The following is a 72089-nucleotide window of genomic DNA, read 5'->3' as shown; positions in this document are numbered from 1 at the left end:
GGTCTGTTCAGAACTAGTGAAGGTCGGATGATCGGCTGTCAGACGAGGGTCTATCGGACATGAGCTCTTCCCGATCGTTGCAGTCGTTCACTCTGTCATCGGGACCTCTCCCACTGGATCCACGTGTCGCTGATGGGCCCCACGCTTTGGGACGCCAATTTGTAGAAAAAGGTAGGGCTAGGACCTTTCTCAAGATTTGCCCGGCGCTAACCGCCCTTGTACCATTCAAGTTTACCAAGCAATGAGGCAGGCGCCGGAGACCAGAAGGCAGGAAACAGAAGTTTATTCCGACGGAGCAGAACACATCAGATCAGACAACAAGGTATCGTCTCGAGGTGCTCTAACAGCCACTCAGAGGCCTGGCCTCTTATACACTGGTTTATGGCATGTGACCTTCTTTTAATACAATCACAACTTTGTAAGGCATGGGAAAAGACATCCCCGTAATCCTCGTGTTAATCCCACCCCCATATACATTCACAATGGAGGTCCTCAACCTGCTGATAAGAGAGAGAGGGTCATCACGCAGCTGAGTGTTCCGTCGGGTCTTAGGGTGTGTGCGCCTGATCATGTCACAGGGGGTGGGGAGGCCTGGATCAATAGAGGGTCCTTTGAAGGAGAGCGACCTCATACAATAAGGGCAGTAAATGGTATCTCTCGGCTTAGGCAATGGCCTCGGACCCGTGCGGACAGTCGGACACGGGGCGAGGGGCCATCAATGGAGTGGTATTCATGCCGCATGAACAATCCAGCGCAGAGGGGAGGTTTATCAACAGAGGGGCATTCATGGGAGGAGAGGAGGTGTTGGTCAGGCGCTGGCGTGACTTCCAAGGACAGGGTCATGCAGAAGGGTCATGCTCATAAAGAGGAGGGAGGGGGAGCCAGGGTGCGCGGAGGATGCTTGCTGGGTCACAGGGGCGCGCTGGTGATCGATCGTGGGCAGGGAGACCATGATATCTAAGATGGCTGCCGTGCACGTAATACATAGGTGACCCACAATGGCTGCCGTGCGCGTAGTGCATAGGTGACAAGCTGGCGCAGATGATGTTCAGATCGCAAACTAAAATTCCACACCATGAACCAGGATACGCCATGGAAAGATGGCTCCTGCCGGGCGGGAACTTTAATGTCGCACTGTACTCCCCCCCACAAAAGATTTCTGCTCACTGGCTCAACCAAACATGCCGTAAGGATTTGGCACGACACCCAGAAAAGTCTGGGTTGGAGGGATAGACTAACTCTTGCCACCCCTCTGTGGGACCAGGAACAACTAGGCCAACTGAGGGCCTCCAAGGGTTTTGACAAATGGGATCTAATTGGCATATCATGTATAGGTGATCTTTGGTCCAGGGTAGAGGTAGTACCATTTTCGATATTACAACAGCAATATGAAATGGCAGGCACAGACTTCTTCCGGTACCTACAGATCCGCCGTGCCCTCTACGCGAATATACCAAAGGGCACTTCGCTCCCTGTCTCCTCCCAGCTGGAGGACAGACTCCTGGATGGCTACTTGCCCGAAAAAGCGGTCTCCCTTACATATAAGAAACTGTTACACAATACCCCTGACCCCCTCGAGAAACTTAGCGAACACTGGGTGGCAGACGGGAAACAGGGATGGAGCACACTCCAGACCTCTCAGCCGGGTCGCCCCTTCGCATTCTGGTGCATGCAATTCATACGATTCAGGACAAAGTTCGTAAGTATTACACCAAGGTTGGTGCGACCAGGTGCTTGGTATAAGGTATCTCTAGACACGAGACATGGCTCATGTTTCTGGATAGTAACCCTCATCAGTAGAGATCAGTTTGGGGTGGCTAAGAGGCTGCCAAACAATCCAGGCTTCGTTGCCTCTTGGGCGCGGAGGTGCTTCGCCTATAGCTCGTCAGCTACGGAGGCTCATGGGAGCCCTAAACAGGAAACAGGGAGGGAGCATACTCCTGACCTCTCAGCCGGGTCGCCCCTTCGCATTCTGGTGCATGCAGTTCATACGATCCAGGACAAAGTTCGTAAGCATTACACCAAGGTTGGTGCAAGCAGGTGCTTGGTATAAGGTATCTCTAGACACGATACATGGCTCATGTTTCTGGATAGTATCCTTTATCAGTAGAGATCAGTTTGGGGTGGCTAAGAGGCTGCCAAACAATCCAGGCTTTGTTGCCTCTTGGGTGCGGAGGTGCTTCGCCTATAGCTCGTCAGCTACGGAGGCTCAAGGGAGCCCTAAACAGGAAACAGGAAGGGAGCACACTCCTAACCTCTCAGCCGGGTCGCCCGTTCGCATTCTGTAGCATGGAGTTCATACAATTCAGGACAAAGTTCGTAAGTATTACACCAAGGTTTGGTGCAAGCAGGTGCTTGGTATAAGGTTTCTCTAGACACGAGACATGGCTCGTGTTTCTGGATAGTATCCTTCATCAGTAGAGACCAGTTTGGGGTTTCTAAGAGGCTGCCAAACAATCCAGGCTTCATTGCCTCTTGGGCGCGGAGGTGCTTCGCCTATAGCTCGTCAGCTACAATGGCTCACAGGAGCCCTAAACAGGAAACAGGGAGAGAGCCTTGAAATAGATGACGATGAGTGGCGGGAGGCGGTGGCGTCCCCTTGGAGGTTCGTATTTCCGCTCGACTGCTACTGATCCATCTCAAGACCCTTCATGGGAGTTATATCACAGGACCACAGTTGCTGCATATGGGGAGAGAAGGCAGGAGTGAATGTCGTAGAAGGTGTGGTCAGGTAGGCACGTTTATGCACATTCTTTGGGAATGCGACCATATTCAGCGGTTTTGGCAAGCGATACATCAGAGCTTTAGGATGGTCCTGAACAAACCGTGCACCCCGAAGTGAAACGTTGCCTCCTTAACATATGGGAACCTACTGACCTTAACACCTCTGAGAAAACCTAGGTTACTTTGGGTCTTACAGCGGCAAAAAGGGACATTGCGCAAAACTGGGGGTCTGAAATGCCACCTACATTGTGAAAATGGAAACAAAACCTTGACTGGTGCATGTTTAGAGAAAAAACTGTATACACTGCACGGCTGTCCAAAAAAGTGGTCCTCAATTTGGGGTGCCTGTAATGCTTACAGAGGAGATATATGTGAGGCACCTTTGGTTCCAGCAGATGACTAGGACCTATCTCCTTAAATCCACACTATGGAACTGTCCGGCAATGTAATACTGAATTTTACTGTATGTGTATTGCAGATGACTGAAGCATTGTATCTTTCTATTGCTATGCCGCTGTCTCCTTGTTTTGTTTTTAATAAAAAGAATTTAAAAAAAAAAAAGAAATTGAAGGTTACTTGTGTGCCGATGTCAGGAGGTAAAACACAGACAGGGCAGCAGTGAGCAATTCCAGGGGGTCCGGTTTGTCCAGAAAGTTACCAGAATGTTAAAAGAAACAATTTAATTTGCACATGTAAATGGAGTATGGGTACCAGTGCTACTTAGGGCCCCCAACATGGATCTTCTTGGCTGGCTCAACTGACGCCAGCTGCCTAAATATCATAAATGAATATATGTTGACAACATGAATAATTATTTCAATTTCCTGTTAAATGGAGAACATATTCTCTCCATTTAACTTATGCCGCTGGCCTCGCTTAAAGTAATTTGTTGGACCGGTCATTTATATCACAAATGGTTCTCATAAATTAACTAGTCAGTAAGTCAACAAAGCCTGGTGGTGTAGTAGCCCTGACACTAAACTTTCTAGCTACTTAGACACTGGTGCCAGAATAAAGCTGCTGGCGCCTGGGCTCTCATGGGTCGGGTCCCACATGGGCAGATTCACTGACTTTCGTGATGCTGCGGGAGGAGGATCTAGTCGGTACAGAATCTGGCAGGATGTTTTTAATATATGATAATATATAATACATTAAGAGTCAGTAGTCAGCTGACTCTTGAGCCATCGCAAACAGCACAGGCATTGGCAAGCCTGCCAAGACACTGTAATTACTTCAGAGACAGTAGACTTCAGGAGTATTTCTGCCCAACCCTAATACAAATGATTACTGAGCAGCTGAGACGTGTCCGCTATGGCCGGCACACCGCTACCTGCCCAGCCCCAACCCCGACACCAGATCACAGCAACAGGCTGTCACAGAGCTTCTACATCAGCAGGCTCTGCTGATTTAACTGATGCCAGTGGCCATGCTGAAAGTTATGTTATGTTATGTTACATACATTTGTAATGCGCACTGCTGCCCCAGCTAAGGGGCGTCCAGGCGCATGGCAGGTAAAAATGCAACACCACAGGAAACACAACAGAGAGGAGGAAAGTGAATTTATTAAAACAAAAAGGTTTTTAAGGCTTTACGAAAGACTAAGAGATCATCTAGCAGTCGCAACTCTACAGGAAGGGAGTTCCAGAGCTCGGCTGCTCTGACCCGGAAAGAACGGCCACCGACCCGACACAGCCTGTATCAGGGGATCACAGTAAGTGCCTGACCCATGGATCTCAGGGGCCGAGTAGGCACATACCAAGACAAAAGGTCCGCAAGAATAGGGGGACCTACCCCCCTCAGAATCTTGAACGCCATACACAGCACTTTAAACTGAATTCTGGCCCTGATAGGCAGCCAGAAAGTAATTTGTTGGACCGGCACCAGTGTTGTAACTGCATGCTAGCACTATTCCATTAAAGCAAATTTTTAGGTCATGCAGAGCTCACTCCAGTCACTCACTTTTCTTTGAGGTGAGCAGGAGTTCGTATGGGCCGCCTCGTCCTGGCCACAATGACACAGCATTGATTTTGAGGCTCAGCAGCTGTGTGGAGAAGTGTGGCTCACTGGTTAGAGGAGGCAGACCTGGAAGCAGAGGTCAGCCCGGAACCAGGGTTCAAATCCCGGCTTGGCGGGGTCTTGAGTCCTAAAATGTCCATGGACTCGACAATTCTCGCTCCGGTGCCTACTCGATTCACGGGTTCATACTCTGCGACTCTGGGCAATAGCTTGCTTAATCTCCACAACGGCCCCTCGTGGAGGGATGCCTGGCTTTCACCTTGCGGATACCCTGCTGGGGTTATCTCACAGGGGAATACCAGGACGGGTTCCCTAAGCAAGCGCTTAGAGACCGCTCGGTGATTTGCGCTATATAAATTCCTGTACATATATAAATTCCTGTGGAGAGACTGGTGGAGAGACTTAACAAATCCAGTGCGGCAACCCACCATTGGAAGTTCTCTCAGTTGCCGTCTCCCTCCAGTCGCTGAATTAAGTTTAATGCAAATTATTGTAGTACAACGCGGTGTGAGTATGCCAAAACTGTATTCATAAACTGCAGCCGCTAGTGGCACAGCAAGCAGCAGCAGAATGTAGCATAGCGCCTGTTAAAGAGTGGGTCACAAAACTCATCCTGGCCTCAAGACTCAGTAGTACCCATTGGATAGTAACTATCACACCAGTCATGAATGTATCAAATATGCTGTGCAGCATCTGGCGCCGTCAGGGGGGAACCTAATATCATTGTTGCATTGTAACAGAGTAGCGGCTACAGCTGCAGACTCTGAGTCATCCCAGGGGAGCAGCGCCCTGCTACTCCTCCAGCTTTAGTTTCAGCGACCTTGGTACATGGTTACTAGCGCTCCTGCTTGACAGCTCAGGAGGTGCTATTATGCATGACTATGCATTTCAGTGTGGTGATGCGGACCACAATACTGAAATGCGTTAGTTTAATGCATGATGTGTGGTACTTGGCAGGACTGGAGCTTACTTTACTTCTGGCATCTGAACTTGTGCTGGCAGTCACCTTAGTTTGCAGCACCATATATCAGTAAAGATGTTTCTGTTTACCAGAATTAGTAATAGATATTTTACATAATACATATTTACTTTTATTTTACCCTGTGATTGTACCAGAAGATTTCATTATTACTATATGAACCCTCGTTTTGTGGACTTTGCTGCAACCCTGCCTCACAACATGAAGTTATGAAGGTGGGCCTGCACATTAACTTCAAAGGGAGCCAGCTGACTGGTCCCATACTGCTGCCTTCTGTGATCGAACTGCTACTAAGTAAACAAACAGAGACTCCTCCATGAAAGACCTCCAAATCCATTCAACAACAAAACAGGAAACCGACCCCTCCCGTCGTCAGAGCTTTGTCAACAAGCACGTAAAATTGAGCTAATCAATGAGCGGCCATCTTGGTGGCTTGCACTGCTGGCTTCCCATGTACTATTTATTTTGCTGCAGTGGTTCCCATCACACTGGGATTGAGAGTTAATGCCTCTACTTGATCAGCCCAAACTGTGCTCATTAAGTTTCATAAAATAGCCCGCTCTTGAACAGATAATGTGATTGTTTTACCACAGTTGGCAGAGAAGCACTATGGAGGGAAGGTGGACTCATTTTAAGATTTCCCAGATGTGAACTCACCGTCCTGGTATATCGATTGTTTTGTAGCCAAGATTTCTAATGGAAATACAAACGATTTGATGTAGTTCTGTGTCCCTAATTACATCGACATGTTGGATTTGTTCTTTGATTGATTTAAATACCTCTTTTATACTAGATTTCCTCAATATGATACCTTTACGTGTTTGTTTGATTGAAACACTTACTGTAAAGTATTCCAACAAATTGTTTGGTTGGCCAGCAAATGAAAAATAAATCTATTCTCTAGCATTGTTTTGTTTTACTTTTGCCGCCTCTAAACTAGCTTATGCAGGGGGTGGGGGTGCATGGGAGGGTGGAGGAGGAGTGCTTGTGCACTCCCTAAGTGCTCCTGTGTGTTTGGCTGGCCGTCTCAGGCCAGTCAAAACTCACATGCGCAATTTGGGGTTTCTCCAATGCAGCTGGGGTGGAAAAAACCTAAGACTCCATGACCTGAGCCGGGTGCCTTTCCTGACCTTTCAGGTCAATTCCTGTGCTGTTCTGCAGCACAGTGATTGGCTAAGGAGTCTGTCCCAGGGGCTGCTGGGGCCCAGGAAGAGGCCAGCTGGAGTGACGCAATGCAGGAGGCGGTGTCAGGTCCATTATTGTTATTATTATTAGCATGAAATTGTGATTTCCAAAATAGGAAATTGCAATTTTGGAAATCCAAACCCAAGGGTGCCTCTGGGCTTATGGCCCCCAAGGAGACACCCCGAAATTCGTAGTCCACATATAAGTGCACACATGCCCGAGGGGTATTTGTGAGCTTCATGTCACATTAAAAAAATGCATTTTTTAATTTTGCACAAGGGGCCACGTGTATCAACCTTTTTTACATTCTCTAACTGTGCGAATCACGAAATGTGACCACTTGCAAATGCAAAATAGCCTTTCAAGATGTATGAAAAAAGCTTTGGCAGTGCATTTTAGGTAATTGACATTTTTAGCGATAACCTAAATTTGCAACTCCAAATAGGCAATTGAAATATTCAGTAGCCTGAGCACATGTACCATGCATTTCCTAAATGCAAGCTGGGCAATTAGGAAATGGCATTACAATCGACTCTAAGAAGATGGTAAGCATGTGCATTGTTTGAACATGCACAAAAAATGCATTTTTCAAAGTGCCATGTACCCCACACATGCCCCTAGGCCATGTGTGCGCTTTACATGTGCACATTGATTTTAGGGGTGCTTCAGGGGGTCCTTAGGCCCCAGGCACCCATGGTTTTGCATTACCTAATTTGTGATTGCCAATTAGGTAATCACAAATTAGGTAAAGCAAAACCCTTTGCACCTTTAGGCCCATAGAAATGAATGGAGTAGTATTTACCTAATAGCTGTTACCTAATTGCGATTGCAACTCTGTAGGAATCGCTATTAGCTAATCTCTATTTTCCTACATTCCATTTTGCATTCCTTAAACAGTGATTACCTAAAATTTGCTATTTAGGAACTGCAAAATTGATTTTTGATACTTGTGGCCCATGGTTGCCATTGACTTTCAGTCAATGGTAATAGCATTTCCTAAATGCCCAAGTCGCTTTTAGGAAATGATCTGTATATGTGCTTTAGGTCTCGCAAATAGATAATCCATATTTGCGTTTCCTGAATCACAGGCACAATTTGTGATTCCTTGGGTGATTCCTACCGGATAGAAATTGCAAATTGGACTGTTTTTAGGCCTTTGTACATATAAAAATGCTGGTCTGCATTAATTAACATATTGAAATTGCGATTCAGCCTGTTAAGAAATGCAAAAAGCTTTCATTCATCTGGTCCTGGGTGTGCTAAATTTTCTGAAAAGTGTGATAATGACATCCTGCTAGCCTACAAACTATGGACTTAAAAATGTAATCTTCTGATGAGTTAGTAGTGCTTATCTGAAACTAAATATGTTTGTTTGGATGTTGATTTATGCCAGTTGCTGCTGTAAAAATAAGAACTTCAAAACGGAGAACTGAAAATGTTGATAAAAAAGTGCACTTCAGAAACACCTCAAACTTTAAAAGATAGGCTATTCAGTGGGGAAAATTGTGTTTTTTAAATAATATTAGCTTTTTAGCAAAGAGAATGAAGAATGAATAAATTAAAATGAGCACTGATTTTTTAAATTCAGACCTGTGATTTGAAACTTTTTCTAAAGTAAAACATAAAATACCAAAAATGTATCAGTTGGAAAACAGCTCTGATAAATAGAATGTCTCTAACACAAGCTTGGGCCCCCTGGCCCATGCTTTGTGCCTTGATAAATATAGCATGTTTCTGTCATACGACCCATTATATCCCTTAATCCTGGCCCCAGATATACCTCTGTAAAAAAATAGTTATCCAGAGATTTTCATATTTGATTTGTGTTTTTGGATCATTAGAGAAGTAATTTAGCTTGGGTAGACATTGCTGATCAGGGCCGAATTTTCAGCACAACATTTTTAAAAATGGCGAATGAGTTGCAGTGATGATGTGATATTTCAGGAACCATGAGGCCTATATACTGAATTTTGGTGTCAAAACATAGGTTTTGGAGGTCATCCAGTCTTATAGAGACAGAAAATAACTCCTCAGAGCAACCCTTCCGCCATTTTCCAAAATAGAGGCTGTAATAGAGGAAGAGGAGAAAAATATAGAAAGGAAACAATTAGTAATGTTCTTTAATCATTTTATGTATACACCAAACAATGTTTATGATCTGAATAGAAATGATGTTCATCACTCCTGTTTTTTACACAATTTCATCGTTCACTTTATTTATTTATTCCGGCAATCACTCATGGTACATTTACAGACGGGCATATCGGCAGGGACATAATTTTGTAGCACAGGTTTTCCAAGTACATGTATGTATAGGTTCTGCAGGTATATGCTTTAGAAATTTCATAGGTTTTAGCACCCATCAATATCTTCCCAACCAAATTCACACAGATCTTTCTCTACATTTGCATGATCCAAAACATTTACATTACACTAATGTGTCCACACACAGAATATGACATTGGAGGAAGGTCACTTAGTGGGACTGATCTCTTGAACTCACTGTACCGAAGATCGTCAAATGTGTGACAGTCAGAACTCATTTTCCACACACAAACAAGGTATTTTTCTGTCTTTAAAGTCACATTCTTCTTCTGTCTCAGCAAATCCTTTTAAAAACTTAATAGGTTTAGCTCCAAGCTTTTTTCCAATTGTGCTCTTAGTGTCATCATCTGTAAGAATATGTGCCTTGATAAGAACACTGGGCATCTCTGGGTCAAGTTTCATGTACAGAACATAAAGCGGGATTAAGTGTCTTTTTTCACCTGTTCCATAACGTATCCATAACTCTGATAATCCTTGATTTATGAACATTGCAACAAATCTAAGTAGCATAATAATAACATCTATGTCATATGATAGTACAATGACTCAGTTGGAACCATTTCGAACAGCCCATTCAACCTGTGGCACAACACGAAGGTCAGCTTCCTCTCATTTCCTGTAAAGTTCCTGAACAATATGGTCTGTACATTGTGAAAATATCTCTGCAGGCACTAATTCCTCATTGACAATCATACCACTTGCAATAATTGGAAACTCAGTAGTTACAAAAGCATCAGCAATGTTTTGTCGAGTTAACATCTCCAAGTTCATCTTGTTCGATGTTGACGATCAGAATGTATCAAGTTGCACAGGTATAGGTTTGAATATTTGATGCAGGAGAGGTTAATTATTCCACTTGTCTGATTCTCTCACATTTTTTCGACAGATGGTTCAAGATAACTATCAAAGATAATGTGCAGTTTTTGCAAGGTGCACACCAACTTTGATATCTGTAAAACAGCCTGAACACCCTCTGAGAAGTTTTGCATGGGTGAAATCTTGACCATTCGCAATTGTGAAATATAGTAACAACAGCAGTATTTAATGAGGATACCTTTTCAAAATAAAATTCTTCAGGTGCTGTACAAGTTTGTGCTTCACTGGTTTGGTTGCTGCATCTCCATTAAATATTGTGTTTTTTGGAAGACGGTCATGCGACTGAATGTCCTCGATAAAATCACCCCTAAAACAATATTTTAAAATAAATTACTAATATGATGAACACATCATTATAGAGCCACTATTTTGGAAAATGGCAGAAGGGTTTCTCTGAGGAGGTATTTTCTGTCTTTATGAGACTGCTTGACCCCAAAATCTAAGTTTTGACACGAAAATGAAGTATGTAGGTCTCATGGTTCCTGAACAATTACATCACCACTACAATACATCCAGCATTTTTTAAAATGTTTTCCACAAACATTTGACCTGTATTAGCCATGTCTACCCAAGGTAAATGACTTCTCTAATGAAAATCTCTATACTACCTGACCAGTAGTCTACATTTCACTGACATACGCCTCGTGTCCCAGGCAAATACACTGAATCCTGCACACATTTCCTGTGTTCTTGTTAAAGTTACCATGTGCAGTGTCACCCTAGAGATTTTTGGGGCCCCAGGAAAGGAATATTTAGGGGCCAACTGTTTGGAACACATTACTTTAATTACTCATTTTCCTCTCTAATTCAAGTCCTCATGATTCGTGAGTTCGAGAGAGTTGAGGTGGGAGAGAGGTAGAGAGAAAGTTGGAAGTTGACTGATTTGTGAGAAAGAAAGAGATTAGAATGAGATACAACAATACAGAGCTAGAGAGAGATGAAGTTGAAAGACTGGGGAGTTTATCGTCCCCTATATATATCACTACTTGCCCCAGTCTAGTGTGTCAAACTGCTTTATATCACACACAGAGACACAATAAATCATACAAGTTTGTAAATCAATTTGAAGGGAATGTTACATAAGACAAAGAGGGTTGTAAGGTGTAGGAATCACATATTGTCCATACTTGTAGGCATGATATATTAAGAGTGAATGGATGTTAGACACACTAAGCCAGAATACTAAACATAGCACAGTGATTGGGGTTGTCTGTACTAACACAACTGTGTCGCTTCCCAAAGGAACCCTTCTTTGCAAACTTAGAATAGCAACAGATTTGCAACTTATGAAGTAGAAGTCACAAAATGATCTCAGTGTGAAAATCAGTAGCTCGTTTACTATCTACTTAAAATACAAATCTGTGATCTGCAAGTTACATGTTTGCTTTGGAGCAGGCACATTACCCATGGCCTCTCCTAGCTCCTCATTTGTCTGAGCACAGGTAGTAATTAATTGTATCTTTGGCTGAGACTGTGTGTTCATATAGTTATTGTATGTGTTTTTCCGCTTTGACAAGTGTCTCTGCGTACATGGGCGCCTACTTCATTTTTCCTTATGCGGGCATCTCTCAAACACTGCACCAAGTTTCAAAACGTTGCTCTTCCTTCCCTCTTGATCTCGATCCTCTTTGTTTCTTTTGCTTTATCCTTCCCAGTAGGATGCCTAAGGCACACTGCTCTCCCCTCACTCCTGGGGCTTTGAGGTGGCCAGAAAGTGGCATTAAGACCTACGTATGTAATCTGTAGATCAAGAATTACTTCACCATTGACCTCAGTGATAAATACGTATTCAGAATGTAGGGGTCGGATTTTGCTTGTAGAAATATGAAAGGGAAAAATCACCAAGTCCTCTCTTTTAAGACTTTTGCGCCTGGAATCTGGATATGGTGAACTGCAAAAAAAAATGATGCCCCCAGCTCAGGCATGATATACCCAGGGGCTAGACCACGTGATTTTTAGGGCACTCATAGGGATGCACCTTTTGTCGCTGGTTGTATACTACCCGAAAGGTGGGAGTGGGGACTTTGAGAGGGGAGTGCAAGTAAACTACTGCTGGGTGCGGAGGGAGGAGGGAAAAATTATTGTACAGGGTCCGTTTTTATATACCAGCTAGATAGAAGGTGAATGAAGATGCAGCCGTGCTGCATAATAAGACTGACTAATTTAATGCAAGAGGAACGTGGTGAAAAACACACGTGGTGAAACAATCAAGCTTTGGCAAAGTCATTGGCGGGCTGATTTACTAACATTTCACACAGTGTAGCACACCACGCCAATGTGCTGCGCTGCTTGAAAGGAAGATATCAGACATGCGCCATATTTCCAAAGATATGGCACATTTATCCTGCCTCCTTGTGCTGGCGCACTGTGTGCAGCCTAGCACCAATGCGGACACCCTTGCACCATAGTGCAAAGGTGCCTCCGTTACAAGGAGGATTATTTTTGTTTTGAAGGGACACCTTCCAGCACAAAAGAAATGATTAAAGGCATTTTCCTTTTTCTATGTGTGATGCACAATATTTCTCCTCCTTACGCCTGGGTTTGGGAGGCGTACCATTTTGAAGCATTCTGAGGTTTACAACTCTTTGCAAATATGGGAATGTTCCAAAATCCACGGGTGGATTCGTGGGAGCGCCCACACACCAACCATGGAACGCCTCCCTGCTGCAAAGTAATGCAAGGAAGCGAAATAAGCTGCCTATTGTAACCTTGGATTTACACAGCCACACAGCGTCTCGCCCAGTGGCTTTGCGTGGTTTACTAAATCCAAGTTAAGGGTTTGCATTGCCTTGCGGAACCTTGCATGACATAAAGGCAATGCCCTTAGTAAACCTGACCCCGGGTTTGGGTTTAGTAAATGTCCTAACATGTCGGAATGGCACATTAGAGCGAGACACATGGAGTGTGGCAGCAGGATTGAACAGAGAGAGCTATACTTGTAAAGTAACCCCTCAACGCAAGCACTCGATTTGCAGTGGAAGGATACACTCAAAAAACTAATATTAATAGTTGAGAAATGAAGACTCTTGTGTCCTCCTCAACACCATCAATAGCTGGATGAATGACAACTTCATGAGCTAAAGATGCTAAAAAAATCACTTTAACTGGTTGCCTTCAAGCACCGGGTAGACTGTTCACGCACAGCAAACCATTTATCACTATTCAAGGTCACCACACCTCTATAAAGCGGGAAACTGCCTTTACAACGCAGGCTTAAGCACGCATACTGTTTTCCTGCAAGGTAAACAACGCTTGCCTTAACCACACATATGCCATAACCATGCATATCTGTGATTAAGGCAGTCGGTGTTCTAGCTGTCTGAGTGGATGGGTGGGGAGAAGGAACCAGTAAGATCACGGCCAAAGAAGGAATGGGAAGCGGCTTTTGAGATTTGGCTAGGGAACGGGGGAGTTGGAAGTAGGTTTTAGTGTTTGGGGGCTGGTTTTAGGGCTCAGGACAATAAGCTGGGGTAGGGGTAGATTTTAGGGCAGGGGAGAATTGTAGGTCTCAGGGCAAGGAGAAATGCAGCTTTTGGGGCTGGTGGCCAGTTTTTAGGGCTCAGTGTGCTGGGGTCGGAGTAGTTTTTTTGGGTTAGGGGACTGGGTTTTAGGGCTCAGGGTAGTGGGTTGGGGTAGTTCATAGGGCTGGGGTGAGTAGATTACAATGTAGGAGGGCCGAAGTTTAGGGCTTAGGGCAGGGGGGCGGGGTGGGATCTTTAACACACATACGCCTTTACCAATCATGCTTTTACAACTAAATTCATCGCCATGGCATGCGTGGTGAAGACATGTGTGGTAATGACGTGGTCATTGTAAGGAACGCATGATTAAGGCATTAGTTGTTTAGGCATGTGTGGTTATGTCATACAACCTTGTAATGCACACAGGCCTTCATGGAAATGCTGAGCTACAACAGGTTTTGTGACTTGAGTTAAAATACATTACCACAGGCATGTGTGGTATTACTCCTGATTAGAGTTTTCAACATTAATCAATGAGTGTAATTTGTAACAATCCTGTTTACTCACAGCTTGCTACATTTAGGTGCAGAGGAGTAAGTACCACTTTTTCACTTGTGTATAGTTTTTCCGAGATGTAATGTGATGCTACCACATTACAGTACGCAATTACACCACATTAGGGCCTTTCACTCTGAAAACGAATGCATTATATTTATGTTAATTCCTGCACATTCTAAGGTTTCTAGTTACTCTAAGTGAGGATATAAGTACACGGTTTGAGCTAAGAACATATTTTTAGATCCTCTAAATAAGGCTATAAGCATAAAGCTTGGAATGAAGAATATATCATTTCATTTTGTCGCATCTCACTCCTTTGCGTGGAACAAGAGCCTCTTAAAACCATGGCAGGTAATCAACTTACTGGCCAACGCGAAAAGACTCAAAGCCTTCGTAGTTAACTAACTCCCCACCCCCATCCCTCCCCAAATAGCTAAAGCTCCTTGAAAAGACCTGGTTGCCACAGGGGCTTGTGGTTGATAGATTCACCACTGAGAATTGGACAAGGTTTCCTCATGTTCTATGCTGTTTTAGGTCGCCATGCCATCGAGGGAAGTCCTTCACCATTCAAGGCTGGGAATGTGATACATGAAAAAAGACATGGTGATTGCCCCTTGCTGTTTCATGGTTGTGCCCTCTGAGATCCTACAGTTTGAGGTGCCCCATTCAGGTTTAGGCGGATTCCCTATCCATGAGAAGTGACAGGTCTTGATATCTGACTTATTTGTCTTGATAGCTTTTGAATGCAGGCTCACTGGTGTAGTGCCCATGGCTAACTAAAAACTGGCATTCCTTAGTGACCATAATGGAAAACAGCTGCCCTTGGCATTGCTTACACACCCCAGGCAACCCGGTGCCTCACCACCAAACCCTCTTCACTTCAGATTTAGTACAGAAAGCTAAATCTCGACCACTCTGCATCCCTAAAGCTATAATTTTGTCTTTTTTTGCTTGGCTGTCAAAGTTAGAATTTGAAATGTTATTTTTATCCAAAGGCATTGCTTCCATTCCTCAGAGTGCATCAGATACAAGAACCAGCTGTCGCCTCGCTCTGGGCTTCCATGGAGCACAATTTGCATCTGCCCCCAGTCCTCTTCCTCTTTTCTGGTTTGGCAGCACTGGTGGAAATGTTTACAACTCCATAGCAAACCTCTTCTGGCTCCTTACTTTCAAACATCAATGGCCTACAATGGACGGCCTTGTTGTTACTTTGGCTTGGGCAAGATGTGGGCAACAGTGTCACAAATGTCAGCACAGGGTGGGTATAAAAACAGGGAAGATGGAGGACAGGAGGCTGATGAGCAGAAAACACAAGTTTGTGGTGGGTAGACATATTAATGCCATTTCCTATTTTAGCCACAAGTTCTCCTGCTTTGACGTGAGGCAAACTCTGCTGTGTTCCACATGGCTCTTCGCGTACCCCAGGAAAACCAGAGCAGTGGATTTCCACACTGAGTCATCTAGATCACAAATCCTCCATATTGGGTCAGTGTCTGCAGTGCATTGTTCAGTATGTGCTTCGGTTCCTGCAAAGACCTGTGGAGAGCCGATGGGGAACTCCACAACTGTCTTTAAGCAATTGGTATACATTTAAAGCTCACAGGTATATCTTTTGTCCATAGAATTTATGCACTGGCAGCGGATGACTCTTGTATAATTCATAGCTGTAATTACAACGTAATATTTGCTTAGACTTTAAATTATTTGCTAATTGACCAACCAAGGGTATCTCAAAGAGTACTTCATTTCAAAACGTGGAGTGCTATAATCCACCCTTTGATAACTAGATTTTCAAGCATTCTGTTGGCCATCAGTACTACATGTAGATCCTATGGGGCTACACCAGCCAGCTAGAATCTGTGGAGTTCAGCACCTCAAGGAGAATGCTTAGTGCTGTCGAGGGAAGAAGGAGAAAGGTAGTTGAGCATTAGAGGACCCGAGTCCTTAAAGCTTCAAGATCACCCTGGGGACATTGTGCAGAGCTACTGTTTGCAAGTAGGTTAGTTTAGCTCTCAATTTTGAAACCAATTTAGTTTCCATGTATACTTATTTGTGTGTAGGGTTTGTGACACTTACCATGTTGCCTTCAGGTCACTTTTCAGTGCTCAGAATCTGGTAACCCTGATCAACAACATACATTTCAGTTTACTGCTTCAAGGTTTATCAAACTTGGTCAGAAGAACAAAGGTGTGTGGATCCTGAGCAAAATTCATAAGGCCTCCTCCCTTCTTTACCTCCAAGTACATAGCAATAGACCTTCTTGGAAATGTGTATCTTTACTGCACTGTTGAAGCCTGGGAAGCTCAGTAAATCTCTCAAAGTCTTGTTCAGGTCATTCCAGAGTCTAGGCCTAAGAATGGTTATTATTTGTCCAACATGTTTCTTGGCTTAAAGTTTTCTTGAACAACTCTCTTGGAGTTGCTCGAACTTAGACACAAAACACATAGGCTTTGAAGGCATCACATAGAATATTGAATATGTTCTATTGTTTTATTGGAAGTTAGTAAAGCCCTCTTAGGGCTAGGTGATGTAGTCTTTGTCACACAGATTCAGACAAAGCCTTGCAAGATTATTTTGACTACTTTGGAGTTTCTGTTCCTGTTTCCTAGGTGCTCGTTATACACTATAATAAAACAGACCAACCAGAGAAGAACAAGTGGTTAGGTGAACTCTGCTCGCTGCTTTGTCTGGAGGAGGAATATTTCTGAAAAACATCAGTTGAAAATGTATGTTTTTTTAAATGGCTGAGGTCTGATTCTCACAGAAGGGATTCTGATTAAAGCATCTTTCACTTTCACTTTGTTAGCCGAAGTGGGCTTGGAATACAGTTCTGGGGGCAATGGAATTAAAATGTAGCTTGTTTATCTCCCAGTCATTAGGCTGTCAATTCTAGACCAATAGAAGCACTGGTCATTATCCTTCATAGAGGAGTGGATTGTTCTCAGTTAGTCCTTGAAATCATGTCAACATTTTTCACTGGTACTCCTCCAGATAGCAATATGTGTGTCACCTACATACATGTTTAACTGCAATTGATGCAACATTACCCCTGACCATTTTTGCATGTAGATGTTGAAGAGGTGCAGTGAATGTGAGGGTTCTTGAGGAACTCTGGTGGAAATGGGATTGGACATTGAAGTGACAGGACCATTGGCTACAGTTTGACACAAAGGAACAAACCTACAGAAGAGATGTACTTAAAGTGCTGGCTGACCTTTCCTTCCTGAGTCTGAGAGGAACAATCTGGTTTCTACCTTGGTGGTGGGTCCTTCTGGGCCAAAGCACACCTCAGACTCCTACAAGCTCTAGGTACAGCGATATCATTGTTCCAAGGTGTTTTCACTCTAACATTATTCTTTCCCCAGTGGGAGGCAACAGTCCCTTAGAGACCACTAGCTCATTCGTGCCTCTCCACCCAAAAATGTTGATCACACCAACGAACAGTAGTGTGATAAATACAAATCGATAATCTGATTTCCGATAGCACCCGGGACTGTGAACATTCACATTGCCAGTTTTATGATTCTGCTTCTTTCTAACGGAGAGACAAGTAACATAAACTCTTAGTAGCCCCAGTGTGGATGCCCTGACTTAAGAGCTACCACACTGACTAGTTTACACTGGGTGGAAATCTCAGCTGGCTGCAGGGCGGTGAGATTTTTGGGTATGAGACAATTGATGCAGCTTTGGCTTAAGTTATCTTATTTCACCTTGTACTGCAAAGAAACTAGAACAAAGAGCAGGCACATGGTACAGATGCCTTGTTGCACACTGTCTGACATACTCTGAGCACGAAAACCAGGCACCAATTATAATGATAATTACTCAATTCAACTGTTCAGTAACATGTGATTCTCGCGAGACTTAGAGAAATGCCCGACCGCCTTAATCTTTCCTTTGACATCAACATATTGGAAGCCAACCAGTGCACATCGACAAGAGGCCATCGTTTCTGGATTCACTTGTAAAGTAAGACTATTGATTATCAGTGAGGGTGGTACCTCCCCAGGCACACTCACTTCCAAGCACTAGGGTAACAATGAAAGCAGGCGCTGGAGTATTACTTCTGACCTCTTTAATTGCACCAGAACTGACACTTTGAACATGTGGGCCTTCGTTTACAACTTGGTGCTAAATACAGCAGTAGAGGCCCACAGTGGTAATTACATTATACTAAAATACTATCAAACTTCCCTATAATAAATGTGGGTGCACCCTCCCTCAATTGCAATGAATTTCTCCACAGTTTGTGACTCCGTTCATCATTCTTGCGTAGAACATTTCCGATACCTGGTCCACAACAGTACTGCATTAGCACTGTGTTTAGTTCCCACTGGCAAGCATGTGGGATAACGTCCTCCATAGCTAAGTCGCCACTGTTGTATTCCTTTTGTGCCTGCAACTCTTTACCACCGGTCTGTTGTGCTGGTGGTAACCAGTCAGCATGACCGAATATCCACCAAGTGCCATGCTTATTCCATCACCCGTCACAGACTAAAAACAGCAGAAACTGCACAAACGTGCAGGAACCCACTGGTGCAAATTTTTACCACTTTGCTCATTTAAACAAGGTGCCTAGATGGGCAAACATGATGGTATTATGTGAGGGGAAAACATTTCTGACTGACAAGCAGAAAGCCTTCAAAACCTGCTTCTTCTAATTAATCCTGGTATTAGTCTTCAGGATACAGTGTAATAATGATCAGTATCTTGCGCCTGGATGTCTTTTTTTTCCCTTTTTGGGTAACTGCGCTGGATATAAACATTTACAAAATATAACTTTGTAATACTACAAAGGAAGAAGGAGGTCACTCAATAAAATTATTGATCTACTTGTTATCCACAATGGCTGAAGCACATTTGTTTTTTTCGCCAAGTATCTCTTTATTACTTTTCATGTACAACAGAGCAGGCAAAGATGCAGAAAAGTGATAACGGGCACAAGGGTGCACGCATTCTACTTATCCGATATCTGGCAGTCTTCTTGGATGATTCAATAATCAAACAACCATGCAATGCAAGATCAAGATCAAAAAAGGTTTACTCTGCACAAATTATGTGAACCTAAAAGCAAGAAGTTAATGCAATAAGATATATTAGTTAAAAACATGCATCTTGAGGGGCGTGGCTAGCACCCAGAGAAGATGGCGGCGTTTCCGTGACCCGCTCGGCAACGGCAAAGAGACCAGGAGTTTTTCTTGATCTTCTTCACAACTGAATTTTTCCCAAATTGAGGGAGCAGATGTCGGAACACCCAGCAATGCTGCGGGAATAAGTCTCACCAGCAAACAGATAGTTTCTGTCAACTGCGCCTCATTTCTCCTCCTCTGCCAAGACCTGCGTCCGCCATTATGAATCTACTCAGCGAGATGCGGTGAGTGGCGGATACCACGTAACCTGTTCTCCACGCTCAAACAAGCACGGAGCTTCTTCTACAGAAATTGAAGAGCGGAATATGAGCCGAGTATTAATGGGGCAATTGTAAAACGAGGTTCTACTTCTTCTTTCTTTATATATATGGCAAACAAAACTTGTTATTTCCTGCACACTCAAGTACAGCTCAACTCTGGGCCACTTACTAACACGCTTTTCTTACTGAGGTGAACTTCTTATCTTACGGTAATCAGTATACTTTTTCTGAGGAAAATATGTCTTTCTGTATGCGCAATTTACCACAGAGCAGCATTTATCCTCAAGGTTTCTTTCCTATATGGTAGTTGATTCATTCTGCCATATATTACTTATTGCCCATGCTTACTAATTATCTTCATCACTCTTGTGGCTTTATTAGATCATAGCAGTGTATGAGCTCTGACTTCTTAGCTGGCATATCTTCCATTGTTGCTAAGACACAGGCTTCCATATTAATAATACCAAAAAGGTAAGACTCTCTATCATCTTGTAGTTTTACACAGCTTTTGAGGTATTCAAAATTACTACTTTGTTGTATGGGCGGACTGATGACAGTAAAATCGGTATTAGCATCTGCAATTCGCACATTTATTGTTCGTTCAAGACTATGCGCTACTCCTACCCAAATGGAAGATTCTGAGACTCCGTCACCTAAAACAGCTTCTTTATCTCTATCATCTTCCACAAATGTTTCTTCCGCAGTCACTAAAGCATCATCTAAAAGGTTGAAAATAGATCCTCCATCTCACCCAAAACAAACAGTGTCCATATCAATGGACTTGCTCTTGGAGGAAATTCAGGCTTTACGTCCATTTGTTAAAGAAACAAACTCCAAATTGCAAATTTTAACAGATGGTTATACAAAGATAGAGGAGAGAATTACCAACGTAGAACACAGTGTGGAAGCGGTGGGCTCATCCTTAGTCAAAGTTGAGAGTCTTCACTCACAACTTGCCTCTCTACAAAAACAGGTTGAAAACCTCGAAAATAGAAATCGGCGAAAAACCCTTCGTACTTATGGTCTACCGGAGGGTTCAGAAGGTTCCGTCCCTATCACTTTCTTCAAGCAGTTTTTGCCAACAGTTTTACACCTACCTGAAAATACCCCACTCAATATTCAACATGCGGACAGATTGGGCCCTCCCCATTCACTGTCTTCAGGCATGAGGAAGCCAAGAGGGACTATCTTATACTTCATTAAATATACAGATCTTCTCAAGGTGTTATCAGCTGTCAGATCCATCAAATGCATCTCTTCCTCTGGAAATCAGATCGTCTTCTCACCACACTATGCAAAACCCACAGCAGACAGGCGCAAAGAGTTCTTAGCATTGAGATCAGCCCTACATTCAATTGGTGCACGGTTTGGCTTATTCCACCCTTCCTTTTTCAAAGTTACTTTTAATAATAACACCATCACGTACAAGGATCCAGTTAAGCTACGAAGCTTTCTTAACAGTATAATATACTAGTTTATTTGCCTTGATAACCTTTTATTTTCATGTGATGATTTTACAGCATTGACCTTAAAGTTTTGATAAATGTTTTCACTCAGTAATGTTTTTGAATGTCACTAATGCATTTTTCCTTTTACAGGTCCCAGTCTTGTATATCTGATGTTTCTGTCTAATATGTTGTTCCCTCTTGGAATCTCTTCGCCCGATTCCACGGAGTCTGGAAGTCTGGAAGAGTCCAGGGAGTTCTGGTATGTTCCCTGCCTTCCCTGACCTAGCTGTCACAGTGACGAGAGACAGGCTGTTAAGGTTACAGTGGGCAGCCCATCACGGCTCATCCTAGGGAAGAAGGTGTGAATCACCACTCCCACCTCCCAACCCAGGCAGGCTATCAGTATGCAGAGGGGAGGGGGGAGTCTGCAGAGCCTAATCTAAGCGTAGGCAGGAAAAGGCCCACTTTATAAAAGTGGGATCCCTAGCGTAGTAATGCCCAAACCCTATATATCATTGGAAAGGGTTCCCCGCCCGAGTCCAACAAGACCAAACATGACAGACTTATTAGGTCCCTGTCAGAAGTTATCTCATAAGGGGAGGTTCCCAATGTTAGCCTATGGAGGATTAAGTCTTACTATGTTAGCAGTGGCTTGTGGCAGATATGCCAGCCTCACAAGGTTTTAGGGGAGAGCACCTGCACCTCAGCACTGTTTAGCAGTGGTGAGGTGCTCAAATTCCTAAGTCCAACAAAAGGTAAGGTAAAAATGGGAGGCAAAAAGGGCAAAAATGTAGGGGAGATCACCCTAAGGCTGACAGGTCTAACACACCCTCGGAGTTGGGGAAGCTCTTCCCAGCCCTCGAGGCTGTTGGGGGGGGGGAGGGGGTAAAGGGAATCACTCTGTTGCCCACACCAGAGGGATTACCTGTGCCATGTGCAAGGACGGCCAGGGGCCGTCCTTCGCACATGAGCACTGGTGCATCAGATGGCCCCCAGCCGTCTGACGCAGCGAAGGGGTTAACCCAAAACCAGTTCCAGGGTGCTTGTTTCCGGTCCAGGGAAGACCTGGCATGGTAGTTCGGAATGGACTGTTCCCCATGAGGAACAGGGTCAAGACTGATTTGCATATGGCTGCGTCTGAACCGGGGTAGTGACGTGAGCTAATGAAGGATGATGGATTTAACCCAGATCTGTGACTGGGCTGATGTGTCTGAAAAATTTCAGCGCTTCGTCCACCATCTCCTTGTGTTTACTTTGTTCACCCTAAGTTGGCAGGGTATGCCCAGGTCTGGGTTCCATGCTCACTTTGTCACTAGATTCAAGCTAGCCAGGCTGATAAGGGGTGTTACCCTGAAACTGGTGCCAGGATGCTTGTTTCTGGTCCAGGGAAGACTTGGCAGTTCGGGCTGGACTGTTCTCATGAGGAACTGGGTCAAGACTGATTTACATATGGCTGGGTCTGAACTGGGGTGGCAAAGTGAGCTAAAGAATGATGATGGATTCAACTCAGAGTGTCTGAAAGGTTCCGGCGCTCAGTCCATCATCTCCTTGTGTTTGCTATGTTCCCCCTAAGTTGGCAGGGTATGCCTAGACGTGGGTCCCGTGCTCACTTTGCCACTGAATTCAAGATAGCCTGGCTGAAGAGGGGTGTTACACTGAAACTGGTCCCAGGATGCCTCGGTCTGAACTGGGGTGGCGAACTAAGCTAAAGAATGATGATGGACTCAACCCAGATCTCTGACTGGGGTGTGTGTCTGAAAAGTTTCAGCTCTCTATCCATCATCTCCTTATGTTTGCTTTGTGCACCCTAATCTGGCCGGGTATGCCCAGACGTGGGTCCCTTGCTCACTTTGCCACTGAATTGAAGGTAGCATGGCTGATGAGGGGTGTTACCCTGAAACTGGTCCAAGGATGCTTGTTTCTGGTCCAGGGAAGTCCTGGCTTGGCAGCTCGGGCTGGATTGTTCCCATGAGGAACAGGGTCAAGACTGATTTCCTAATGGCTAGGTCTGAACTGAGGTGGCAAATTGAACTAAAGAATGATGATGGATTCAACTAGAAAACAAAGAGGGTCCCTGACTGAACTGGATAAGTTTCAAGAAGAAAGCAGGGAAATCACAAGGCAAACATTTACAGAAACTTCTCCAAAGACAATTTCCTATAATGCATTGCATTATGACCATGATATATAAACTGTTCTACACCAGACCAGTGGGTTTTGAAGTTTTATTTATCTAAAGTTCAAAAATATATTCAATGATTCTTTTTCTTTTTTTATATATAATATAAATGTATTAATGTGTTCATACATAAAAACAGAAAGGAAAATACATTCAATAAAATATTCCTATATGTAGTACTCCAGGAGCACCCACAAAAATACTATAATTGAACAAGTACAAACAAAATACATGATTTTTCACAGAACAAATAACGAAACCTGAGACTAAGCAAAACAGTACAAAATAAGTAACAGTTAACATGCAGAGAAAAACATTCACAAAAAAGACAAACACAATAAATCATAATATAGGTGCATTTGTGTTAGTAAATACAATACTAAGAATATATATTCGTAAACAGAAATGCGCCAATGAGCGTTTCGGCAGTAGACAGTAGATGAGCATGTCCTTCATCAGGGCTCTGTCTGCATTGACATGTTCAGTGGCCGAAAGCCATCTGCTCAATTTGAAAGCTCACTGGTTACCTGACTGCGCAGGGTGCTCAAAAGGTTCACAACCAATGATTGAAAAACACAATTCAAGAAATGGAAAAATCAATGGCACGCTGAAATGGAGACATCCACATCTCTACTGGGTATGTATCAAGTGCCACTCAACCACTGTAATATCTAGAGTTGCTCGAAAGTATTACAAACGTAGACATGGGCCATGGGTTCCAATGAAGGAGTCCTATAAATATAGAACCCAGCAAGAAGCGTTGAAAATGCGCAGGTCTACAAATCTTAGTGGGCCAACTACAGATGGACTTCCAAGGCACCTAGGATATTGGGAATTCCAGAACAGATAAAATCTGCATGCCTCGATAAGGCACGGAACCTGGAAACATGGGTCAGCCTCCGGGTGTGATGGGAGCTGGTCATTGAATATATTTTTGTACTTAAGATAAATAAAACTTCAAAAACCATTGGTCTGGTGTAGAACAGTTTATATATCATGGACATACTGCAATGCATTATATGAAATTGTCTTTGGAGAAGTTTCTGTTTATTTTTGGCAATGAGGCGTTCAACCCAGATCTGTGCCTGGGGGTGAGTGTCTGAAATGTTTCAGCGTTCAGTCCATCACCTTCTTGTGTTTGCTAACTTATGAGTTCAGCCACAAGTACCGCCACAGCACACAGCAATATTATGTAATCTTGGCGCATGACCAAATCATGCGCTGGAAGTCTGTCTCGTGAGTCGTATCTGTGGCATTTTGGTATGTGCCCAGAAGCAAATGTCGAATTTGGACCGGCATGAGGTACGCCTGATATATGTAATTTAAGTGTGTGTACTTGAGTCTAGGATTTCTAGGCATCGTTTTGACATGTTCTGGAACAGTCGCCCATTGTTTGTCCATCAGTTCCTGACCTACAATTGTATTCCTTCTCTCCTTGGCAGCCGAATACCTGTTGAGTCGATCTCCCAGCAATGTGTTATACAGTAGGTTACCCACCTTCCTACTCCCCTATGTTCTAGTAAGAGCCTCAAGGTGTCTGAGAGTTTAGGTCATCCTGGTCTTGCTTCCATGTCGGTTTGATCGTATGTGTCAGTGCATTGTATGCCAAGAAGTGTCCCAGGCCTATTCCATAATTGTCAATCACCTCCTGAAACATGAGCAGTAGCTCGTGTGTGTACAAATCCCCCAGTCTGGTTAGTCCGTAGTCTGTCCTGTGCTTTGTGTTGTGATGAAGGGTTATTGCTTGAAAGGCTGGCAGTGCCCACACTGGTATGGTCAGAGAATAGGGCATGGAGGGCAACCTGGCTGAAGCAAATTTGCTAAACCTTGTTATGCAATTGTAACCTGAACCCTGCTCTATTTCCGTCAGCCATATATCATCAATACCTCTGAGGCTTGGGACCAACGCAAAGGGCAGAAACAGAAACAAGCCCTTGGTGCTGCTAATTATTAATCAATGGTTTTAAGAGCCGGGGTTGTTTGATCACTCACTAAACTGGGAGCATATTAACTACCTGCTGTTGGCTAACACATGAGCTGGGGCATAACACCCTATAGGGGGCCACTAGGAGAGGAGGAAGATGGATATATATATATATATATATATATATATATATATATATATATATATATATATATATATATATATATATATATATATACACACACGCATACTATATATATATATATATATATATATATATATATATATATGTCCAAAGGTCGTCGTAGTATACTCTGCCTTCTGCAGAACAACGAAGGAAGCGAGACCACAAGGTAAGTGCAGTTTCTTAGAGTGATTTATTTCGTGCCAAAATTAAAGCCTGCAACTCCGCCATGTATATATATATGTATATTCACTGAAAAAGCCATAGGTTTCACACACGTTATAGTTAGGAATTAGCAATTAAAAAACCTTGCAAATTCATTGAAAAAAACAGGTTTTACACATGTTATAGTTAGCTGGACATTTCACTCATACAAAACCATTGAAATTTCCCCGTTATAGTTAGTTCAGCTAACTATAACTTGCGCGCCCGCAATGCCCTGCTGATGACATCACATATTACATCACTCATGACATGGTCAGTGAATTCACTCATGACATCACTGATGACATCTCAAATGACATCACTGATGACATCACTGATGACATCATCCAGTGAATGTGTGTCTTTCTGAAAAATAAATATTTTTTTATATATGTATATCTAAAGGTCGATGGAAGAATAAATGGGTAAATAAGTGTCTAAATGGATGTTTTTTTTGTTGTAAAATTGATTGTATAACGGACCTATTAAGTGTATCTTAGTGAATACATGTATTAGCGAGTAATGTTTAAATATGTAAATATCTGTATCAGTGTCTCACTCAGTGTAAAAGTGGCTGCATGGGTTGGTGAGTAGTTACATGAGTGTCTATATGGGTTATTAGTTGGTTTTTGGAGTATCAGAATAAGTGTCTGTATGGTTTGGTGGGGGGTATTACTTAGCGCACAGATGCATGAATGAGTGACTCACTGTTTGTATGTGTTTGTAAGGAGCCAAAGGAGTTTCTGCAGGAGTGCCAGGAACCGAAGTCTAGCCCAACCCGTCCCCTCTACACCAATCACGGCTATCAAACACTAGAACGCAATGGTGATCGGGAGGGAATGGAGGGAACAAAACAAGGTAAGAAGGGAAAAGACACTGGACTTCTTGGATGGCTCTCTGGATGCAGCTGGTGCGGGTAAAGGAATGGTTAATTAGTACATACAAAAGCATTAAACATTACTCATAATATTCTGTATATACTTTACTGGTTACCTGATAAGAAATGGGAGAATACTGGGATACTAGGAATAATTCTGTCCTCCTAAATGTCCACAGTGACTAGGTACCACGGAATACCTGTCATGAATAAAAGTTTGTAACTAGGGAATGTGCCACAGTTCGGTAAACTATAATATGTAGTGCTGTATAGTCTTACCCCTATAAGCATCGGGCTTAAGAATGTGGTTGACCTATGGAGCTGACTAAGATAACAGCAATAGTATCTGTAGAAGAGCAATAACAGTTTGCATGTGAATCATCAGCACTCTTACGAAAGAATTGTGTAAATAATAAAGGAGCGCTACAAGCGCGTTACCAGATTGTCTTCTCCCAGTACTGTGACGAATGCCAACATCCATGAAGTGAAGCAAACTCCAAGTAATAGGGACTGGGATAAATAACAAAATAATAAAGAAGAGTCCCTTCAGGTGGTCCACAACTCCTAGAATCCAACAGTGGACACCAACAACTCGCACCTCGCAAGGCCGGCCGTCTGACGGAACAAAAGTCATGCCAGAAAGCGGATCCGCAAGAAATGCAGCCGAGGGAGCCCCCTCCAGAACCCCGAGAGGAGACAGCCGGCACCAGGGACAAAGAATGGGTATCAAAACAAGTAAGGGAAAATCGGAAAGGAACCGCGAATACAGTTAAGCGGTGATTCCGAAGCTTTAATCTTTAACATCGAGGTTCAGCAAAGCGATAATAGCCACAATAGCATATGTCACAGAATGTCTAGGGTGGGTCAAAAGGATATCTTCCAGGAAACTGGTACGGGAAAGAATAGGCAGAAGCTACATCAGGAACCAAGGAGTGAGGCGGGCGAGGCGGAAGTGACGTGCCGCACGGAGCAACGTGAAAACTAGAGCGCGAAGCTCAGAGCAGCGGGGAGATCATGCTTTAGTATCCGGCCCGATCTCCTCGCACATGCGCAGAACGTCGCGGCCATCTTGGATCGGTCTCTCGTGGTCTGCTCGGTCTGCGGCTTCACGGAAGGGTTGGCAGGCGTGACAGTGTTTTGTCGACAGCATGTGTGCCGGACTATATGGGTGGATGAGTGTGTGTATGGGTGTGTTAGTGAGCGTGTGACTGTCTCAATAGTATCTTTATGAGTAACTACACCTGTTTTAATCTAGTATATGTGAGTATTGATGTATATAAGTAATTATATGTGAGAGTGAGAGATTGGACAAGTTCCTGTATAAATAAGAATTTGTTTCTATAAGTGATTGTTTAAGAGAGTAACTATGTGTACGTTTCTATAGAAGTAAGTGTAGTGGTGTGTGTATAGCTGTATATGCAAGTAAATGGATGTTTGTTTATTAGCATGTGTGAGTATGTGTGTAAGTAACTCTAGGGATGAGTGTAGGTGTGTAACAGGATGTATAGGTGTATGAGTACATATGATGAGTGAGTACATGTATGAGTGACTATATAGAATAAGGGTGGGCGTAGTGAGCGTAGTGAGGCTACGCGAAGCTTCGTGAAGTGGGGAGGGTGCTACGCCCACCCACACACTTCGTGTAGCCCCACTATGCGCCACCCGCCTCCCTCCCGCCCTCTTCTACATGCTTCTATTAATTTAAAATACAGTTAAAGTACATTAAAACTAGCACTTACCTTATATACGATGTCCTGGGGCTCCCTCTTCTGAGGACGCGGCGAGTTCTTCTAGCCAAATGCGCAGGTACACGCGCATGCGCATTTCTTGCAAAAAATGTGCATGCGCGGTGCCCGCACATGCGCATTTGGCTAGAAGAACTCGCCGCGTCATCAGAAGCTTAAATTAATAGAAGCATGTAGAAGAGGGCGGGAGGGAGGCGGTTGGCGGGCAACTTCACTCCGTCCACGGAGTGTGCATAGTGTTGCCTACTACTCCTACTTTGCAAAGTGCGAAGTAGGCAACACTACGTACACTCCGTGGGCGGAGTGTAGCACTGCGCCCAGGGTTAATATAGAACTGTTGGTGAATGAGTGGATGTGAATTTTGGAATTACTGAATAGGTTGTTCTAACTGGTATTGGTATCTCCATTTTTTTTAAAAATTTTAGTTTATATTTTTCAATGTGTGTATCAAAGGTTATATTACGGTGAGAGGAGGTCTGCCACTCTTTCACAAGGATGATGTCATCAATGATGTCATTTAAGATGTCATGAGTGATGTCATGAGTGATGTCACTGACCATGTCATGAGTGATGTAATATGTGATGTCATCAGCAGTGCATTGCGGGCGCACGAGTTATAGTTAGCTGAACTAACTATAACGGGGGAATTTCAATGGTTTTGTATGAGTGAAATGTCCAGATAACTATAACATGTGTGAAACCTATGGTTTTTTCAATGAATTTGCAAGGTTTTTTAAGTGCTAATTCCTAACTATAACGTGTGTGAAACCTATGGTTTTTTCAGTGAATTTCAAAGGTTTTGTAAATGAAATTTTTTAAATGTATTAAATATTATATTTCTTTATTTTTATACAAATTTCTTAGATTTTTAATATAAATATTTATCTTTATTTTATTTTAAAAATTATATTTCATATTCTTATTGTAAAATAATAACAAAACTAAATTCCAAATTATTTTTGGGATTTCTTTTTCCAATATATTAAAATTGAATTTTATATAATTCCCTTTTCATTGGTTTTTTTTGGGTAATCGTACTGTACGTGTACGGTAACGGAATTACACCGAATTTGGCAGAGAGATAGAGTTCAGTTCGCAGATTGTGCTTTTTGTTAAATAGTGTAAATCTGTTTAGTAGTTCCTAAGAAAACCCCTATAGACTATGCATGTAGTGTTCTATGCACCGGGAAACTTGTATTTTATATCTTCAATTCCCCAATCTGTATCCTTACACTTCCAGTGAGCACGATCACACTTCTGTTTCAGTATTGTAGAGACCATACAGCACTATGTGCTTATCTATACACTGTTCTAAAAGAATCCATTCACTACATTAAAACACTAATCTGCAGATGTACAATAAGTGGTACATCCCCAGAGATATGCCAGTTATTGTGTATTGTGATATCACCTCCTTCTGGCGTAGGGCTTTATAACGTGATGCACCTTCCAGATGTGTCAAATTGTAAATACAACACACCATGACGCATCTTTTGCATCACCAGTGCATCACAAAAGTGACTCAACAGCTGAGTTAAAAGAGGCACAAGGGGGTTGTAAATCCAGCCGTAACACATAGAAATTCATCCAGGCAGTTTCACCAGCAGTGCAAATTGAAGCATAGACTTGTAACATATTTATGTACATATGTTAACTTCAAGTGCTTTGGAGGTACTACAGTATACTATATGTAAACTGCTTATAGATTTATGCTGTAGCAGTTCCTTATAGTTCTGCACTTTCACATTCACCATACACTATTAAAGTATTCATTCATTCATTTATGCACTACACATTCATTCAGACAAAGTTTTACATACTATCATAGAAATATAGCCTTTCTTTGACCAGTGGAGGTAGTTCTGAGAAGAACTGTTTTTTGTGTGTTTTTAGTTTTCTATTTTATTGTGTTTTTTCAACAATTTTATTTTTAAACCAAAAAAATGAAACTGGAACTCAAAAAGTGTCACAAAAGAATAAAAAAAAAAAACTAATGTTGAGGACAGTGATGGTCCTGCTTACTGCGTTTTATCAGGTCGATAGACTGTTCCCCATAACACAAAAGTTTATCGCAATAAATGCATAGAATTTTAACTTCACCAAAATCAGCATCAATTTGTGGGTGTGGACTGCTTGCTGAAAATGCTGCTGCAGCAGTTGATATGCTTGGTGCAGTAGCAGGTGGGTTGTCCTGCAACCTCCGTCTTGCAGCTCGAGCAAAGTTGTTGGGGTGCAAGTTCTTCACGTGTCGCACCATATTTGCTGTGTCAAAGGAGTATTTTTTAGATGGATCACCCCTTGAAAGAATTGTTTGGCAAATGTTACAGGTTACCTTTGGAGCATTAACCTTTTTTTGCCCTTCTGGAAAAGTAAAAAACTTCCAAATTACAGCTTCTTTCCTCTTCTTTGGAGGTTCTTCAGGAATGAAATCTCCCTCTGAAGAATGGCTGGAAGATGAGTCCATTGTTGTTATTATGGTGATCTTCCTTCTATTTGACAGGATTCTCAGAAGAGATGCTTCTTCTTAGAAAGTCAAAATAGAATGATTAAAATGGGATGGAACTTTCAACAGTTGGAATAGGAAGTGTTATGAACCAATCAAATCTCTTCTTTTAAAGTCACATGGCTTTGCGTACGCTTACGGTGTGCTTACGGTGCTCTTATGATGTTCTTACGATGCGAGTACGCATGACGTTCCGCCGCGATTTGTGTAATTGCTTTTAAAAGTAATATACTATTGTTAAAAGTTTTAAAAAACAGTTTTCATAATTATCCCAGATAATTTCGACCCTTAGTATGTACATTAAATACATAAATATATGTTTTTAAACAATTAAAAACATTGGCGCCTTTCGCATACAGGGCGCCGTACATGACGTCACACGGAAGCTTTGATGTGACGCGTAACGTCATAGTGTATTCGTAGCGTATACGCGAGAACGCGCGGAGTATGATTAGCAGTACAAAGTACGGTGCGATCACGCTCTCAGTGTTAAATCAGAGCACAAGGCGCTACGAGAATGATTATAAGTGGTCACTCATTGGAGATCCGATTCTGGGCCTACCTCTGCGCACATGAAAACCCCACCCCTGTCTCTCTCTGCTATTAATTGTTGGTGCACACACTCACACTTGCACATGCACGGTGCACGCCCGCCCACACTCCCCAGATGTCACCACCTAGCTTTCTTGCTATTACTAAGCCTGCAAGCCAATACATTAGCCAATGGGAGGACCCCCAGGGCTGTCATTCTTGTAGAGCGCGAAAACACTACCAATGATGGCCCTGGGCTTGGTTTGGTCAGCCCCCGCGGTTCCCACATAATGCGGGCACTGACGTGAGCACGCTCTCTTTGGCCTGCCTGTGCTGCGATGACAGACAGACTGTCGTCGTCGATTGTACTACGAACTGTTTGCTCGAACGGAGGAGGACTCGTGACACTCAACATGGTATCACTGCTGCTGCCGCCCAGCCAGGCCACCATAGGTGCGATGGCGGGGGCACCCGCGCCCAGCTCACCCCAGGTCCAGCCAAAGCCCCAACCTTTGAAGACAAGACAAGAGACCATAGAAGCAAAGGTAAGAGAAGCCGTCACAACATCAGCCTCCGCTGTAAATTGCACCTGCATGATAGTATTTTTTTTTACTGCGTCATGTGGCCCTCTCAGCTCTGTTTTGCTTTATTTTTGTGCGCAACATGCTTTGTGCTTCATCGTATTTGCTCCCTCTTATCCTCCCGTGACATTTAATATTCATTAATGCCTCATATGGCCTTCCCAGGCCTCTATTCTAATTGATCTTATATTGCTGATCGGAATATTTCCAACTGCGTCACGGGGCCCTCCTAGGCCTTTTTTAAATAAATTGTGCGTGCATGAATTTCTGTGTCGTATTTTTGAACTGTGTCACGTGATTTAACCTGTATTGTTATAAATTGTGCATTCATAATAGTATTATTTTTTTACTGTGTCACGTGCCCCTCCCAGCTCTGTTTTACTTTCTTTTTGTGGGGTACATGCTTTGTGCTTCATCGTATTTGCTCCCTCCTAATCCTCCTGTGACTTTTAATGTTTATTGCTACCTCACGTGGCCTTCCCAGGCCTCTATTCTAATTGATCGTATATGGTTGAACGTAAAGCTTGTTTCCGAAACAACGACAAGTTATCTGTCAAAGGACAGAATATGTAGTATGCAGCAGGCGCGCAATACCCATTAGGCCATAGCTTTCCAAACTGTGTGGCGTCCACAGTTTTATGTATTACTTACTTTAATCTTGCCTTTGTGAGAAGACCAGCGCCGTACGCTTGTTGCCAAGACAGTCGCTATCAGCACTTATTTATTACCGCCATTAGGAACTATTCCATCTGGGATTCTGCAAGTCCCTAAATTACCCTGGAGGATGAGCTAAATCTGACACTAATGTATTGGTTTTATCAGTTGCTTTTTGGGCGAAGGCAGTCTTTTTTTTACTCTTTTTTTTTGTCTGCTTTAATTACTTTCACATCTAGATAATGGGTTGTTCCTATGCTGTTTTTATCATGCGTAGTTCATTTTTTCCGACTTGACAAATTGAGTTCATAAACTCTCATTATATCAGGGGTGCCTGGTGCATGCTCAGCATTCCTTCAAAATACCATTTGAGAAGACTTAACACATTCTTACCGATTATGGATTCAGGCAGAGCTAGTGATTATCACTGGAACCTCAGCTTTTCAGTTTATGAAAATATGCATATTTAATAATGAAATACGTATCTCCATTTTTAAAAAATAAACTCAATTCTTCCTAGAAAAAACGTTTTTAGAAAACATTGGGCCAGATGTAGGTGGCCAAATACCGGTGGGTAGCGGGCGATTTCGGCCGTTACCGACCGGTATTCGGTTTTTGAGATGTAGGGGTCCCTAATTACAATGATTCTGTAAATTTACTTATTCTGTAAATTTACCGAATCGGTAAATCGGTAAATCTGGATGTAGGTGGCATTGAAAACAGTGCCACAGGCCCTTAAGAATTCGTTATTTACCATCAAATACTATTTGATGGTAGATAACGAATTCCTGTGTACATGCACATCTGTGCATGTACACCTGTGCCATGTGACACACATACATGCATCAGGGGTGCAACAGGGTGTCAAAGTGACACCCTGTCCCCCTTGTCAATTCGGTAATTTTACCGAATCAGTATTTACCGATTCGGTAATTGCCATTGGTTCCTATGGGCTGGTAATTACCGAATATTACTGATTCATTAAATTATTTGTTAAAAATACCTACATAGCATTTACCGATTTGTAAATACTGAATCAGTAGTACCGATTTACGAATCGGTAAATGCCATTTACCTACATCTGGCCCATTGTGCCAAAAGATTAAATTGGAATTTTAATCAATCACAAATACTGCTGCCACAGATGGATAGATTGTGCTTTGCAAGCCCAAGCATTATCCGCTCATGACATGGATGCCCACAATATGCCAGGAATTGCCAGTAAGCCTTGCCAGCTGATTTTCTAGATGTCCACAAAAGGCCAGGTTTAATAACTATTGTTGTAGGCTAGCATTACACAATGGGTGGCAGTAGGTATAGATGGTCACCTTATGCTATGTATTATTAGCATTCCAGAGACAACAGTACCATGGGGAGACACTGACACCCCTTATACGCCCATACAATGACAAGAAATACCACCAATATGCCAGGGCCAGCATCACAGAAACATACGCAGACATGCTATCATGCACATACACAATGCAAGTGAAAACCAGGCCTGGGTGTAGTTTGCAGAGTTTTGCTACGCGGAACTCTGCGAAGTGACAATAAACCTCAGCCGAATTCTGCTAGTGGCGGAGTGCAGCTTGTTCTCACAAACTCACCGGTTGCATGAGTGAGCAGGGAAAAAAAACACTGCACTACGTGAAGTGGAGGTTTCTGCACTCCGATGAGTTCAGCAATTTCTGCAAACTCCGCACCTGCACACCACCAATACAGGAAAATAATAAAACGATTTCATAATGAAAGCAACATGTTTTCCTCTTTGTCACAGACCCTATTGGAACCCACAGAGTATGTTGGTAGAGGGAGGGAGGGAGACAGAGAAGGGGGGAGTGAGACAGAGAGGGAGGAAGACAGAGAGAGAGAGTGAGACAGAGGGAGACAGACAGGGAGGGAGACAGAGAGAGTGAGACAGAGAGAGTGAAACAGACAGAGGGAGACGGAGGGAGAGAGTGAGACGGAGGGGGACAGTCAGAGGCAGAGGGAGTGAGACAGAGAGGGAGGAAGACAGAGAGAGAGGAAGACAGACAGGTAGGGAGACAGAGAGGGAGTGAGACAGAGAGGGAGGGAAACAGTCGGAGGGAGACAGATGGAAGGAAAGGCCACCTCTGCCACTGATTCCTTCACTAGTACCCTTTAACAGTGCCCCTCAAGTCTCTATAACCACTGTCTCTCAGATTTCTATGTCTGACAGCTGTCGAATAGTCCTACTTTTATGTCGATGGTTAGTGCAACTGTAGTCCTATTTCAATGTGGCAAAATAGGCTTGAGTGTTGTGTGGAAAAGCAAACCCAGCTGAAGCCAGGATACTAGATCAAAAGTGTGGCCATGAAGAGCAGAGTTTTACGAGACAGAATTCCTACAAGAACATGCAACCTTTCGGGATTCTATACCACAGAGATTTAGTCTAGTGCCGAAACTGGTGACCTAGTGATCTGGAACTTTTGGTTTTAATTACAGCTCTGGCACTTGACTTTAAAATGTGTGATTCTGGGCAAATTAGTTGACCTAACTGTGCATAAAATTGTAAATATGTGTGGAATGTAACGTGATTGTAAATATATAAAATGCAATATCACAAATGTGCAAATCTCCTGTTCATGCTCTGTTACCAACCATGTGGGTTTTCTTCAGATACATACAAACATATGTACATTATCTTGGGGTGGATGTGTGTGGGTGTGTGTGTGGGGTTATGTGTGTGTGGGGTTGTGTGTGGGTGTGTGTGTGTGTGAGTGTGGGTGTGTGTGTGTGTGTGTGTGGATGTGTGTGTTGGGGGCTGTGTGTGTGGATGTGTGTGGGGGTGTGCGTGAGGTGGGTTGTGTGTGTGTGTTGGGGGTGTGGGGTTGCGTGTGTGAGAGGCTGTGTGTGTGGGTTGTGTGTGGGGTTGTGGGTGGTTTGGACTAGCTCGCTGTGCTCGCTCGCGTTACCGTGTCCCTGAAATTTTTTTCACAAAAAGGTGTGTCACCAACATGAAAAGTTTGGAAAGCTGTGCGTTAGGCTAACGGGGCTTCAGCCCCCCACCCATCATCTGTGTCTCTTCCATGTTTGAATGTCCTTTTATCTCTCTCTTTCTTACTGTCTCTCACATTGTTTTTTTTTTTCTTTTTTACAGTTATGGGCGCTGCTGTCTCCACTGTGCCGTATAAAACTTTACCCGAGTGTAAGTGGTGAACTCTTTTGGTTACAGAGAAGCCTGCTTCAATCCTCTTTTAATCATGTCTGTGGCACTAGGTGAGCAAACAAACTTGTTTCCGAAACAACAACAAATTATCTGTGAAACGAGAGAGTTGATAGTGTGCAGCAGCTTGACTGTGTAGAAATGTATAATTACCACAGAGCAGTGACAATAGATAGGTTACAACAGTCTGAGGAACAGATCTACAAGCTTATTGTGCCACTTTTGTGTCACTTTTAACATGGGAAAAGTGGTGCAAGAAGCTTGTAAATCTGCGTCTAACTTTTTTTTTCAAACTCTCAACTCCAGACTCTGCAAGACAGTTTTAATGTTGTTTTCTCGCTCTTTCTCTCTTTCACTCTCTGTGACATCATTTCTCTTTTAAAGTTATAGACACTGCTGTCTACTTTGACGTGCAGAAGCAGAGTTGAATTGAAGTTGTGAACTCTGGTGGCCGCAATGTTTATACAAGATAAGCACAGCGGCCTAGATATACAATGCCTCCATTGCAAAGCATTAGAAATAAATCGGCGTATTTACAATCCCGTTGTGCCACTTTTGTATTAGTAATGCAATAGGCACTTCCATATAGACACCACTTGAACTTGGGACTATAACAGAAGTGAAATGTACTAGGCACACTGCACACGTAAAATCGTAGTGTTAACTTGATTTGTAATGTTTCACCTCATTTACTCACATCTACATAATTTTAAACTCTAATTTTCTTTTTTATTTTGCAGATTACCTATTGTACGTCTTTTGGAGTCCATATCACAATTTGTTTATAATGTTTTATTAAAGTTATTTTTATACTTGTTTATTATATTGTTATCATTAAGTTACTTTTACAGTTATTGTTGTTTTAATAAAAGTTAATAAAAAAACTACATATTTCTTTTTTGGGGGGGAGAAGGGGTGACGGTCCACAATAAAAATAATATTTATAATTTGAAGTACCATAGTAAGATGTTCAAGAGTAGGGTTGAAAAGTACTAACTGTACAATAAGTATTTTTTTCTCTGGATGGACTACAACATAGAAAAGAAATCAAACTAAAATAAAACAATGTGTACCACATTTACAAACCTCTTGCGACATTTTCCCGTGCAAACCTACCCCCCTACAAAATGAAGTGTGTGGGCCTCAAAAACGTCCTTCAAAACACGGAAACAATCAACCCCCAAAGATTTCTATATTGTATTAGAGGGGCTGCGTGGCCCTCCGCCTAGTGCCCTGGAGTCCACAACGCCCAGACCCGGTTGCTGCAGTGTCCATTGGGGAGAAACAGCCATTACAACGCGGTCATAAGCACGCATGATCGTCACCACGAAGCCATTAGCACGCATATGGCTTTACCACGCATGATTTTACAACCAGTATACATTTACCACCCATGATAAAGGCATAAGCATGATAATGGCTTTCTGGTGACGGACACGCGTTGTGATGGCTGTGGCTTACGTGCTTCAAATTAGTTTTTAGGTATGCGTGTGACCAAGTCTGATAACATCGAAGGCCAAGGACAAACACAGTGGTGTCTGTGGCAGGAAATCTCATCGATCACAGAGAAGATAGGCGGAGAGTAAAATGAAAGTAACAGGTATAATACAAATAACGAAAGAAAATTACTAAAATGGCGGTGCACGGAGTATGTAATCAACGTTTGGCGCCTCGGCAATACGTTTCAAATAAATATAGATAGAAAATAATGAATAATATATTACAAAAGTATAGCAACGAATGACACACACGGCCCGTGAAAAGAAAGTGGCAAATTTAATACCTGAAATGAGGATAGCTTTGCGTGGCGAACTTAAAGAAAAATAAACAAACATGGGCTTGGAAACTAGGCTGCTCATGCATAGAGAGTACAGCTGGTACACAAAACAAAACGGAAAGTTTCACATACTATCATAGAAACATGTCTCTTTTTTTCACCAGTAAAGTTAGTTCACAGAAAGAACAGTTTTTTTTTTTAGCCCCAATACCCCCACGATCCCAGACGGCTCCCCGCGTCCTTCGAAAGACGGCATTGCTTTGTCAGAGAAAGCAGCTTACATGCTGCTCTCTCGAACAAAAAGCAATCTGCTTTCCTACTTGAAAGAGAGAGCAAATTAACTTGCTCTGTCTTTCAAATAGGAAAGCGGTTTACTGTGGTAAAGTGGGAACCGCGACGCTCCCGCCCTACCACAGCAAACAGCAGTGTCCCGGGTGTAGGCACACCGAGACACTGCAGGAGCTGGCCCTGGGAGGCGGTGGTCCCCAGGGACATCAAGGACTCCAGGAATGGGGCCGAGCGACCCCCTCCCAACATTAAAAAGCCCCGGGGGGTGCAGGTCCCTGGGGCTGAAATGTCATTTTGCATATTACTGCCCCAGGAAGGTGGCGGTCCCCGGGGCGTGTACGGGGGAGGGGGAGCTGAAAACATATTTTTTTTTTTAAACCCGAGGGGGTGGCGGTCCCCAGGGCTGCGGGGGGGGCCTTAAAAGCCCCCCATTATGGAAAAAATTGCCCTCGGGATTTGGCTCCCCCGGGGGCTAATTAAGAATAAAACGGACTTCTAGTGTTTTTTTCCTTTTCCACAGTGCACGCGTACTATACGCGTACCCCGCGATTTCTTATTTTTTATTTTTTATTGGGCCTAAAGATCCATGTGGGACCCCCTGAGCAGGCCCAGAAGGTCAGGATGTTTCTACACTGCCCCCTTTCCTTATTTTTCAACTTTGTTTTACTGTTTTGTTGTGACTCTGTTCTACCAAGGCACAAGATGGCTGCCAACACTTCCTGGTTTCGAGTGTTGACAGACAATTGACATCCAATCAGCATGCAGCTCGTGCTCGTAATTGCACGGATTTCCGTACGCGTGCAGTACTTCGTCTCTAGATAGCACTATGATTTTCTCAGGAACTACTGAACGGATTTATACCATTTAACAAAAGCACAATCTGCGAACTAACTCTACCTCTCTGCCAAATTTGGTGTAATTCCGTTCAGCCGTTCGGGCTGTAGCCCTGGCTAAAGGTCCCTATGGAAAATTGCACGGGGAAAACACGTTTTGGGTCCCCCCTTTTATCTCTGCCCCCACTTGATGAATCACCCCCAAACTTTCAGGGAAGGAGCGGAGCAGGCCATTTTCTTGGAGAAATTCGAGAAGATTCGTCCACCGGCGCCAAAGTTATTCCAAATAGAATGTTGTGGATTTCCTATGGAAAATAGGTCCTAACTTTAACTACCTACTGGCGACTGCCAGTAAGTTATATATATATATATATATATATATATATCAACACAGGTTTCCACGAGCAATGAAACGGACTCAATCCAGCCGCAGCCCCGCCAAGAAACAGGAGACCCAGATTTCCGTGAGTAATTGTTTTATTCTGCAACGGACAGCATAACGTTTCGGCCTACCTATATATATATACAACAAAGTTTGCTCCAAAGGATGGGCCAACAGGTAAGTGATTGTTGCACTCATACTGAAGACATGCAGCAGACAGGTTTGGCAGTCAACTGGCTTTTATTCATTCTTTACGCCAGACGCGTTTCGTTTTTTCCCCTTCCTCAGTGGCATGCATACAAACAGATTTCATAGCAAAATAGTACGACTATTTAAACCCTGAACCTCCCCTAGTGGGTGTGGCCACTCCTGTAGCTCATGGTTCATGTAGTTCCAAAAATTAATCTCCAGTGAGCTTGCCACAATTGTTTGCATATGTAAAATAAAAATGTCAAACACCCCAGTGGGTAAAAGCACAGTCCCGTTACACAACCGCTGCCAATTGCACATCACTTCAGGCATTACCTCCCGTGAATCAGGTGCCCTGTTTAGAAACACCTCGGGTCCACCGCAAGAGTGTGGCTACATCCGCGGCTGAGCAAGCCGCTACAATCCAACAACAAAGTTTGCTCCAAAGTATGGGCAACAGGTAAGTGATTGTTGCACTCATACTGAAGACATGCAGCAGACAGGTTTGGCAGTCAACTGGCTTTTTATTCATTCTTTACGCCAGACACGTTTCGGGTTTTCCCCTTCCTCAGTGGTGTGCATACAAACAGATTTTATGGCAAAATAGTACGACTATTTAAACCCTGAACCTCCCCCAGTGGGTGTAGCCACTCCTGTGGCTTCTGGTTCACGTAGTTCTTACTTCAAAAATTAATCTCCAGTGAGCTTGCCACAATTGTTTTCATATGTAAAATAAAAATGTTAAACACTCCAGTGGGTAAAAGCACAGTCCCGTTACACAACCGCTGCCAATTGCGCATCACTTCAGGCATTACCTCCCGTGAATCAGGTGCCCTGTTTAGAAACACCTTGGGTCCACCGCAGCAGTGTGCCTCCATCCGCGGCTGAGCAAGCCGCTACAATCCAACAACAAAGTTTGCTCCAAAGGATGGGCCAACAGGTAAGTGATTGTTGCACTCATACTGAAGACATGCAGCAGACAGGTTTGGCAGTCAACTGGCTTTTATTCATTCTTAACCTTAACGCCAGATACGTTTCGGGTTTTCCCCTTCCTCGGTGGGTGCATACAAACAGATTTCATTGTAAAATAGTACGGAGGGCATTACATATGGGAGGATGCAGTTACTTGAACAGGCACCTCGGAGTCCGCGATTGTCGGGACAGCGTGGTTGGAAGTGAGGGCCCAGGAGATGCTTATTGCCCTGCACAGCGCTACTTATTCCAGCCTGAATCCAATCCAGCCAGCCGCTTACTTCAAGCAACCCAATACTAGGCTGACATAGACATTTAGTATGAACGAGAACCAACTGCATGCTGAGTATTGCAGTCCAACCTTATTAAACATGACTGAATGGACTCTAATTGAAATTGGCTCAGGTGCGAACCGCCCTACTTTAGGAGCACGAAACAAACGGAAGTCAAATCAGGGATTTTGCAGCACCCGTTGCATTTGAAAAGGCTCCGCTGAAACGCGTCATGCCAAGTGTTTTCAAATAAACGTCTCCTGAACAGCCCCGCCGTATCCCTGCGTCTCCTTTACTCGAGAAGACAACTGTAGCATATATATATTCACTGAAAAAAACATAGGTTTCACATCCGTTATAGTTAGGAATTAGCATTTAAAAAACCTATTAAATTCACTGAAAAAACCATAGGTTTCACACCAGTTATAGTTAGCTGGAAATGTTACTGACATAAAACCATTGAAATTCCCACGTTATAGTTAGTTGGACTCACTATAACTTGCGCGCCTGCAATGCACTGCTGATGACGTCACATATTACATCACTCATGACATGGTCAGTGACATCACTCATGACATCACTGATGACACCATCCTTGTGACAGAGTGACAGACCTCCTTTCAGTGTGATGTAGCCCTTGAAACATATTCAAAAATAGAAACTAACATTTTCATAAAAATGGAGATACCCATACCAGTTACAACAACAAATTCCTATACAAACCTATACATCCTGTTACACACCGACAGTCATCCATAAGTTACTCACACACATATTCACACATGCAAATAAACTATTGAACATCCATTTATTTGCATATACAGCTATACACACACTACCACCTTACTTATAAGGAAACTTACACATACTTACTCTCTTAAACAATCACTTATAGAAACACATACTTATTTAAACAGGAACTCTTACAATCTCTCACTCTCACATATACTCACTTATATACATCAATACTCACATATACTAGATTAAAACATATGTAGTTACTGATAAAGACACTAGTGAGACAGTCATTCACTCACTAACACTCACATATACACACGCATCCACCCATACAGTCCTGCACATATGATGTCTTCAAAAGACATAGAAACAGTGAGTCAATCATTGATGCATCTATGTGTTAAGTAACACCCCCACCAAACAATACAGACACTCATACTGATACTAAAAAAAACATCTAATAACCCATATACACACACATGTAGCTACTCACCAACCCATGCAGCCACTTATACACAAAGTGAAACACTGATACAAACATTTAAATATTTAAACAATACTCGCTAACAATAAGCCAGTTAACCAATCAATTTTTTTTTTTAAAAACATCCATTAACACACTTATTTAAACATTTATTCTTCCATCGTCCTTTAGAAATACATATATAAAACATATTTATTTTTCAGAAAGAGACACATTCACTGGATTGTGTCATCAGTGATGTCATGAGTGATGTCACTGACCATGTCATGAGTGATGTAATATGTGACGTCATCAGCAGTGCATTGCAGGCGCGCAAGTTATAGTGAGTCCAACTAACTATAACGTGGGAATTTCAATGGTTTTATGTCAGTAAAATTTCCAGCTAACTATAACTGGTGTGAAACCTATGGTTTTTTCAGTGAATTTCATAGGTTTTTTAAATGCTAATTCCTAACTATAACTGGTGTGAAACCTATGTTTTTTTTAGTGAATTTCATAGGTTTTTTAAATGCTAATTCCTAACTATATATAAGGCCCCAAACCTATGTTTTTTTCTTTGAATTTCAAAATTTTGTTTATAGCAAATGTCTATAGCTATGAAATGTAATATTTTTGAAAATGAATGAATCCTATATTTTATTTGTATTTAAAACAATTTTTTGAATGTATATATATATATATATTCCGCTCCGTGGTATATATATATATATATATATATATATATATATATATATATATATATATATATATATATATCGCAAACAAATCACTCCTTCCACTTCCACCAAAGCCTCGGCGGCGAAGAAAGAGATGCGAACCACTGCTTTTTTCAGGCAAGATGTTTTATTTTAACCTAGCAGCAGTCAACAGATGACGCGTTTCGGGCTCAGGCGCCCTTGTTCACATAAAGGCTGTATATGGTTGAAGCCATTTTAAATAATATGCCCTTCCCACCAAGGTCACGTGTTCAGAAAGGAAACGATAAACATAGCAAACAGACTACATGATTCATATACAATCAATGTAATTTTGCTACTCCTTTGTGCCATAAACCATTTTAACATGACCTCAACAATATTCCCGAACATAACATTACAAATATCAGAAATTTATATTATTATGGTTTGACGTCAAGAAAACTTTTTTTTAAATTGTAATGTAATTTCAAAACAAAAACTTCATTTTGGCAATTTCGAAATTCCTGGATAAATCCAAATACACGTTAAAAGAGTGCAATAATTAATTATAGCTGCATAAATGCATGTAATCATTAACTGATTTGTGACTTTAGTTTACAAGGGATATACAAAAAGGATTTTGCAACCTGACCCCGGCTGAGACATGACATAAGGTAGAATATGCTGAGAGATGGCGTCAGCTTCTATTTGGAAGTCATATTGTAACCTTGGACCACGCCCAAAGTTTAACCCTTTTCCTATACCAATAATGCCTTCCCTCTGATACAATGTCTCTGCCATAGTGTAAATAAGTGAGGCAAACAATTGACAATTGTCATAAATCGTATGTCAAAGAACACTAAACATTCCTATATTGACTACGAAATTAACAATACAAACACAATCAAAGAATCGGATATCTATATCCAGGCCAAAAAAAAACAAGCTCAAAAGATTGTGCAGGATGTTTCTCTCCACTCAGGGCAACAATCAGAATACATAATTACAAGCATGTGTACATATCTTCGGTGTTATTCAGACCATTTGGGCATTTGCTGTCGAAGTTAAGAATAAATTTGGTTTCCAATCTCCTAAGCAAAGCCTCTCTGTTCCCTCCTCTGCGTGGTTTAGGGACAGCTGATACCACATAATATTTCAAACAAGATAAGTTGTTACCATGGGCTTGTTTGAAGTGGCGTGCCACTGGGTAATTGGGATCACTATGCAGAATTGCACGTAGGTGTTGAAGGATTCTCTCATGTACCTGTAGCTTTGTACTCCCGATGTAATTGAGTCCACAGGTACAAGTGAGAACATAAACGGCATATTCAGTTTTACAGTTATAGTTTCCCATTATCTTGTGTGGTATAGGACTGAATGGAGTACAGTATTCTGTTGTGTTTACCCCGAACTTGCACGCCCGGCATGAGGAGCATTTATAGAAACCATTTTTGGGTTTTAACCAATTAGGTTTGGTTCTTACCTCAGGGCTGGTGGGGTCTAACACAGCTCCCATGTTTCTCGCTCTGCTGAATGTTATAGTGGGGCTAGATGGCAGACTCATCCTCAGAACGGGGTCAGTAAGTACTATTCCCCAGTTCTTGTTGATGATAGACCTTATTTTACGCTCGTTCTCACTGTACGCTGTGATTAGTCTAGGACATTGGACTTTCTCAACTGTCCCGGAGACTGATGATAAATCAGATGAATCATGCGGGACAGGCTCTTCCTCTATGGGAGCTGGAAGTAAGCTGGCTCTAGATCTAGAAGATGTCTTGGCTAAAGCCGATGTCAAGATCTTGTCTGAATAGCCTCTGGCTTTCATGCGACGCATGGATTCTGCAGCACAAATGTTGAATTCAGCATCCGTGCTGCATATTCTTTTCAAGCGTAGCAATTCCCCATAGGGGATGCTCGCAATCAGGTGCCTAGGATGGGCACTGGAGGCATGGAGTGTGACATTGCCAGCGGTGGACTTTCTGAATAGGGTACTCTCTACTCTTCCATTTGCTACATACAGTTTGACATCCAGAAATTCTAAGCTGGAGTTATCTATGTGGTGGGTAAAGTGGAGATTCAAATTATTTGTGTTGATGTTTTTAATGAATTCCAATGCTTTCTCTTTACTCCCCTGCCACACGATGAAAATGTCATCGATAAACCTGTAGTAGCGTATGATGTTTTCTTCAAAGATGGAAGAATAGTCCCTTTTGAGCACCTGCTCCTCCCACCAGCCTACGTGCAAGCACGCATAGCTGGGGGAGAAGCAAGCTCCCATGGCCACACCCCTTAGTTGTTTAAACAGCTCCTTTCCAAATAGAAAGAAGTTGTTGTTAAGACACCAATTCATCATGCTCACTATAGCCTTGTTGTGCTGATAGAATTCGCACGGTCTTTGGTCCAAAAAGAATTTTACAGCCGATAATCCTGCCTGGTGGTCTATTCTGGTGTACAAAGATTCAATGTCTAATGAAATTAAGTACATCCCATCTGACCATTGAATATTTCTAATTTTACCCAGGAAATCACCAGTATCTTTGATGTAACTAGGCAGTGTTTTTACATGATTCTGCAGAAAAAAGTCTATGTATTGGCCCACCTGTTCCGCTGCACTTCCAATAGCGGAAATGATAGGCTTGCCAGGAATGGGGAAAACACACTTATGCACTTTCGGTATTAAATAAAGTACAGGTACAATTGGATTTTCATTGTGCATAAATTTAAACTCATCATTAGAGATTAGGCCATCGCTACGTAATTGCATTAACAATTTCTTAAGAGAATCTGTAGCCAGATTGTATTTTTTGGTATTAGATGGCTCATAACAATCCATATTATCAAGTTGACGCTTTGCCTCCTTAATATAATCTTCTCGGGGCCAGATTACTAAATTGCCACCTTTATCTGATTTTTTAATGATGATTTCGTTGTTCTCACCCAGTTTTTTCATCAATTTGGCATAGTCTTTTTTCCTTTGTTCGACATGTTTTCTTTGTTTGAATTTTTTAGACTGTATTTGTTTATTCAATCTTTTAATGTCTTCAACTACACAGTCGTGGAACGTGTCTAATGCATCCCTTGGCATATTTATTTTTTTACCCTGGAGCGCTCCCAGGGTGCGCCCCGGTGAGCGCCCCGGAAAGCGTACTCTTATGAAGCGCCACAGGGCGCGCTCCGGGGAGCGTCCCGTTAGCGCTATTGCCGCGAACGAAAACATCATCGTAACGCATCGCGTAGCCTCGTCCACGTGATACGCACGGCGTAAGCGCACCCGGAAGCACTCGAGCGAATACGATCGCGCAACGTAAATATCCGACCTTCTTACGCGACGCGACCCGGGGCGCGCCCGGGGGCGTGCCGCATAAGCGCGTCGGTCATGTGACCTGAAAATAACACTTTTTATTGGTGCAGAACAGTTTTGGTTTCATAATGATGAAATCCCTGGTCTTGTGACCTGAAAATAACACTTCTCATTGGTTCAGGCCTTTTTTTTTCCAAATGATGAAAGGCCCCACCTTTTTTCCTTATTCTGACTTTGTCCTTTGACTTAGGAAGACCTGTTTTGCAATCTTTGAGGTATATTTTGTACTTTGAAATGGCTACAGTAGCAGCAGCAGCTGGAGCATCTGCACCACCACCACAACCACCAAGAGGACCACCCCAACCTGTTCCACAAACACCGCCGGCGTTCTACCAGCGTGAACAATGTATCCCACGTCATGCAGGTCCGAATAGGCGCGGGTCCTAGCACCGACTGCTTCCTCGCGTACACGGCCTGGCCGTTACCCTCGTAAAGAAAACGGAAGCGACTTAGTCAAATCGATATAACAGATGGCGCTTCGCCATACTTCAGCTCCGACTGAGAGGGCCAGCGTATAAAGCGCGCAAAGAACCCTGTAATGCTTTTTCAGGGGAACTGTTCTACCAATTTGCGGTAAGGTGGGGAGAAAAGGGGGGTTCAGTAGTAAATCCCTCGTTTGTGTCAAGGAGGCAGGGTTTTATGGAGCAGACACTGATAAAGGCTCCAGCTAATAACAATAACAGTCTCCTGAAAGTAACTTCCAAGAACCCAGAAATTTCGGCAGACTTAAATGCACCATCAATACAAGCACAGGTAGTAGCAAAACCTGTAGATTTAGCCAAGGGGGCAAAAGTAGCAGTTGTAACCACAGTAGCCACACCTGGTGCGGTGAACATAAGTCTGAGTGCAGTGAGGAAAAGAAATACTTCACCCCCAAGAAGGAATAGGTATCAGCTGAGATCAAGGCTAGAACTGAAGGAGGGAGGTGCGCTTGAATTTGAAGAGAGGGAGAGACCTATGCCATTAACCCCCTGCAAAAGGAAAAATAAAAAGGCAACTTCAGTAAAAAAATCTAAAGGAGTTATTTCTGATAAACAGGTGGTGAAGAACACTCCCTCACTTAAATCTTACTTTAAAGTCCGAGATCAGACGATGAGTTCCACTGCGCTGTAGAGGGAAGAACCAACACTGTACTTTAAAAAAATAGTTATGGGCCTTTGGAGAACTCGGACGACATGGAAGACGCCGAGCTCTTGGATCCCTTGAACGGGGGGGGCGATTAGAGAAGAAGCTAGGGGAACAGAGACTCTGGTAATTGCTGGTTCAGTGCATCAACAGGCCCAGTCGAATCCTCCTGAGTCTAAAACCTCCCCCTCCCTCTCTCCCTGTCAACTCAAACACGGCGCTATCTGGCGATAAAACGCAAGGTATGCAGGATACCAGACCTAAGAGATTGCTGGTAACAGCTAAAACTGTACAAAATAGTTCTAACGGGAACGAAGAAGGAAACATGAATCAGATTCTCAATAAAGACGAAACCTCAGACTCAGACTCAGCCTCTCCTAGATCAAGAAGAGTATCAGAAGAACAATATGAGCAAGAGAGTGATCGTTTGGGTGATCTCTTCCGAACCTTAAGGGGAGATATGATGTCAAAATTTGAGATATCTGAGAGTAATCAAAAAACAATACATGATGGATTTGACCTATTGGAAACCAAGTTAGATGACGTTATTCTTCGCACGGGGAAATTGGAAACGGAAGTAACAACATTGAGCAAAATTGTACATGGAAATTCAAAAGATATAGATACCCTGAAAGCGCAAAACAGATCACTGGCCGCGGATGTTGAGAGATTGGAAACCCAGGCACGCAGAAATAACTTAAGAATTCTGAAGATACCAGAAGGGGAAGAGCTGGAAGATATAAAGGGATTTGTTTGCAGGCTTTTGAGAGAAGGAGTCTTAAAAGACCACCCACATATAGACTTGGAAGCGGAAATCCAAAGAGTACATAGAGACCCTTATAAGAGACGCACAGACAGGAAAGCTACAAGGAAAATATTGGTTAATTTTCAAACTTTCAGTGTTAAGGAGCTTATCTTAGGGAGATGCCTGTCGGAAATAGATCTCCGTTACCGATCTACTCCATATCTTATCAGGTCTGACTTAGGAGCCAGAACTGCACAGAGGCAATGGGAGCTTGGCACCAGAATGCCAGATTTGAGATCATTGGGAGCCCACGTGCAGATGAGGTTCCCTGCATTGCTCAGAATTATGTGGAAAAACAAGACCTATAGCTTCTCACAGCCTGAAGAGGTAGACAATCTTTTAGGCCGTATGAGAGATGATCAGGAAAATCAGTGACGAGTAGACAAATGAGATAAACTGTTAAAGATCATTCTCTACATAAAATAAAAATAAAAAAATAGACTTAAGGAGTAAGGAAGAAGGGTAAAGGGTAAAAGGGCAAGGGAACTAGGTATAAATAAAGAATAAAAATTATGCACTGAAACACTAAATCACGGAATAGGGAACACGATTCATTAGCACTACACCTTTCACTCGCTATAACATATTTGATTCAGTCAGGGAATTCTCCTAGGTGCTCCAAAGGCGAAGTCATCGTCTGGTATGTTGGGGGGGTTGCTCAGGGGGGTGGGTGTTCACTGGGTGGAGGGAGCAGTGGGATAAAAGACAAAAAATAAAAAATCCTCATATACAAGAAAAAATCGTTCGTATATAGCTATGGATGGGAACGAGATGATAGCAGGGTTATGAGTAACACATATAAGCTTAAAGCCCTTTCATGGAACATCAATGGTTTGGGGGAAAAAAAGAAACAGAATAGGATTTGTGAATTCTTAAAAAACTCAGATGCGCAACTTATAATGCTCCAAGAGACTCATCTGGAGGCAGATATCTGTAGTTCACTTTTTAAGAAATTGAGGTGGGTTCAGGAAATAATCTGTTCCAGGCAGTCTGGAACAACAAGGGGGTCTCCATTATAATTTGTGCAAATTGTGGGATAAGTCTGAAAAAATATGAGACAGATCAATCAGGAAGATGGTTGGTAGCAGCAATATATATTCAAAATATCCCATATACACTGGCTGTATACTATGGTCCAAACGATGATAATCCCGGACCGCTCCTCAAGCTAGCGACAGCATTAATAGGGTCAACTGGCCCGGTAAATCTGGGAGGTGATTTCAACTTAGTTTTTGACCAGAAGCTAGATAGAACCTCCAAAGCTAAGTATCACGCTCCCACAAAATCACTCGCTACCTTAGGCGTTATAATGAAAGATTTCAGCCTACTAGACGTATGGAGGAAAAAATACAGATCTCTACGGGGGTTTACTTTCTACAGCAAGAAATATAAGAACTATTCTAGGATTGACCATTTTTTAGTTGATCAGCATATCCTCACAGACATTAATCACCTTTCCTTCATACCTGTAGGGATGTCAGACCATGCAGTATTGGAAATGGTAATTGTATTGAACTTAAGTCCTTTAAAAACAAGATGGACCTTGGAAAGGTCACTTCTATTAGATGACCAGGTAAAAAGAGACATTAAAAAAAAAACGCAGAATTTTTTATAATAAATTCAGGCACTTCTACCCCCCAGGTGGTATGGGAAGCCTATAAGGCTTTTTGAGAGGTGTCTTAAGTTCCTTAATGGCTCATAAAAGAAAGACTATAAAAGTTAAGAGAAGGGAAGACCTGGCGGCAATAACCAGAAAAGATCTTGAGCTCCAAAACGCAATCTTAGCTAAATCCGAAAAGGTTCACCTGTTAGAGAAGGAACTTGTTGAGCTACAACTTCAGCTTAAAGTCTGTGATGAGAAAATCCTTAAAGAAAAATGGGAGACTAGCAGATTAAAGAACTTTGAATATGGTGAAAAATGCGGAGCCCTCCTAGCCTGGAAAGCTAGAGAAGAAAGAACGAGGAACAGCATCAAAGCCTTAATACAAAGAGAGACAGGAGACCTGATAGAGGTAGATGCCGAGATAAGAGACGAAGCAAGGAGCTTCATGAGAAGCCTCTACACGGAAGCCAAAGACCCTAAGCTGGATGAGATAGAAACCTGGTTGCTCCTGAAAAATCTACCTCAAATTTCAGAACTGGATAAAACATATCTAGAAAGTGAGATAACAGAAGGAGAAATATTAAGCCAACTAAAGAAGATGAAGCGGGGGAAAGCCGCAGGCTCAGATGGGTTACCGGTTGAGATTTATATGGACTACATAGATCAGCTATTACCCACACTGAGCATACTCTTTAATCATCTACTAACTCACGGCTACTCTATCCCCCCCTCATGGGCTGAAGCCACAATAACGCTCATAGTAAAACCTAATAAAGACCCCAAAAAAATAGAGTCATATAGACCAATTTCCCTTTTAAATACGGATATGAAATTATACTCCGGGATCCTAGCAACTAGACTTGCGAAGATAATAAAATCTATAATTCACACCGATCAAAGAGGTTTTATCCCAGGGAGACAGCTAAACGAATTAATGTTCAAAGTGATAGGGGCTATAGATTATGCTAATGATAAAAATCTCCCGCTTGCCTTGGCTGCGATAGATGCGGCCAAGGCCTTTGATCAGGTTAACTGGAAGTATCTATGGGCTACAATGACGGCATTTGGGTTCCCCCTAACATTCATTAAGGGTGTCAAATCATTGTATCATAATCCAATGGCAAAAGTCTTGGTAACTGGGGTATTATCTGACTGGTTCGATATATCCGAGGTACCAGACAGGGTTGTCCCTTATCCCTTCTTTTGTTTGATGTTTATATGGAGCCTTTTGTTTGTGGCATTAGAGATGAAAATATAATTCAACATTTAAAGCTGGGTTATATGACGTTAAAAACTGCCCTGTATGCGGATGACCTCCTTCTATATACTTCTAACCATCTAGTAGCTATACCCAGGCTATTTTACTTATCAGAAGAATTTGGAAAATTATCAGGCTATCAAATTAATAAGGAGAAAACAGAGATAATGGGGTGGAATAATAACATCTTGATACAGTGTGCGAAACAAAAAATGCGAAACTTGGGAATTTATTTAACTCAAGAATTAAAGAACATACCACTATTTAGTTGGCAGACAGTAGTTAAAGACATTATTAAAACATTAATAAGATGGGGTAATCTGCCACTAAACATTTATGGACGGGTTAATGTTATCAAAATGACTATTCTTCCCAAATTGACTTTCTTGTATAACTCCATCTCTTTATCATTTTCTTTGAAAGACATTAATAATCTCCAGGGTAAGATTGGATCATTTATATGGGCCTGTAAATCTTCTAGGATAGCCTGGAAAAAATTGAGGAGGGGTCTAAAAATCGGAGGTTTAGCCCTCCCAGATTTATTATCATACTGTCATGCTTTCCACTTCAAAAACTTTAGGCTTCTTACAAATACGTTAGATGCATCTTCACAGGGCCGTTTGTTCCAGGCTTTACTTCATGATCTACCCTATGGCCATGAATACTTTTTATTCAAGTTCGGAGACCAGAATTTTTTTTAAAAAATTCGCCTCAAGATACTTCAGACAGCACTTAAAAACTGGGGGTTTATTCGGAAGGTTTTTAACATTCCTTACTACCAAATGCACACTCCAATATGGGATTCCCCGGGAACACCTCTATGTCTCCAAGATCAGCTTTCACAACCTCTGAGAACAGCTGGATTGCAGAAGTGGGGAGATTTATGGGTAGATTCAGGCCTAATGGACTGGAATTCCCTAACACAACTCACAAATGGACATCTGACTAGATTTAAATATTACCAATTATCTGCCTGGTGGTCAAGTCAGAATCTACAGCGGGAAAAAGATCCAGGACTCCTGGATGCAATTCGCAGGGGGGGAGATGGATTAGAGAAGCATCATTCTGGTACAAGCTGTTAATTAAGGATGAAGAGAATAAACTACATTCGGAATTAATAAACCTATGGGAGAACAGAATAGCGGAACTCCCCGAAGAATGTAGTAAAATATGGTTAGACTCTTTTACTCTATCTCAGAGGCTAATCAAACCAGCCAATTTAGAGGAGGAGCTACGCGGGCATCCAAGATGGTCGCGTGAGCAGAGAGCTCCCGAGACCCGCGCCGCCCTTCTTTATCTATCCTACACTTATCCTGATGATTTTGACGGGCTTTTGAAGCACTATCTCTACTGATGCTGACGATCCTTTTTTGGTCGAAATCGGACCTTGGGGACCATTTTTCTGTCATCTTCAACTTTTTGGCCTGCCCACGGGCGCGACCGGGGACTCGGCTACCTACTGTGGCCGACCCGTAATTCAACAACAACGGCTGCCTGGCATCTGGCCCACCGGAGGTGTACTGCTTTCACTTTCGGTTTCCTGCCATATTGTCTTTGTCTCCTCCTACTCTGCCTTCGCCTGCTGCCCTCACGGTCCACACTTTCCATCACAGGACTGGCAAGGAGGCAGCGATACTCCCACTTCAAATTGCACGTCGGAGCTTCTGGATTTTTCCTCCATCTCACTGCTTCTCCTGGCTACTCGGCCGACATCGAATGCTACATGGCAACGAAAGCGGAGGCCGAAAAACGCAGGAAGGCTGCAACCCGGGGGGGTCGGTCCAGTCCAATATGATCGAACGCTACACCCAGCCGAGAGGCTCCCCCGGTGTCACAAGCGTGGGTGCTGAAGGACCTCAAACGGATATACCGTCTTCTTCGGAAGTATCGCTCCAAGATCTGTTGGCTGCCATCTCTGGACTTAAGGCCGATATGAGTCAGCAATTCGAAGCCGTCGTGTCCAAGATAGACACGGTGGCTGTGGATGTAACTCTTATTCGGGCCGATTTAGCCAAAACCAATGAGCGGGTGAAGGCTCTAGATCTTGAAGCGTCGAGTCTGGTGACGGACATGGCGGAGGCGCAGTCTGAGATTGGGAATCTGCGTGCCTCGCACGATCTGCTGCTCAAGCGTATGGAGGACTATGACAACAGGGCCAGGCGGAACAACATACGCCTAGTCGGAGTGCCGGAATGTGATGGTGCTGCCTCGATCGACTTGTTGGTCGAGGAACTTATTGTTGCTAAACTTGCTCCGGTAGGACTCAGTAAGTTCTTTGCCGTAGAGCGCGCCTATCGTTTTCCAGGAGGACAAGTGAAACCAGGAAGCCCACCGAGGCCTATCATTGCAAGACTATTTCACTACCGAGACAGAGACGCTATCCTCCAGGCCGCCCGTAAACACGGCCCGTTGAAATACGACAATAATTCTGTCTCCATCTATCCTGATTTCACTCCCCAAGTGCAGCTACAACGATCAGGGTTCCTTGGAGTGAAGCGTCGCTTGAGAGATCGGGGACTGAAGTACGCCATGTTGTTTCCAGCCCGACTACGGATTGAATTTCGAGAACGTGCCTACTTTTTTGATCAGCCTGACCGTGCTGCCGACTGGTTGGACTCGTTGCCGGCAGATGACTCTGGGAGCGGAGGCCCTGGTGGTGCGGAAGGTGGTGCAGCGGCCCAGGAGTAATATAGGGCCCCGGAGGTCCTGATTGAGACTACGTACTGTACCGAGTAAATTAACTTTGTGCTCTATGGTTCTGCCCGTGGCGGTGCGGGAACGGGTGATTTCTCCCTTCCTCCTCGGGGGGTTCTTTGTGTAGATAAGATGGGGCGACAGGCACACTGCAGTTGGGGGTGGCTTTTTAGTCAGCAGGGGTGCAGGGAGGGGGGTTTTGTAACGGGTTTCTGTTTGGGGGTTGGTTCCTGGGGACTTGGTTGTGTTTCGTTTAGTTTGTTTTGTCTCTGTTTTCATGGTATTTCACAGTTTGCAATCATTTCAAACTTGGGGTTGTGGAGGGGGATGGGGGTGGAATGTCTATGTCGCAATGGGGGGGGGTGAAATGCGGGTTCTTTCTTGGAACGTAAACGGATTGGGTGATAGGATCAAGCGGGGCATTGTGCTGCAATTCTTGAGGCGCCATACCCCTGATGTTGTGTTCCTTCAGGAGACCCACTTAATTGGAAATGCTTGTAAAGCCCTCGACCGCCGGGGTTATCGCCTGGTTGCACATGCGGGTTTCACTTCTGGGTCCCGGGGCGTGGGTATCATGGTAAAGTCTTCCCTTGCTCTTGCTATTGACGAGGTTATCCTTGACGACCGTGGGCGGTATGCTGCTGTTTCTGGGAGGTGGGAGGGTAAACAGATCGTGTTGGTTGTTGTCTATATTCCCCCGGGACTGCAGGCTACTACCTATGCCGATCTTGGTAGGACTCTCCTTGGGCTTCCGGATGGATTGCTAATCCTGGGCGGGGACTTCAATTCTGTTATGTCCGGTGAATGTGATCGACTTCCCCCTAGGGTGCTGCTGCCGTCCCAGATGTGGCTCAATGAGATGGCTGATACTTTTGGCTTAGTGGATGTCTGGCGCTCACTACACCCCACACTCCAGCACTACACTTTTCACTCTGGTGCGCATGGCAGCCTCTCCCGTATCGATTATTTCTTTATGTTAGCCTCCACTCTGTCTACTGTTCGGGAGGTACGACATCTTCCCCGGGGTATCTCGGACCACTCCCCCTTGCTGATTAGGATTTCTGTGGGTGGCCTACTTGGCAACAGGGTCCCCCCGATTCCTCCCTGGCATTTCCGAAACCCCCGGCTCCGCTCAGATTTGGTTAAGGCAATTGATTGCTACTTCAATGAGAATGTGGGCTCGGTCACCTCCCCCACTGTTCTTTGGGAGGCCTTCAAGACGGTTATCAGGGGCTCCGCCCTATCATTCATTGCTGCAGAGCGTAGGGTAAAGAGGGAGGCTGTGCTGGCTCTCGAAACTGAGATTACTGCGCTTGAAAGTGAGTTGGGTGGGAATGACACGCCTGCACTGTTGCACACTCTGGAATTAAAGCAAGCTGACTATAAAGCTTGTGTCACGGATGCTGCTAAACTGATGCGAGCGAATCAACTAGGCCGACTGTATGATGTGGGTGACAAGGCTAGCAAGCTCCTGGCGTGGCTGGATAAGGCTGAGCGAGCGAGTCGTGTTGTGCCTGTCATTGTTCGCGAGTCTGGTGAGAGTGTCTCTGATCCTGGTGAAATTGTTGACTGCTTTGTGGACCACTTCCGGAAGGTCTATACGCCTGTTAGTGAATGTGATGAGGCCGATTCCAGGCTACTGTTGCGAGACATTGCCCTGCCCACTGTTTCGGATGAGGATGGTCTTGTCTTGGAGGCCCCTTTTACCGTTGATGAGATTGCCCTCGCTATCCGATCCTTGCGCTCGGGAAAGGCGATGGGCCCTAATGGACTGCCCATTGAACTCTACAAACTTTGTCCGGACAAGATGGCCGCCCACCTGCGCCACATGTTTCTCGAGGCGGTTGAGGCTGGAAGCCTCCCCCTCGAGCAGCGCCTCGCTACCATAGTGGTCATTTATAAGGACGGCAAGCCTCGTGACCGCTGCGCCTCATACCGCCCCATCTCTCTCCTTAACGCGGAACCCAAAATCCTTGCCAAGGTGCTGGCCAATCGGTTGCTTAAGGTGATTTGCGACCTGATCCACCCGGATCAATCCGGTTTCATCCCACACAGGAACACTGCCCTTAATCTGCGTAGGCTCCACAGTGTTCTCGCGAGAGCTCCAATTCTCGCCGAGCCGGCAGTGGTCGCTTCCTTAGACGCCACAATGGCTTTCGACACTATCGAATGGCCCTACCTCTGGGCGGCCCTCGCTAAATTTGGCTTTGGCCCTAATTTCATCGCATGGGTCAGGCTCCTTTACGAACGGCCATTGGCCCAGGTCGTGGTGAATGGTAGATGCTCTGACCCCTTCCTCTTAGGCCGTGGCACGCGCCAGGCTGTCCGCTATCCCCGCTTCTATTCGCATTGGCGCTCGAGCCCCTTGCCGCATGGCTTCGGTGGGAACCCTCTATTAAGGGGATCAGATGGTCTCCAGACCTCGAGGATCGTGTCTCCTTGTACGCGGATGATATCCTCCTTTATCTCACTTCCCCTCAAAAGTCGCTTAACGTTCTCTTCGACGTTCTCACGTCCTTCGGTAAGAACTCGGGACTTGTCATCAACTGGACTAAGTCCTGTGTCTACGTCATAGCTGGGACTCTGCCGCCTCTACCTCGCAGGTTTCCCATACTGGTAGCGACCGACGGCTTTAAGTATTTGGGGATATATGTATCCCTGGCCTCTTCGGTCCGCTATGAGCGGAACTTGTATGCTCCGCTCCGTAGACTCAAGCAAGATGTTCGACGGTGGCGTGAATTGCCCTTATCCCCATTGGGCCGAGCGGCGCTCTTTAAAATGATGTCGCTCCCCCGATTTCTTTACGCCCTGCAGAATTTTTTCGACCCTGTCCCTGCTCGCTACTTCCGTGAAGTTGAGAGTTTACAGCGACAACTGATTTGGGATGGCCGTGCCCGCATTGCCCTGTCCAAGCTCACCCTCTCCTGGTATGATGGTGGTATTGCGTTGCCGGATATTAGACGGTATTACTGGGCCTCGCACCTGAGCGCTATCAACCATGCGACGTACGCTCCGGAGCCCGCTCCCGCCTTTGCCTTGGATAAACTACTGTTACCCGGTGGCAATTTTAATAGGGCTCTGTATTCAAAGGCACCCTTTCGACTCCTTACGGGCCCGACGAAATGTGCAGTGCGGGCATGGAGGGACGCCACCGTGGCCACGGGCTGGGGTGGTAGGCTGACACGTATGACGCCACTGTACGATTCGGAACGGTTGGGCAACCTGTGGAAGACGAAAGGATTTGAGAAGTGGGACATGATTGGGATCAGTAAGGTGGAGGATCTATGGGCACGGGGCGCGGTTAAATCCTTTGAGTTATTGAAACTGGAATACCGGCTCGATGATAGAGAGCACTTCCGGTATATGCAGGTGAGGCATGCCTTGTCCTCCGTCTTTCCATCTGGCACCGACATTCCGCAGTCCTCCCCTTTGGAGGATCGAGTTCTGGACGGCCACGTCCCCGATAGCACTATCTCCTTGATATACAAAAAGCTTATCAACAACAGGGCTGACCAACTTGAGAAGCTCCGGGCTTCCTGGACGGCTGATGGACTCGAACTAGACGACGAGGACTGGCGGTCAGCTGTGTCCTCCCCTAAGGAGGTGGCTATTCCGGCTCGGCTTCGCTTCGTCCAGTTGAAGATCCTCCACCGTGTGTATTTGACTGGAATGCGTCTGGTGCGAATGGGTTTGGTTTCGGATGGACGATGCAGGCGTGGGTGTGGGATGGATGGTACCTTTCTTCATGTTCTGTGGGAATGCCCGATGATTGCAGCTTATTGGTCCAGAGTACATGATGTTATGGGTCGTGTCACCGGGATCCCACTCCTTCCCGAAGCACGACGGTGTCTGTTGAATGTGTGGGAACCGTCTGATTGCAATGCTGCCCAGACACTTTGGGTTACCCTGGGCAGCATGGTCGCAAAGAGAGACATCGCGCAGCTCTGGGGCTCCCCTAGATTACCATTGCTCAGTGCCTGGAAAGAGAACATGGACTGGTGCATGTTCCGCGAGAAAACTGTGTATGAGGCGCGGGGGCGTCCAAAGAAATGGTCCAGAGTCTGGCTCAGTGGAATACGTATCGCGGAGATATTTGCTCTCCTCCGCTGGACTGTGAGGCTCCTCTCCCCTCCTCTCCATGATTTACGTTCCTTCTCCAATTTCATTACATGCTTTGTTTTCCTCTCGTACTCGCCCCCCCCTTGCCACATGTCCTTCTTTACTAGTCAACCTTCTCCCCCCACCTCCAGCGACCCTTGCCACTATGATACCATGTGTTTGTGTGTTGTTGTTCTTTTCGACAAAAACATAAAATTAAACCTTTCTTATCCTAATTGTATGGTGCTATGTTCTTTCCGATAATGTGGACTCGAGAGATTGCTTTAGCAACGTACTGTCTCCCAATTTACTTTTCACTCATCCTGCTTATGTCATAGCGGCCGGCCCTGCGGGGTTGTAGGCAGACGCTGTGTATTGTGCATTCATAAATAAAGGTTTTAAAAAAATAAAAAAAAAAACCAGCCAATTTAAGGCGTAATCATCTATTTACAATTTATAGAGTTTACTGAACCCCGGCCAAATTTCATAAGATAACGCAAAATAACTATTATTGTCCCCGCTGTAATCATGACGCAGCAGATGATGTTCACATGTTTTTGGAGTGCCCGGTAATTCAGGATTATTGGAGAGCGATAGTTGGCTTCTGGTGTGAGGTATTAACAACAACCATTTTATGTTCACCCAGATTTGTATTCTTTGGTTTACCTAAAGATTATGACATCAATAATTTAGATACACAGTTTATCTTTTATGTAGTAGTTATAGCCAGGAGACAAATCTGCAAAGAGTGGAAGTCAACTACTCCCCCCAGATTTGCAGAATGTTTAAAACATATAATGGAAGTATATAAGATGGATATTGCTGGCCGTAATGGGAATACAGAGAATGTCTGGTCTAAACTGGAGGTCTGGTCCAACAAGTAAATGGTCCGATGATTATGCCAGAGGTTGTGTCGGTCCTGTCCTCCCCCGGCTTAAAGTGATAAGCTAAGGGGAGTTGGATAAGGAAAACAACCTACCTCTGGGACATCCCTGTCTGCTATGATACTGTCTCCAGGGCGGATTCGGAAATGTCAGTATAAGAGGCGACAGCGAGACCCATCTAGAGCATACAAAATCTGGTGGCATATATGAGGATTAAAAAATTTAAAAAAAAAAAAAAGAGGACCACCCCAAGATTACATTGGTGGTCAACAAGAGGAGGAGGAGGGGAGGAGAAGATGACTGCAAGAACACAATACCCCATACCAGCCAAGACCACACATTGTATGGGAGTTTTTTTCGATCCCAGAGGGCAAGAAAAAAGTCAATGCGGCCAAGGTTTCTTGCCTAATCTGTGGCATGGAACTTTCAAGGGGGAACCCTAATAAAAATACTCTTTTGGAAACAACACCATGATTCGCCACATACAGCGCAGGCATCCGATCAACTATTCTGCTGCAGAGATGAGGGAACTGGCCAGTAACCCTCCCCAATCTTCAAGCACCACCTCCAAAAGTAAGCAACCCACTCCATCGGGACCAGAGGCATGGGAGACGATCCCTTGCATTCAGCCACGGTTTGTGGATTTCCGAATAACATCTATTCATTGTAGTAAGACCATCTCCTATGGTGAACTGAGCATAAAGCTCATCGTCCTTGCTGGGGACAACCACAAATGCCCCAAAAACCCTATTTTTTTTTCTTATTTTTTTTTTGCTCCAGTTGAGCCATTTTCAATTCCCTGGTTTTTCGTTTCTCCCCATAAAAATAACAAAAAAAATATAAAATAGTTCATAAAAGCCAAAAAAAGTACAAAATGTTCCAAAAACACAAAAAAATATAAAACAACAAAAAGAAGAAAAAAAACAGTTCTTTTTAGAACTACCTCCAATTTATAAAAAAAGGCTACATTTTTTAAAAACTCTGTCATTCTTCTTTCCCCATGGGCCACTCCCCGGTCCGCTCCCCGGTGCGCGTACCGGGCGCTCCCCCCGCGCAAATCAAAAATATATATATATATATTTTGCACCGCGGGCCCTTTTATAGCCCCCACATCAAACCTAGGGGGTCAGAGGGGTCTACCCTGCCCCCTTATGGTCATTTGCCCCTTTTTTTTCCACCTCTTGTGTCTCTATCCTACCGAGACACAAGATGGCGGCCGGTCCGGACTGTTTCGAATGTTTACAGACACCCGAGAGCCAATCAGCTTTCGGTGCGCACCTCGCGTGTCGCACCCGCTGCGCTCCCCGGTGCGCGTACCGGGGCGCGGCCATAGATATGTATATATTTTTAACCTAAATTACTCAAAATCCACTGGAGCACATATCTTGAGACATAGCAAAGGCACATCGGGCTACCAGTCCCTACAATTTTGCCAAGTTTGGTGGAAATCCATTCAGCCGTTCGGGCTAAAAGTGAGTTCGACCGCCCTATGGAAATGAACATGGAGAAAACACGTTTTGGGACCCCCCTTTTATCTCGTCCCCCGCTTGACGAAACCCCCCCAAACTTTCAAGGAAGGACCGGAGCTCCGCGAGGCAAATTTGAGAAAATTTTCCGGCAGATTCGTCAACCGGCGCCAAAGTTATTCACAATAGAATTTTGAGATTTTGCATTGAAAAAAATCCTAACTATAACTACCTACTGGCGACCGCCAGTAGGTTATATATATATACATGTGAGGCGCCGAAATTTGAAAAGACAATTTGACAAGAGGGTTAGGCGGACCCACGGAGGAGAGAGAAGCATTGACTACGTCTCCCACAATGCCGAGTGGCCACGCCCAACAGGGCGGGTGATGTTTAATTAAGTACAATGCCTGCAAACACGCCATTCGCCTCTTGTCCTTTTCAACCAGCCTGCTGAAGAAGAGGTAACACTTGAAACACGTCCCTGACTGGTTGACAATATTGGCGTTTATTTTGCCCGTGTGGAGTTTCGCTGCTCACAGGCTGGGAATTGAATAAAGATCTGCTGCAAATGAATTTGGTCCCCCCAGGCTCTCTCTAATTGTGGGACTGCGAGTTTTGGATTTGTAACGGCCTCCCAGGGTCGTCGAGAGAGCCGACTGCTGTGTGTAGCACGTCCGCGGCGGTTTCATGCGATGCTGCCAGCAGCGGAGGAGATTGATCACGCTCTCATGCAGTAAGGACCGTGATCACAGCGGGAATTCCAGCAACAAAGTGGGGGCAAGGAACCACATGTGAGGCGCCGAAATTTGAAAAGACAATTTGACAAGAGAGTTAGGCGGACCCACAGAGGAGAGAGGAGCATTGACTACGTCTCCCACAATGCCGAGTGGCCACGCCCAACAGGGCGGGTGATGTTTAATTAAGTACAATGCCTGCAAACACGCCATTCGCCTCTTGTCCTTTTCAACCAGCCTGCTGAAGAAGAGGTAACACTTGAAACGCGTCCCTGACTGGGTGACAATATTGGCGTTTATTTTGCCCGTGTGGAGTTTCGCTGCTCACAGGCTGGTAATTGAATAAAGATCTGCTGTAAATGAATTTGGTCCCCCCAGGCTCTCTCTAATTGTGGGACTGCGAGTTTTGGATTTGTAACGGCCTCCCAGGGTCGTCGAGAGAGCCGACTGCTGTGTGTAGCAGGTCCGCGGCGGTGTCATGCGATGCTGCCAGCAGCGGAGGAGATTGATCACGCTCTCATGCAGTAAGGACCGTGATCACAGCGGGAATTCCAGCAACAAAGTGGGGGCAAGGAACCACATGTGAGGCGCCGAAATTTGAAAAGACAATTTGACAAGAGGGTTAGGCGGACCCACGGAGGAGAGAGGAGCATTGACTACGTCCCCCACAATGCCGAGTGGCCACGCCCAACAGGGCGGGTGATGTTTAATTAAGTACAATGCCTGCAAACACGCCATTCACCTCTTGTCCTTTTCAACCAGCCTGCTGAAGAAGAGGTAACATTTGAAACGCGTCCCTGACTGGTTGACAATATTGGCGTTTATTTTGCCCGTGTGGAGTTTCGCTGCTCACAGGCTGGGATTTGAATAAAGATCTGCTGCAAATGAATTTGGTCCCCCCAGGCTCTCTCTAATTGTCCGTATATATATATATACACGCACACATACAAAATGAATATTTTGTTGGGGTCGTATTTATTCCCCCATTCCATCCTACTACGTCGCATCGGGAGCAGCCGCCACTGCTTTTTTACATTGGAAGCCTGCACAAAAGGGACTACTCCACATACTTTGAGGCGGGATTCAGATTTCATTATGGTAGTTCTAACCATAATGTACTTTACCAGCTGCAACCCAGATATGATATTGCCTCGGGAAGTCCCTTTCTCGTCCTTGGCACCAGCAGACGGGCATCTCTGCTTGCTCCACCAGCTTCCCTTCTGTCAGGACTGCCATGGGATGTTGGTGGTCCTCGAGAGGACAGAAAAACACTTAAAATGCCCTCCCCACACTCACGGGCTGGGAGAATGCTCACCCTGTGTGAAAGACCATTAGTTATGTGATTCCTGCCACTGAATCTTTTTTTTGGGGTCTATCTTCAGGAAACACATATTCGATAAGAAGTCTTGTATGCAGACAGCTCATCTATTTTTTCTCTTTTTACCTCAAAGTGGATGACACCTTGTACCAAGTAGCAGCCTTTAGGTAAAAATAAATGTCAAAACAGAGAACAACTTTAGATGTGGCAGCTCTGGTTTAGGCAGCATGACAGAGGCAACAGAGGTTTGATTGTCCCAATTTAAAGAGAACAATGTGGTATGTTTCTTCCAAGTCAGACTATTTTGCAAGAATTACAAGCAAACTCTGGAATTCGTGACAAGAACAAAGAAATCCAGTTTCCACCTACTTCTCAAACTGAAAATCACCCATATAAACATAAAAGGACATCAAAGTGCTTACCTCTTTGAAGTAATAATTTGAAGTTACGGAGATCGTCCCCTTTCAACAAGTCCCATCGTGAACAATTATTTGTCTTGGTTATTTTTTGCCACTAAAGTCAAATGGATGAAACTTTTGAAATAAACTGGATTTTCTCTTGAAAATTCAACACCTTGAATAAATTACTATGCGAGTGTAACTTCATTAACCTGTCAACCTTTATCCAATGGAGCCCTAGAAAACTCAACCCAATTAAAGGATGGCAAAATTATCTTCTCCGATAAAGGATCATTTCATATGTCAAACCCCAATAGAGCGGTATGGATGGAGTAGTAGTAGTAATGTCATATTAAGTGCATTTGTGTAGCGTATTCCCAACCTTGGTAAGGCCTAGATGCTCTTTGGAACCTGGGTGCCGTTTACAGTTTTTGGATCTCATTGACCAGCGTCAAAGTGGTTGATGTACTTGGTTGAGTTTCATATTATCAGTGAGTTATTGGTTAGATGCTGGCATGGTTGGCGTAGATAAGTGCTTTGCAGCATGCACAGAGGGTGAGAGCATTCACGGTTGCGGCAGCACTGACGCCCGCACTGAAGGTTTCAAGATGGGCCTTGAGATGACTGGTGGTATGAAAGGACGGCCTGGTGTTGAGGCGCACTCATTACCTTTGAACTGACAGGGACAGTTACACAGTCTCTCTTTTTCTGTACAACACAATCTTCAGTGTTCTCCCCGACCTTTCACTTAATTTATGTTAAATGTTAAGCAAATATACTCCAGCTTATGTGTAAATAGGTTGGAATGGAAAGAAAAACGTTTATAGGAATTTTCCTCAGGACGTGAAGGCCTGTTTTGGCAAAGGGGAGATTCACCAAGGCAGTATTGCTGCTAAGTTTGAATTCATAAACTTCAGACATTATTTTGATTATTTGTCATTTTATTTTGCAACGGAAATTACATTAGTGGAGAAACATAGCCAAAAAATAACATCAGTAAAACCAAGTGGTCTGCAACCAACATTGTGGCAGAACTGTCCATATGCAGAAACTCTGCTTAATCCTTAGACTCGGCTACTGTGCATTGGTGCCACAGGGGCAGCTCTCCCGACCCAACCAAAGTGCATACATTGATGAGTTTTGAGAGCATAGCACTCCGTTTAACATTAGTTTAAATATTGAACCAAACATCGTACAGTTCCCAAAATTCTGTGAGATATCCCAAAGTATGATCACAAGGCGCACACCCGGAGAAGGTCTAAGGTTGCTACTCATGCGCAGGCTGAATAGGTCCCTGTTTCCCTGCACCATCACTTACAGCTGGTAGGGGTAGGTCATAGCAAGAGTGACTTGGTACTTCAGCCACAGCCCAGGTGATGCCTCCATGGACCTCATAACTTTTCAAATGTATGGGGAGGACAACCCGACTCTCATATATGAATCTTTCTGCACCGATATAACAGTCCATGTTATTCCCCCCCATCTCATGTGAGGGTTGAAGGGGCAGTCCCCACAGTCTAGCTATATTTCGCAGGGCCACTACCATTTCCATGTTGCAAAACAAGTGCTGGTACCTGAAACTCGTATCTTCCCCCCACATTCCAAGAACACATACGGGCGTATTTACAAGCCCCATTCGTCACTGGAGCGTCACCTTTTTTTGACTCTCTGGTGAAGTAGTGCTTTTTCCCATATTTACAAGGTGGTGTTAAGCCATTTAACGTGGCTTAATGCCATCTTGAAAATATGCCCCTTTCTGACGCAGTCCACACCTGCACAGGGGCATTCAATGGGTATTGCTGTGGGTGTTTCACCGCAACACCTATTACTTTTTGATGCTGCCTCAGGTTTACAAAGATGAGGCAGCGCCCAAAAAAGCGCCATTCTAACGCCATGGATTACCACACATTAGAATGGGGATATGAGGAGGAATTGTTCATTTCTCCTTGTTTTTTGCTTTTTGCGTTTGTGCTTCATTCCGCAACACACATAGAAAAAATAAATCACCATTACTGATTGTTTATGTGCAGGAAGGAGTTGCTTCCTGCACATAAACAATCGCCCCTTGCGCTGGCACCACGCAGATTTTTTTGCTCCAGCGCTAGAGGAAAAAACACAGGAGTGTACCTTATTCTTGTGAATTCAGAGCATCCCAGCATTTTAAAAATGTCAGAGTACAGTGCTGCTGAATTTGGCACAGCTCTGCGCTCCAAATTTTTTTTTAAAATATGCCCCATAATTTCCTGGTTTTGTCTCAGCTTGAAGTGGTTTTGGACCCTCGAGCTCAAAATAATCAATTTTTTCACATGGCTCATGCACAAAGAATTATAAACAAAGCAATGGCATTTGGTGGAAAAAAGGAGAGAAACTTTGACCTTTATCTAGTGACTGATTTGCACATTGTGACACTAGAAAAACTGTGATCAGACCTGGCTCCCCCTTTAACCAAATTGTGTGATCCTAGGCAAATATTTAATTTAATTGAGATGCCTTTTTAGGTTTCGCCTGGCGTTCACTGCGCAGCAGTGTCGCGCAGGGGAAATCTTTTGATCTTCAGTACGGGGCTTTAACCCGCCTCTCTCTTCCATTGGCTAAATAAATGGAGGCTAGCCATTGGAAGAGAGATGTGCCAGTAAATGTTGGAGCAGATTTGTGGGCGTTCCTGTGTATTTTTCCAGCTCCACCCCTTTTTCGAACATCATGCAGCGGTGGGCGGTATTTTTATTTTTTTCAGTATGTTTTGGTCTTTTTGAAAGTGTCTTTTGCAGGAGTGGGCTGCGAGATTTAAGTTGCCAGGAAGTACTTTCTATTTGCGATCAGGTAAGCAGCATTTTGTTATAATTTTCTTTTCGCTTTGTACGTCTACCCCATCTCATGTCGTCTCCGTGTTTGTTTTCTGTCTTTGCGTGTCTCGTTGCTGTCGTCTCTGTTTTTCGTGCATGGAATGCTTCCGGCGGTATGTTTATCCTGTTTTCGTGTTTAAGGTAAGCCATTTGTACCTTGAAATTTATCTAATCTATTTTTTTTTCTAGGTCTAACATGCCCTGTGTCGTGAGTGTTCTGCGCTTTGCACGGAATGTTTTCGGCGGTATGTATGCTCCTGTTTTTGTTGTGTTTAAGGTAAGCCATTTCCATTTCCTTCGGGTCCTGGTGTCTCCGTGTATTGTTGTCCGTGGCTCGTGGCTGTCGTCTTTGTTTTCCGTCTGTTTTCCGTCTTTGTCTTTGCCTCCGTGTTCTGGTGTTCTGTTGTCTCCTTGCATTGTTGTGCGTGCCAAGAAAATTTCTCATGAGCAATGACAAAAGCTCTAACTTTTACAAAAGCAAAACCGTTGCATTGTAAATGCTTGTTTTTAATTGTGACACATGAGAGCACACCTTAAAATATGTGAGTTCAGGATGTGCGCTGCACAAAATGTGTTAATTTAATAGATCCTAATGTAGCTCCGTGTATAATAAGAAACCAGCCCACATGCAGGGTTCGCATGACAATTGATTTGTCTCTTAGTTCACAAGTGACATCGTTGTCATGTCAGAGATGGGGGCATGAATGCTGCTAAGTTCATGTTTAATAAACATCATTATCACTTTAAATATGTGCCTTTCCGATGCAGTGATGTAATCTAAGGCACTAAGATGAAAAATATCTGGATGTTAAAGAAAAACACTTTTTTGAATTTTGCAGTGACTTTATTATATTTGCTGCTTGATTTACTTGTTGAATTTTTAAGGCTCAGGTCATATATATGCTCTGACAGCCTCTATTACGTCTGGCATGCTATTGACTTTTGTCTTATATTCAAGTGACACTGCTTTTTTTGCGATAGAGGCTCCGCTAGTATTCTATCTTCTAGAAGTTTAATGTCCTCCACTTGAGTACCCATGGGCATGTCCATTTATCTAAGTCTAAGATAACGGAAAAAGCCACCGTCCGGCATCTTCCTTAAGAACCTGAAAAGTCTTCAAAGCGTCGTCGCCCCACACATCACCTAGTTTGCTTATAGCTATTAAGTTCCCTCCTCCAAAGCTAGGCAATCTGTTTGTTTTGCATAGCCGTGCGAGTCCCAAAGAGGCATCTCCTATGTTAAAATATTACGCCATCCGAGCTGTTTAGCCACTTTTTCCCATATCTGCCGGAATACCAGTATATACATTGGCTATCCTACTCTATGCTGTTTCCCATGTAGGGCGTCTGTATAACCTCTCGGACCCATCCAATGCCTATATGGCTTAATTGATGGCTCCACCTAGGGTTGCAACACCCATTAGGCTGAAAGGGCTTTAGCCTCACCCCCTCCCCCGTCATTGGTCGCAGCCTGGACTGTGGTGCACAGGCAGTTCTTGAACTGTCCTTGGTTGGGCATGGGAAGGGGCTGACGACTTCGACTCAGGGCCGGACTAGAAACCCAAAGTAGCCCTGGCACTTTTTTTCAGGCCCCTCCCCCCCTGCGGTGGTGGTGAGGTTGGAGGTGTGGAGCACTGCTGCTTATGTTACCGGGGGCTGATATTGCAACACTGCTGCAAACACTGGCTCCCACCCTTCCACCCCCTTGGAGAAATGCCTGATGGCCTCTGTGGCCAGTCCGGCCCTGCTCAGACTAACCTCATCCAAAGTACTTTGCAGGTCTTCAAAAGATCATTTATCAGTTCACAGGTCTTTGTGTATTTTAATTGTTATTGGCCCCCCTAATGTCCCAACCCTTGTTATGAACTGTTGTTGCTAGAGAGGGAGAAAGGATGAAAGGATTTAATTTACAATATAAATGTGGTCATGTAGCACATAAATATAAAGTGCCCAGCCATAGACCTGGTTTACATCTAAACTCCAAAACAGGAATTGTGCCCTTTACATGGTGTATAATTCATAATTGAAAAATTAGCCAAAGACTCACATTATCAAAAAGCTTATTTGTTTAACTTGGAAGTGTTTCACTTAAGTACACCAAAATGAATTTCTGCATTGATTGACATTTATAAGAATTCACAGTTTCCAAACTTAAACTTCGAAACATTTATGCCTGTGATGACGATGCTATTAGCAGGGCCACAGGAATTATGCAATTCAAGCATTGATTCTAATAATATTAGATTTGCCACATTTGCCACATAATCCTTTGTCTGAGGCATAATCAGTAAATTTAGGCAAAAAAAAAAATTTCTAGCTAAGATGTTCCAAAATGTAATAAAAACATTGCGATACCTGTTCCTGCACCCTGGAAGGCCCTTCACACATTTTGAATGGTCATTTTTCAGTTGCTTAATGGTGTATTTAGATTGTTAATTGGCATTAATAAGTTGAAATATTTCAGACACTGTTACCTTGTGTACAAATGACAAACAAATTAGATAATACTATCACAAAATGCGCCGCTCTATGCTGTATGATTTGCCTTTTCTTGACACATAATTTAGTCAACACTGCTGTATAATTTGGTCCTCCTCTGCCACATAATTTCAGTGGCCCTGTCTAGTAGTGAAGCGAGAAGCCAATCAGTTGTCATGTGAACCCCGCTTATATTTTAGAACATATGGAACAACATTAAAGTCCATCAAAACATATAATGGTTACGTTTTTTTAGCGGGTACATGCTAAATTGAGGATTTTTAAGGTACTATCAAAAGGGACGATAGAAGACATGGAGGCACAGTGATATAAAGTAATTGCCTAGCCAGATTTTGTCTAGCAGGTAAACTGTGGTTGAAACCAAGTTTTTAGGTTTTACAGTGCATAATTTATCCACTAAATGAAGGGGAAGTAGCTTTGTGACTTACCCACAAGAAGGTGGCAGAATCCACAAGAAGTCTTGGCCCGCTGTTCCAAGAGGATTTTTTCCAGAGAAGCACCTGGGTCTTTCCTTCAATGACTCTTCCACCTCTAGAAAAGTCACTTTCAGCATGCCCAAAACGCTGACATCTTCTTGCAGGATCAGATTTGATAAGCATAGTTCTAATTACAACTGAATCCTCACTTGCCAAATACCACGGATAAGGTGAATTACTTAAGAGTGTCTAGGGAGGCATCATCCTGCATTGACACAGCTCACACTACACTCACAGAGGTTCATGAGTCACCCTCCACTCACACGGGCTAATCTTTTACTCTTCCCATCCACTTAGAAGTGCGCACTGCTTGCGGAGTTTTTGCACGGGTACTCCACTCACCCTGCCCTCACACCTCTCACCCTGCACTTACACAGGCATTCCTTTCACCCTGCACTCACAGTGCTCACCCTGCACTTGCACCACTCACCGTCACTCAGTGCTTTCAGACCACACCTGTAACCCAGCATACATTAAACTACCGAACACTTGTGAACATATACACATCTACAAATCCAGTCACAGAATACCTGTCCTTCCCACAGTACTAGATGCTTCTTCAGTTGCATCCATAACTACAGATACAATGCAAGAGGGGAGAGACTGTGGGATGGTACGGGAAAGGAGATTGAGCTGGGGCTGTGGGAGCTAGTGTTGGAGCCGGAATCAGTCTTACGCTCTGGGGGTCATCCAAGAGGGAGTGGTAAAAGCAGGTGAAGGCAACAGGACAGGGAGCAGCACAACAGGGCTAAGGATGAAGCACTACAACTGTGGCTGTGATCTGGCGTGGGAGATCACAAGTACTGCAGGCTAAGGGTGAGGGAAGATTTTATAGCTCGAGAGGTGCTTGTTGGACCTGCACTAACACCCTTTGGCCTTCATAACAGCCACTGTGAAAAAAAGTGGAGCGGTCACGTGTGGCCAGACATGTTGTTTTTGCTGAACTGAAGCCATGATGTAGACCAACATATGGGCCCTGTTGACCTGCATAGCAACAGCGCCCTGAAGTTGCCAGTATCAGAGGGGAGAGCATGCTGAGGCTACAACTGGTGAATGAGATGGGAGCAGTCCATGAAGGATCCAGTGAAGTTGACATGAGTGAAGTCAGGTTGTAGGTTGGCGTAGGAGGAGGGACTGGGATGAGGATGTTGCGATGCAGGAACGCAGGCTAAGGATGCAGTGAGCAGCAGTGAGCAGCACTTCTGAAGTGCAAAAAAGGTTGCAAATACCTGTGGGAACGCAGAATTGCCTGCAGGCCCATGTCAATGACTGGCGCTACACCCAATCCATTTAGAGAAGTTAACAACTCATTGAATATGTGTATTTTCCTAAATGAACTCTAAATGCCTTAGATAAAACCCTCCCTCAATCAAACAGGCTTTGAGCCAAGAGATCCTTCTAACCACTGGCCACCAACAGACTGTTTTAGTCAAAAAGATAGAACAATTGAAAGATCTGTTTCAAAACAAATACATACATTCAAAGAAAATAATCTGCTTTAGGACTGCCAAAAAAGATTTTACTATGTCTAAGGCACAGAAGCAGAAGTGATTTCCACATGGGATGATTTTAAAACAACAGTGGATTAAAACTGGAGTACCGGCACACCTATTACTTGAACCTACCCTTCACTTTGTTGCTGTTCACCATCCCAACCTCCTACAGAGACTTGACAAAATTAGAGTGCAGGGCACATAACTAAAGCAGATTGCATCTTTTCTATCACATAGATCCTCATCTCACTGCTCTCTTTATGTCAACTCCATTAATTCATAACTAATGTACCAAACGTCTTTACCCCATATTTAACATTTACCTTACATCTATATTGCACCCAATCTGCTCCTTCAATTTCAAGTGCTACGGTTAAGCAGAGTGTAAAGAAATCATAATTAAGTATAAAAATTAATCTGTCTTTGTCTCATACTCAATCGGACAATATCTCAAAGTCAAATAATGGATGATATCTAGCTACAGCAAATTAAACACATCACAAATTGATCCATATGCAGTAAATGGAGCAACACCGCCCATCAACAAAATGGCGGCAGCAAGTAGGCCTGCCACCAACAGCTGAGCCTAATTGAGAAATCTAGAGATCAATACGGACTCCCATCTGTCACTCATCATAAGATTGTGTTTGTCTAATACGTTTAAACTGCAGTTTGCCAATTCTTTCCCTCATATTGGCTTTAAAGATATCTCCGTCTACATTGCATGAAATGCTTGCCTCGCCCTACTGACTGAGAGTCAGCCCTCCCGAAGGTCGGATCTCGTTGCGTCCCTGGCTCCACCTGTGGCATAAATATCCAGTCATTGACAAGAGCCACTTGTTTTGTAGAGGATATGGGTTTAGGAAGCACAATCATTTTCAACATATCCCCTTACCCAGAAAAGAGAGGTGCAGATGTTCCCAATAGCTTACAACATTTTTTAACTTGGCTGGGATACTATATAGATTCTCCTCAAGAAAAACATTTTGGCCTTTCATAACATACATATCCAGACAGCAGAACTCCTGTGGATTAATTGGAATGTCCCCCCCTGATCGGCCTCTGGGGGTTGCAGTCTGAAATTGGGTAAATCACTGATTTTGTGCAATGAATCCAAAACCCACTGTATTTACTGAAAATCAGTAACATTTGCATGAGACTGTCATTAGTAATCTCTGGGTCTGACATGTATAAAAGTATACATACAATGGGATAATTTCTTCCCATCCTGTATCCCATCGAAATCCTCTCACAAGACATCCTCCCTCACCCAGCAAGCCTCATGATCTCTGGAGCTATTGCTCCATGCTGAGGCAGAGATCATGAGGGAAAGGGGACACCCCCGTATTGTGCCCCTTCCCAGGGCAAATAGTTATAAGTAGGGTCTATTGACCCTGGTGCAAGTAGTGGGGCTCCAATACAATAGTTTAACCCATGCTAGATTTTTGGGTCCAAAAATCTTCCTTTCCAGAACCTGAAAAAGAAATTCCACTCTAGGGAACTGAAGGGCTTGAAGGCGTCTAATGACACTACCACTGCAGGTTCTGCAAGTGGCTCAGTGGCTCAATTTGTGCCAAACAACCATATAGCTTCCTCAGGTACAACCATGTTCCTGTCTCTGGATAAATCTAGATTGGTGAGAGTGAACCAGCCCTGCAATTACCTATGTAAACCTAATTGCCAGAACCTTGGCCAATATTTTGGTTTCAATATTTAATAATGAGATGGCCTGTAAGAAAAACAGACCATTGGGAGTTTTCCTTTTTTCTGAATAACAACAATTTTGGCTTGCCTGTAATCACTGGTCAAGCATCCTTCCTTTTGTGCCTCTTTATACATATCTAGGAGATGATTTGGCAACGCGCTGGCCAAGCTTTAGTAAATCTCAGCACGTATGACATTGTATCCTTGGGCCTTTCCTGATTGCAAAACGTGTATGGCATCCTCAGTTTCTATTATTGTGATATCCCCTTCTAAGGTGGCTCTATCTGCATTACCCATATGCAGCAGGGGGACAATTGCCAAAAACTCTTGAGTTTCCGCCTCTGACCACTTGCCACAGGAAGCATACAGAACCCAAAAAATACTCAGTGAAGGCCTCTGCAATGTGTTCATTCCCTGCCATTATCTCCCACCTGCTCCACAACTCCACTCATCCATCTTGTGTCTTCATACCTCTTCCCTAACCATGCAAGCAGTTTATGCACCTTATTGCCCACATCATATAATCTCTGCTGTGTTGCTAAGTATTGATCACGTGCCCCAAATGTATTTAATGCCTAATATACCGGCCTCATTATTTACAGTTGTTGATGCAACTCTTCATGTGCATGTTCTGTGGGCCGCTGTTCTGGAACTAAATATTGTGTCTCCACCTTTTGCATTTCATCCCATCTTCGCCTTCGACTGGCGGAGGTCAAAGAGATTTTTAGGACCTTTAGCACTGTCCTATAGGCCTTGCAAAAGACCACTCTGGAATCTACTGTGCCTGTATTTTCTCAGAATTAGAAATCTGGGGTGAACCTGAGCTCCTCCATTACCTTCGATAGCTGCACACATGTATCTAGTTTGCAACCCTGATAGTTCCTCTTTTTCTAACTCTGAGTTTCCTCTAGCTAAGAATCTGACACTCAAGAATCTATGTCTGTGCAGCCCCTGAGTAAATTCCCAGGTAAAAGGAGAACTGTGGTACTATTGGGTTATATCCTCTCCAAACAATCACCAGCCTATGTACCTCCGCAAACCTTCGTTGATGTGATCCTCCACTACGCCCCTCCTGGTGTTCCCTCTCTATCCTTTCGTCCAAAATGAGGTTGAAATACCCATTCCCCCTCCTCCCATGATCAGTATTTCTTTTGGCTACTGCACT

Source organism: Lissotriton vulgaris, chromosome 2_1 (assembly GCF_964263255.1).
Source record: "Lissotriton vulgaris chromosome 2_1, aLisVul1.2, whole genome shotgun sequence".
NCBI lineage: Eukaryota > Metazoa > Chordata > Amphibia > Caudata > Salamandridae > Lissotriton > Lissotriton vulgaris.
This window is presented reverse-complemented; position numbering follows the sequence as displayed.